This window comes from Vicia villosa, linkage group LG5, assembly GCF_029867415.1.
Source record: "Vicia villosa cultivar HV-30 ecotype Madison, WI linkage group LG5, Vvil1.0, whole genome shotgun sequence".
Classification (NCBI taxonomy): Eukaryota; Viridiplantae; Streptophyta; class Magnoliopsida; order Fabales; family Fabaceae; genus Vicia; species Vicia villosa.
Genome location: NC_081184.1, coordinates 40,233,740 through 40,305,828, shown reverse-complemented (window position 1 = coordinate 40,305,828; position 72,089 = coordinate 40,233,740). Strand labels below are relative to the sequence as shown.

At 39.0% G+C, this 72,089-nt stretch overlaps 3 protein-coding genes and 1 non-coding gene across 5 annotated transcripts; 1 reads left to right on the top strand and 3 right to left on the bottom strand.

Moving 5' to 3' along the window:
- Positions 1-549: 549 nt before the first annotated feature.
- On the bottom strand, positions 550-622 carry TRNAF-GAA (transfer RNA phenylalanine (anticodon GAA)). The gene has a single exon. It is a non-coding gene; the product is annotated as a tRNA-Phe (tRNA).
- Positions 623-31,232: 30,610 nt separating this feature from the next.
- On the bottom strand, positions 31,233-35,952 carry LOC131606552 (uncharacterized). The gene is made up of 12 exons (XM_058878759.1): positions 35,749-35,952; positions 35,583-35,669; positions 34,927-35,060; positions 34,143-34,201; positions 34,012-34,066; positions 33,680-33,727; positions 33,322-33,361; positions 33,118-33,158; positions 32,944-33,048; positions 32,166-32,213; positions 31,729-31,848; positions 31,233-31,526 (listed from the first exon to the last, which is right to left on the bottom strand). The coding sequence occupies exons 1-12, from the start codon at positions 35,795-35,797 to the stop codon at positions 31,461-31,463; spliced, it is 852 nt and encodes a 283-aa protein (XP_058734742.1). The 5' UTR covers positions 35,798-35,952; the 3' UTR covers positions 31,233-31,460.
- Positions 35,953-36,808: 856 nt separating this feature from the next.
- Positions 36,809-44,843, bottom strand: LOC131601597 (uncharacterized). Of its 2 annotated transcripts, none has more exons than XM_058873456.1 (8): positions 44,521-44,842; positions 43,310-43,421; positions 42,534-42,724; positions 42,354-42,448; positions 41,655-42,080; positions 40,642-40,750; positions 38,691-39,336; positions 36,809-37,113 (listed from the first exon to the last, which is right to left on the bottom strand). In XM_058873456.1, the coding sequence occupies exons 1-8, from the start codon at positions 44,653-44,655 to the stop codon at positions 36,992-36,994; spliced, it is 1,836 nt and encodes a 611-aa protein (XP_058729439.1). In that variant the 5' UTR covers positions 44,656-44,842; the 3' UTR covers positions 36,809-36,991. The 2 variants fall into 2 exon arrangements, with proteins under 2 accessions (XP_058729439.1, XP_058729440.1); XM_058873457.1 differs by lacking the exon at positions 36,809-37,113 and adding an exon at positions 37,123-38,298 and having other exon boundaries at positions 44,521-44,843.
- A 762-nt stretch (positions 44,844-45,605) lies between these two features.
- Positions 45,606-46,428, top strand: LOC131604554 (protein MAIN-LIKE 1-like). Its single transcript, XM_058876986.1, has 2 exons — positions 45,606-45,770; positions 45,877-46,428. The coding sequence occupies exons 1-2, from the start codon at positions 45,606-45,608 to the stop codon at positions 46,426-46,428; spliced, it is 717 nt and encodes a 238-aa protein (XP_058732969.1).
- The last annotated feature ends 25,661 nt before the right edge of the window (positions 46,429-72,089 follow it).

Genomic DNA, 72,089 nt, shown 5'->3' with positions numbered 1-72,089 from the left:
TTGAAAAGTCTAAAAGTTACTCATTCTAATTGATTTTGATTATTAGTTAACCTAATCACAGTTAATAAGCATATCTATATGATTACTACTTAATTGAACCAATTTTTTAAATTATGATCAACTTTTAGTATATTATATAACAAGCCTAATCAATTATCTGATTAACCTTTAGTTTCTAACAAAGTTTACACATTTAATTTCTAAGTAATTTGACACCTTTAATCAATAGTCATTGATGTCTAAACGAAAAAAAATTTCAGTTGAACAAGTATGGAAAAAGTTCACAACTTGTCACATATAGTTGTAAGAGAAAATTATCATAGAGAAGTATGGAAAAAGTTTACAATTTATCTCATGTATTTGTACGTGGTTAATCATCACATATATTTGTAAGAGGTTAATTTCAGTTAAAAATAAGTACAGGAACAAATTAAAATCATATATCAGTTAAAGGCACTCACCAAGATACTCATCAACTTCATAATTTTAACCGAACACAAGTATGAAGAGAAAGGTGTCAGCAAAAAGAAATAAAAAAGAAATAGCTTTTGCGGTGAGCGTGGATCGAACACGCGACCTTCAGATCTTCAGTCTGACGCTCTCCCAACTGAGCTATCCGCGCAAGTTGTTAACCTTTTTCTTTGCATTATCAAGATGCCATTAAGCTTGTTGTTTGTGTGTTTACAAATTGCCTTCCATGTGTAGCCGATATGTTTGCATGATCTTATTAACAAACGTAGTGTGTCTATATTGGTGACGTAGTGGTTAAGTTCATTAATTTTCAATGTCATTTGTTGGAATTGGAACATGCCTTAGAAGCAAATGAGGTTCTACGTTGAATATGAATGCAACTAAGTACATGTTTAGGGATTCTACTAGAAACTTTATGGGTTTTATGGTACACATCAAGGGTATTGAGGCAGATGAAAATAAAGTTAACACCATATTAATATTAGAGGCAAGGGAAGCTTGCATTAAGAATGACTTGCAAATTCCTTTTCTAAAGTGACTTTGAGATATTGTAGAACACATTCTACCACTTGCAAGTGTCTCTCCCTTGAATCATGAATAAATTCACATATCATATTAATGACATAAGACAAATATGGCATAATATAATGTTTTGACATATTCAAAATTGTAATTGCAATGATGAAAGTAATCTTATTTAAATAGAAAGAAAAAAGAATTTAATAGATTTTTTTTAATAGGTCTTAGACTCACAATACAAATTACTATTTACATTTATTATTTACAACATTATTCTCGAAGCTGAAGAATGAATATCAATTATTTCAAACTTGCAAGTAATTTGGTCGATTCGTTCTGTTGATTAAACTATTCATTAACGTATCTTCTAGCCGACACCCAGAAAAAATGTAGGTTGTAGTTATCGATCTACTATTCATATTTTCTTTAATGAAATGTCAATCAATCTCAATATATTTTGTCCTATCATGCTAAATATGATTAATACAATATTGATAGCTAACTTTTATTATCACAAAACAACTTTATGAAACCTTCACACGAAATCTTTAAATCTTCATAATACAAATTTCTTGTGCTATGGCTCTAAATTTTGCTTCAGCAGTTGACCGAACAACTATACTTTGTTTCTTAGTCCTCCAAGCAAACATCATAAATCCATAATAGTCATAAGTGGATCTTCTATCACTCACTGATCCTGCATAATCAACATTAATGTAAGCTTATATAATTATACTTCTTCCTCTTTTTTAAAAATCCCTTATTTAGAAGTGAATTTGAGATATTAAAACACATTCTACAACTTGCAAGTGTCTCTGCTTTGAATTATGAAAAAAATTCACAGATCATATTAATGACATATGTCAAATATGACATAACATGTACAAGTAAATTAACTTTTCCACTAATCTCTGATACTAACCCTTGTTAACTTTGACACTTTCCTCCTCAAGCATGTCCTATGAATTTTCTCATTGGAAACACTTGTTGTGCATTAAAATTTCCTTGTTTTTTGAAAAAGAGCAAACACATATATTTTTTTTATACAAATATTCATTGCTTTGAATATACTACCTCAATTTCTAAAAAACTTTTGAGTTGTCCAATATCTTTCATCTCAAACTTTAATGAACTTTTCTTCAAATAGTTACTTTCAATCAAATCATCATATGTAATAATAATATCATCAACATAAAGAATAAATACAATTAGTTTTCTTCCTTGTGAATAATTAATAAATAAAGTATGATATTCTTACTTTTGTTAGTTTGTTTATCACTCAAATACATTGACTTCTGAGCCAAAAAAAGGTGGTATTTCTAGAGAAAGATGCTTCTTCTTCTCTCTAGAAATTTTTTTCCCAATCATCTAGGGTTTGGTGGCTCTTCTCCACCTTCATAATGGTCATCTCCTTCCACCTCTATGGTGGCACCCTCCCTCTCTTTTGAGAGCACTTTCTTCTCCATCCCTCTTCCTTCTCATTCCCTCACCATAACCAAACTTCTCACCGAAATCTCCCTCTCTCAACCACTACCAACCGTCAAGTTTTCTTTTCTTCTTTTACCGCCGCCACCGGAACCACCACCGCCAAGAAGAAATGACAAGTTAGTCGTGAGTTTTCTGCACACCTCAAACACAACAACAATGGATGCTTCTCTCCCTCAAGTAGCTGCTCATACAACTCCGTGTTAGAACAAGATTTGTTCTGATCAATATTCTTGTTTTGATGATAACAATGTATATGAATTTTGTATAAGATAATGTGGTACTCTAATCCTTTACATTTTCCAATTCAGGAACTATATGAGGAGTACGCACAATTCAGCGCCAGAAGCACTGACTCAGAAGGTTCAAGTATGCAACATCAGAACATGCTCTCGCAAGACATCAGAAGATGGTCAAGCAGAATCAGAACATGGTCTATGAAGCATCAGAAGAACATGAGATCAGAAGCAGAAGCACTTAAGTTCTTATGGTATCACGCTAAAGCACTTCAAGGTCAGAAGACAAGAAGATGCTCTGCACCAAGCTGTTTGACTCTGATTATTCAAACGTTGTATCTACAAATATCAGATCAGAAGCAAGTACAAAATGACAGGCTACGCTGACTGACAAAAGGAACGTTAAAAGCTACAAAAGGCAAAGTCAGTAGAAGCAGTAAAAGCAAGGCACGAGGTAGTTGACAAAAGAGTGAAACATTAAATGCAGAGCTGTACGGAACACGCAACTTATTAAATGCTCCCAACGGTCATCTTCTCAAACGCCTATAAATAGAAGTTCAGATGAGAAGCTGAATACACAACTCTTGCGCAAAAATACAGAAACGCTGTCAAATTCAAAAGCTCTCAAACTTCATCTTCAACCTCACTTCACTTGTAATATCTTAGTGAGATTTAAGCTTAGAACTTAAGAGAAATATCACAGTTGTGATTATAGCTTTCTAAGAAGCATTTGAATACTCTTGTAAACATTTATTTTTACATTGATTTGTAAAAGGTTCATCGAGTGATCAAGTTGTGATCAGTAGACTCTAGAAGACTTAGAAGTTTCTAAGTGTTGATTTCCTAGAGTGATCAATGTGTGATCAGTATACTCTAGAAGACTTAGAATGTTTCTAAGTGGACAACCATTGTAATCAAGATTGATTAGTGGATTAAATCCTCAGTTGAGGTAAATCACTCTAAGGGGGTGGACTGGAGTAGTTTCGTTAACAACGAACCAAGATAAAAATATTGTGTTCATTATTTTTATCTTAAGAGTTTTTAAAGTCACACTCATTCAACCCCCCCCCCCTTTCTAAGTGTTTTTTATCCTTCACTCCGTTGTCCGAAATTTGTCGTCCACCACCGAAGCCGCCATGGTTATACAATATGAAAATTCTAACAGAGATGCTTAATTTCGGTTTATTAATTTATGTTTTGTGTTTTTGTGTTTTAGTGGTAAATGATGCAACAAAATGCCTCAAAAGAGTTTTGCGTTTTGTAGCATGTTTATGTGTGTCTATTGGCATTTCATAGTGATTGAGGAAGCTTATGAGTTCAACATCTCTTCTATAACTATCTCTAGTCATCTATTAATTTGTGAACACTCAAAAAATTGGGGCAATTTTGAGACCAAAGAAAGTCGAAATGTGCAAACACAAGTCAAAAAAATCATCCTTAATTGGATTTGGAAAAAGACTATGGATTCTCACTTCTACATTGTCATTGATGATGTTTGCAAGAGAGTGGATTGCTCGATGATATGTTGTTGGTTTTGGTTTGGTTGTGCTTTAGTTTTTGAAAATTCTATATATAATGTCTCTTATGACTATGTAGTGTTTTATGTTAGAAATGCTTTTAGGCTATGTATGGAGTATGTTCCATATCAGTTGTCTCGTAACATTTGTAATTCTTGCTTGATTGAATAATAATGAAGCTGGATTTTCTATAAAAAAAATACATTGACTTCTGTGAATATTTCATTCCACTCTTGAGGAAATTATTTTAATTCTTATAGAGATCCTTTTCAATTTAAAAAAAAGAGGTTAAGCCTTAGAGAGTTTGCTTGGAGGATTTTCATATAGGATTTCTAGAATTTCTAAAAACTTTAGAAATTCTATATAGAAACCCTATATGAAAAAGAGGTGAATTCCCAGTCAACTTTTTCCACCAATGTTTTTCATAGAATATCTAACCAAGAGTGATCGTATAAATCCTACTACATGTTTATATAAGGAAGGATATTGAAAGGTACATGAGCAAACCTTAGAGAATTCGCAAGTGGAAGTCATTGGGGAGTTGATATTATTGCAGGACATCATGTTAACTCTAGAGAGAAAATCTAAGATATATTTTCTTTGAGCGATGAAAAGAGTATGATTAGGAAGTTTCTTCACTTCCATCTGAGAAAATATTCAAGAACACCCAATGGATTGAGGCTAAAGAGAACATGAAGTTCTTGAACAAGATTGTGTACCGGAATATAATGTGAAGATTGTGTACCGGAATATAAGTCACATTACAAGAAAATAAATGCTCTAGCCACATGAGTATCATGACCAAAAAAAGGACGTTGCAACCCTTTTAAAATAAAATAAAAAATTCAGCTTTTCATGTCGAAAAGAGTAAAATTTTGAAAAAATTTATAGTGAAATAAAAAAACGTCGCTAACGAAAAATTTAAAATAATAAAAAAAGAACTCAATTTTTCACGTGGGGAAGTTTGAATTTTTTAAAAAATTACAGTGACACGTGGAAACACGTTGCTACTTAAAATATAAAAAAATTGGTGGAAAAAGTTGGCTGGGAATTCAATGGGGACTGACACATTTATTATGCAAAGTGGAATTCACGTAACAAGCCCCAAAGGACTGGTGCATTGCGATGTGATTTCCACGTCGATACATTTACAATTCAATTTCTCTACCTGCACAGCCCCAATTTCATTTACCATTCATTGTCACACTTACATGGCAGATTTGGCGTCGTGATTCTTACGTTGCTAGCCCCAACAAACTGATTTTTAGCGACATGATTTTTACGCCAATAATTTCCCTACATAAATCCTTGTCTCACCGCTTCCCTTCATTCCAGTAACACATTTTTTTTCCTCAAAAACCCCATCTCAACTCAAAACTCCATTCTTCCTCCTTTTAAAATTCCAAAATCCTCAACCATTTCTTTTCTCATTTCCCCCCTCCCTCACCAGTTTTACAAAACTTCCTACTTCAAAATTCAAAAGTATGAATCATATTTTATTTTACTTAATTTTTCTCCACTATATATTTTTTTTTCTAATTTCATTTTTCTCTTATTTATTTCAAATACTCGAGAATTTAATAAAGACTCAAGAAGTAAATTAAAATAATTTCTTCACTTAAAGATTAAAGATATGTATTGTTTTTATTTTCATAAATAAATATATATTGAATTGTGGGATATTTAATATATTCGTATATATTGTTTATATACTTTTGTAATTAGTAAAATAAAACATATAACTATGTTTAATAATTTTTTATTTTAAAAAATCAGAAAATATTAAATTCAAAAGGAGGTTTATTATTATTATTTTAAAAAATCAAAAATAATTTAAATTTGGAAATACATAATATAAATATAAAAATAGGTTTAATAATTGGATCTTACATGTTTCTGACTTGCCTCATTCTAGGACAGTTGAGTCCAAGAGCTGAAATAATGTGTATTTACAACCTTTAATTGATGATTTGAAGAGGTTGTAGATTGGAGAATGGACTTATGATATATCATATAAACAAAACTTTCTTTGTGAGTTGCCTTGATGTGGACTATTATTTTGGGACCTCATATATTGGAAAAATAATTTGTTGCGATATAATCTTGATGTGATTCATATTGAGAAGAATCTTTTGATAATGTATTTAACACAATGATGGATGTTCAAGGCAAAACAAAAGATAATGAGAAGGCTAAAAAAGGACATGGAAATTTTGTGTAATAGAAAAGACTTGGAGTTGAAGTCTCGACCGACGCCAACGCTAGAAAGTTGCATGGAATGAAAAGTCACGATGACCATATTTTCATGGAATGATTGCTTCTAATGGCGTTTAGTTCACTACCCAAACATGTGCTAAATCCACTTACCGAAATTAGTTAATTTTTTAGAGATATTTGTGCGTCAACTTTAAAAATGGGTTACATCATTAAGTTGGACCAAAAAATTTCAGTCATTCTATGTAAGTGCGTTAAATTCAAACTAATTATAGTGTGTTTTTGATCGTACCTAATCAGGAGAATCGTCGTTGGCTGCTCGGACTGGATCTTCTAGGAATGAGGAGGGGGGTGTACCTGCAAGGTACTCCGATGCCAAAGTGAGTAGACGAGCAAAGGAATGCAAGTACGAGCTAAAGGTTAGAAAGAAGTGAATACCTGACCCTCTAGTGAAAGAGGGTATTTATAGCCCCCAGCGCTGGGTCATGATCTCGCTACTGGGTTGGATTTCCAAGCCCAACTAGGAGACTGCCAGGTTTCCTGAGCGGAAATATCGGAGGTGCGTGAATGCCCTCTGTCCTGGTTAACCGCTCCGAAGTTTAAGGGAGACACGGTCTTTTAGGGGCCACGTTGGCTCCGTATTATTCGGAGGGTCGGGTATGAAAGAGCCCTGCGAGGAGCAGGGTCCTCAGCAACGAGGGTGCTCGCGGGGAGTGCTCGTGCCGGGCGTTGACTGGCTCGCGGGGAGCAGTCCTGTCGGGCGCCATATGGTCCGTGGATACGGTCTTGCCGAGCATGTCTAAGGTGGGCACCCTAGACACAGAGGTGGGCCACAGAGGAACTTGGGCCTCTGAGGTTTATTGGGCCGAAACTATGTTGGACCTAACCTTGGCCCAGTCCAGAACAGGAGCCCCCCAAGTCGGAGCTTTCTGGTCAAGGAGCTGTGACTTTGATGATGCCCGGACTTCATGACTTCGGTGATGCCCGGCCGGATGGATCCTCGTCTACCAGATGCGATCGGAAGAAACGATCTATGGGTTGGAACGAAAAAGTCGCGCGTGTGCGACACGCGCTGACGTGGCACAGGTAATGATGGCCTAGGGTCTAGGAGGCGGCGCTTGTCAGGGGGCGCGACGTTTCGCCTTCCGAGCCTCTTTCCTATAAAAAGGGGTGAGTCCCCACATTTAGGCGCTTTTCTCTCTCTGTTCACTCGCTCGGGTCTAGGCAGACGATCCCCGGAAGCAGTTGTTCGTCCTATTGTTCATTGTGTTAACCGCCGTTCGCCGAAGAGTTTCTCCTAGTCATCGTCATTATGTCTGCAAGTAAGTTCGCGAACCTCTTCGTTGTTTTATGCTTTTTCTGTAGGGTTTAGGGATCCTGCGATTTCTTACTTTCGCGGTCCTCGCCATCTATGTCGGCTGAGTCCTCTGCATAGTCGTTACTTCCTCCTCGGGTTATCCAAGCGATGCCCGGGGGTTAGTTTGTGGGCTAGATTATGTTCACGGTCAGGTCCTCGTGCCCTTTTTAGATCCGATTTCCGCCGTCATGTCCCCTTTGTTAAGTTTTGTCGTGAGTCCTCGGCTGACGGGTGTCTTTCCTCGATGGGGGTTTAGCCGGGGGCTCTACTGCTCCTGCTCTATCCTTTCGCTTGTGTTGCGGTGGAAGGGTGGATTTGATGAACTGTCGAATTCACTTTTCCCTTCTGCGTGCAGGTGAATCTGATTCGAGTGCTAGTTCGGGGTCCAGTTCGGAATCTGACTCGTGGGCTAGTGGGTCGGAAGATACGACAGCGAGTAGCTCCGATGTTGAAATCGTCGAAGTTCAAAATACGCCCTCCGCGGCCGAAGATGACCATGCCGATTCCCCCGGTTCGGACGCCGAGGGAGGGGTTCCCCAATGCCACTATTCAGTTATGACTGCACGGTCGAGCTCGACTGGGTAGCCGACGAACCTTTGGCGGTCGTTTCCCGATATACCAAGTCTTTAGATGGATCTTTCAAAGAAATCGAGGTCCTGGGAGAGGGTGATGCACCGGATTACCAAATAGGTTGCCCGTCTCCAGACGAGCGCATATGTTCTCGGTTTAGCGGGGACAGTTTTGCTATGTATGAACATGTGTTCAAGGAGCTTGGTTTTCGACTGCCCTTCTCCGACTTCCAGATTTCTCTGATGGCGTTTCTTGCTCTGGCACCGTCCCAATTGCATCCGAATGCCTTTGCTTTTATGCAGGCATTCGAGATCGTCTGTGATTATCTGGGTATTGGTGCTACGACCGCCTTGTTCGGCAGATGTTTCCGTGTCCAAAGACAGACGGCGGATGGGCGATATAGTTGGGTCTCATTCAGAAATGCCGACAGGAAACTCTTCGGGATGTATACCGACTCGGTGAAAGGTTTCAAGGAACGGTACTTCCTCGTCCGTCTGCGCAGCCCGGCAGCTTATTCTGCTGTGTCCGATATGGTGGAAGTGCGCGACGAGGCTGGGAACTTAGAGAGGGATGAGGACGGGCAGGTAGTAAGGGAATTTTGTACGGTGTTCCCGTTCTTTTGGTGGAAAGGCCACTTCTCGTCTCCCCCGAAAAATTATGCTTGGGAAGATGGAGATCTTGACGAGCAGGATACAGCGTCGTACTCGGCCCTCTATAAGTACGTGGATAGTTTCACTATGTCTCAGTGGGTGACGAAGAAGGGAGAGCCCGTCTTGGACGAGAATGGTGTGCCGAAGGTGGAGCCACGGGCTATTAACACTAAGGCTCTGTTATCTTGTCAGACTCCCGAGGAGACCCGGGCGTTGTTAGGTCGTGTTATTTACTTTGTTTTGTCTTTTCTGTTTTGTGTTTTCGTTAACCTGTTTGTTTCCCTTTTTCTGCGCTATGCCCGAGAAGGACGACAAGCTCTTGAAGATGGTGACTCAGGATGCGAAGAAGATCCGGCAGAAGAAAGCCCGGGGTGTCGGAGATAATTCGGGCTCGGCTGGCTCTCCTCGGGTGAACTTGGATGAGAGGTCCCCTAAGAAGGCTCGCCATGCCGAGACGACCCGCGAGGAGCCGTCGAATCTGAGACCCGACCGTTCCTTCATGCTGCCTCCCTACTTCAAGGATGGAGGTTACTTTGAAAAGTTTCCCCTGGTGACTTCTCCGGATGAAGCCCGCCGGGTTGACAATATGGATTCCCCGGCCCTCCTTAAGCAGCTGGCGAGTGATGGTGCCGCCGTGATGAGGGTTTTGGGAATGGCCCAAGTGCTGGCTAAGGGTGGTTCCGGTTCTGCCGAGGCTCTGAAGAAGGCGGAGGCGGCTAGGAAGACTGCCGAGGACAAGGTGAAGACCATGGAGGCCGATCGTGAGAAGCTGAAGAAGAAAATTGATGCGGCTCTGAAGCAGAAGGATGGGGAGATTGCAGCGGAGAAGAAGAAGCTTATCGACCTTCAGCTTGAATGGGCTCCCTCGGCTGACGAGTTACCGGACGTGGCTGCTCTAAAGTCCAGGGCCGAGCTCGTGGAGAAGATAGACAGCCTGAAAATGAGCCTGGCCGATATGGCTGAAGCTGGGTTCGACCGTGCAGTTCATCAGCTGAAGTTCCTGAACCCTGGCTTGAAGGAGGATAACATTGGGCTTTCTTCGAAGATTGTGGACGGGGTTTTGGTGCCCGAATCTCCCGACGCCGACGAATAGTCAGTTATTACTCTGGGTCTGCGTACCTGTCTTCTTTGGCCTGCGTGCCATTTTTGTTTGTTGGGCTATGCCCGGATAATTTTTTGGGGCCTGCGTGCCCGACATTTGTTGTAATATCTGGATATCGCCGGCCAATTTGGTCGGCAGTTAATGCTTTACTTTTTCGCATCTATGTTTTGATCCCCTTGTGCATGTTTTAGAATTTTTTATTGTTGCATGTTCTAAGGTCCGGGCTGTGTCTGTTCCGGGGAGATATTCCAACACTTAGGAATATTTTGCTTATTGGTTATGCTCGGCCGAGGTTAATTGTCCGGGCGTGTGGTGTACGGACCGGGTGCGCAGAGCAGATGTGCGCTTATTAGCGGGCACGAGACCGCGGTCAGGGCCAAGTGCTCGCGGCGTGAACGATCCCATCGCGAGCTGGGGTTCTGCCGTGCAGGTACTTCCACGGAGGGTCTAGGTGTAGAGTCCGCCGTGTAATCGGTTTTTCCCTTTGATAGGGAAACACGATCGTTGCTGTCGTGGAGCACTTGCGTTCGTACCGATGACGCGGGTCCGTACCCGGCTACCGACTGTGTTCGGCGTAAGTATCCGGGTGGGCGTTAGGTTGTGTCTAACTGTAATAGCGTCTGAGTTTTTCAGCGTTCCAAGGTCGAGCAAGTTTTTCGCTGAGAAGATTCTCGAGGTAATAGGCGCCATTCTCGGTTTTGTCGTAAACTCGGTATGGGCCTTCCCAGTTCGGGGCTAGTTTGCCCTCGCGCGAGTCTTTCATGTTTCTGTGGATCACTAGGGCGCCGACTTCGAATTCGCGCTTGATAACTTTGGCGTTGTGGCGAAGAGCTATCTGTTGTTTTAATTTCGCTTCTCGGAGGGAAGATCCCGCTCGGATCTCTTCAACCATATCGAGCTCTTCCCTCATAGCCTTGTCGTTGAGCTCCTCTTCGAGAGGTGACTCGGTGCACCGAGAAGGCTCTCGGATTTCCACGGGGATCACGGCTTCGGTGCCATAGGTTAGCCTAAATGGGGTCTCGCCCGTGGTCGAGTGGGGCGTCGTCCGGTTTGCCCAGAGTATGCTGTGTAATTCTTCGACCTAACCTTTTTTAGCCTCGCCGAGTCTCCTTTTCAGCCCTCGGAGGATGACCCGGTTGGCTGCTTCGGCCTGCCCGTTCGTCTGGGGATGCTCGACTGATGTGAAATGCTGTTTTGTGTCGAGCTTCGCCACAAACTCTTGGAATTTTCTATCTGTGAATTGGGTGCCATTGTCGGTTATGATGGCCTGCGGTACCCCGAACCGAGCGAGTATGTTTCGTTTATAAAAACGGAGTACGTTTTGAGACGTGATCTTGGCGAGCGCTTCGGCTTCTATCCATTTCGTGAAGTAATCTACAGCGACCACTAGGTATTTATTCTGGTATGACCCGACCGAGAATGGTCCGAGAAGGTCCATTCCCCAGGTGGAGAAGGGCCAAGGCGAGGAGAGAGATTTAAGCTTGCTCGGGGGAGCTAAGTGCATGTCGGCGTGACGCTGACATTTGTCGTATATCTGGACGTGCTCTTTGGCGTCTTGCTGCATGGTCGGCCAGTAATAGCCGGCCCTGAGAGCCTTTCTTACTAGTGATCGGCCGCCGAGGTGTTGACCATTGATCCCTTCGTGAAGCTCTTGAAGTATCTCGAGTGCTTGCAAGGCGTCGACACATTTAAGGAGGGGAATGGAGAAACCTCGTAGGTATAGTTTATTCTCGACGATAGTGTACGAGCAGGCTTGTCTTTTAATCGCTGCGGCTTCCTTTGCGTTAGAGGGGAGTTCGTCCTTCGTGAGGAAGTTATACACCGGGGTCATCCAGCAATGGTCGTCGCCGATAGCGAATATATTTAGAGTTTGCACGCTTTTATCTATGCTCGGTCTTGGAAAGATTTCTTGGATGACCGATTTGTTTCCACCTTTCTTCCTCGTGCTCGCGAGTTTGGATAGCACGTCGGCCCGCGAGTTATGTTCCCGGGGGATATGTTCGACGTCTGCCTTAGAGAATCTTTTCATTTTTTCTTTGACGAGCGTGAGGTACTCGGCTAGCATGTCGTTTTTGGTTTGGTAATCGCCGCTGATTTGGGACGCGACGAGCTGGGAATCGGTGTAGATCGTGACCTCCCTAGCGCCCACATCTTCGGCGAGACGCAGGCCGGCTAGGAGAGCCTTGTATTCGGCCTGGTTGTTCGACGTGGTAAAAGACAAAACCAACGATACCTCCATGATGAGCCCCTCATCGTTTTCCAGGATAATGCCGGCTCCGCTCCCCGAGCTGCTCGAAGCGCCATCTACGTAGATGGTCCATTTATTTTCGGTGGGAGCCGGGCAGTTGGAAATTGAGGTCATCTCGGCTACGAAGTCGGCTAGTGCCTGAGCTTTCAGTGCCTTCCTACCCTCGTATTGTATGTCGAATTCGGATAGTTCGAGGGACCATCTTAGCATTCTCCGGGCCATGTCTGGCCGGCTGAGAAGTTGTTTGATGGATTGGTCTGTTCGGACGACGACAGTGTGGGCGAGGAAGTAGTACCTCAGCCTCCTGGCGGCCGTTATCAGGGCCAGCGCGACTTTCTCTATCTGTTGGTATCGCACCTCGGGCCCTTGTAGAGCTTTGCTGGTGAAGTATACGGGCTTCTGCCCGTCTTCAGTTTCTCGGATCAAAGCCGCGCTGACCGCCTCGTTTGAGACGGCCAGGTAGAGATATAGAATCTCGTTGTTGCCAGGTCGGGATAGGACGGGTGGTTTTGAGAGTACTTGCTTAAGGTGGGATAGTGCTTGCTCGCATTCCTCGGACCATTCGAAGGTCGCTTCTTTTCGTAGTAACTTAAAGAATGGGAGGGCATGCTGGGCGGATTTCGCGACGAAGCGAGATAGCGCCGTGAGCATTCCGTTTAGTACTTGGATGGATTTTTTATTGTTAGGGGTGGGAAGTTCCGAGAATGCTCGACATTTATCCGGATTGGCTTCTATCCCTCGTTCGGTTAAGTAGAAGCCGAGGAATTTGCCTGCCCGGACTCCGAAGGTGCATTTCTCTGGGTTAAAGCGCATTTTGCAGGATCTGGCCTGCTCGAATACCCGTTCGAGATGTGCGTTGTGATCGGAGTCTTATCGAGATTTGACGATCATGTCGTCCATGTATACCTCGAGGGTGTCGCCGATCTCTCCTCGAAACACCTTGTTCATCATCCGCTGGTATGTGGCCCCGGCGTTTTTGAGTCCGAAGGGCATTACGTTGTAGTAATAGTTGCCCGACTCGGTCATGAATGCCGTGCACTGCTTGTCGCACCTCGCCATGGGAATTTGGTTGTAACCTGAATAAGCATCCATAAACGATAATAATTTATACCCGGCCGAGTTGTCGACCAGCCTATCAATGTTAGGTAACGGATAAGCATCTTTGGGACATGCCCGGTTAACATCGGTATAATCAACACACATTCTCCATTTTCTATTAGATTTTTTGACTAGTACAACGTTTGAGAGCCAAGTTGAATACTTGGCCTCGGAAATAAAATTTGCCTCTAAGAGGTCTTTTACAGCTTTCTCGGCAGCCTCCGCTTTCTCGGGAGACTGCCGACGCCTATGTTGAACTACTGCCTTCGCGGCTGGATTGATGGAGAGGTGGTGGCAGGCGACCTCAGGGTCGAGTCCGGGCATTTCCGCTGCGCTCCAGGCGAATAAGTCGGCGTTGGCTTGGAGACATGCTACGAGCTGCTTCCTCGGTAGATCTGGGATGCCCTTGCCGATCTTCACCGCTTTGTCGGGGTTGTCTCCCAGCGGTACGAGCTCGAAGTCCCCGTCTGGGATAGGCCGGACGGGGTGAGTTATCTTTGGTCTCGTCTCTTCGCCATTCTTTAGCTCTTCGTCTGTGAACCGAGCATCTAGGTCGACTGAGCTGACATTTGGTTGATGCTGATCCTCCTGAGGATGTTCGTCTTCGACCCTCGGCTTCTTGTTGGAGTTGGATGGAGGGGCGATTAGTTGCAACCCTTTTACGGAGGCATCGAAGATCCTTCTGGCGGCTTCAATGTCCACGTTGATAGTGGCTACTCGTCCCCGTTTTGTGTAGAATTTCATCTTCAAGTGCACGGCTGAGGGGACGACAGTGAGTTCGGCCAGAGTAGGGCGTCCGATGATGCAGTTGTAGAGGGTCTTGCAGTCGATTACCAAGAATCTCGTCTTAACCTGCCTGGAGGCTTCCTCTTCTCCGAAGGTGACGATCAGTTCGACGTAACCCCAAGGTTTGGTGGTAGCCCCGTTGAAGCCTTGGAGGTCAGAGCCCACATAAGGAGTGAGGTGTGAGTCGTCCAGCTGGAGTGTTCGGAAGAGGTGAGAATACATGATGTCGACCGAGCTGGCTTCGTCGACTAGGACTCGTCGGACGTCAAAGTTTGCCATTCTAGCTCGGACGAGCAAGGGAATTGTGGCGTTCGGAGCTCCGCCGGGCAGCTCTTCCAAGTAAAAAGTGATTGGATCTGATTTTCCTTTGAACTTCCGCAGGGTAGGGGCGAGATCCGAGTTGGCGCTGATCAACTCATCGAATTTTCTTTTTACTGAGCTGATGGTGAGAGAGCCGGGGTCACCGCCGTTGGATATGACCATTGCGGTCGGGAAGTATTCCCATGTACTGAAGGCAGTCGTCACGCCGACGGAAGGAATGAAGTCTTCTAGTCGAGTTACGGACAGCGCGACTTGAAGCGGCCTGCTGTCTGGTGAGTTGCCCTCGTCAGAGTTTCGAGGGGCTTCTCTTCGGGGAGGTTCTCCCTTCTTTGTGTACTTCGACAGGCGGCCTTCTTTGATCAGGGTCTCGATGTCATCTTTGAGATGTATGCATTCGTCAGTTAGATGCCCGTGACTCTTGTGGTACTTGCAGTACTTGGATTTGTCGGTCCCCGATCTTGTGGGATTCGACTTCGGGGGCCTGATGCTGGAATTCTTGAACTCGGTGTTTTGGCATTCGGCCAGGATTTTTTCGCGCGAGACGTTCAAGGGAGTGTAGTCGTTGAACCGACCTGCCGGTCCTCGGCGCTCTTTGGCGTCGCGGGACCTATCATCTTTCCTCTTATCATGTCCTCGACGCAAACCCGAGTCGTCGAGGTTTGAGCCACGAGCAACATCATTGCCCCTCGAAGCTTTGATCGCAGCTGCTTCGCCTTCCTCGAAAGCGATGAAGGCTTGGGCTTTGCGGAGGAGGGCGTTCATAGTGTGCACCTTCTCAATTTTTATGGCCTTCTTGAAGTCGCTTCCGGGGAGAAGTCCTCGTTCTAGGAGGTATCTTTTCATGTAGTCGGCCGTCTGTACTTGGACGGCTTCTTTGTTGAACCTGTCGAGGTAATCTCGAAGAGGTTCGTTGGCTCCTTGGATCACGGCCTCGAGATTCGCTTCAGACTTTGGTTGCCGACGGGAGGCTGTGAAGTGGCTCAAAAAAAGTTCTTTGAGCTCGGTCCAGGAGTGGATGGAGTTGGGGCGAAGGTTCCTGTACCAAGTCATCGCTCCTTTCCTGAGGGTGGTCAGAAAGATGCGGCATTTGATGGATCCCCGGACGACGTGATAATCCATGACGGCTTCGATGCTCCGAATATGGTCGTCAGGGTCAGTTGTTCCGTCGTATTGGTCCAAAACTGGTGGTTTCTCCATCCCCCGTGGGAGACGGGCTCTCCGGATGCTTTCGGACAAAGGGATGCAGAAGTCCTCCTCGTCACTTGGTCATGGGGAGGTTGAGTGTCTGCCTCGCTGGGGCTTTCCTTGCATTTTTTCTGGACTTGCGCGGTTGTCCCGGGGAGGGGAACGTTCGCGGGGCTTCAGCACAGCTTTTGAAGGGCCTCGGTGATCCCGTTCAGGGGAGAGGCTTCCTGTTTCAGTGACTTCAGGTCTCCGATTTTTCCTGCTCTTTCGTGGTGGAGAGCGGGAATATGATCTCTGACGATGGTATCTTCTAGGCGGAGAGCGCGAGGAAGATGGGGAACGCCAATGGTGTCTCCTCGGTGGTGAGCGCGAGGAGGAATAGGAACGCGACCGATAGCGCCTCCGCGGAGGGGAGTGATATCTTCGCTTCCTTTCCAGCTCGTGGATGCGATCGTCTTGGAGTTAGAGGAGGCTGTTCGTCTTCTACAGTTCCTTGAGCAAGAGGGCGGTGGTGGGATCAGCACCCTCGGGGATGTTGATCTGCTCTTCCTCTTCTTCGTGACGGACTCTTCGCCTGTCGGAAGTGTGGGTGAACGAGGAGGCAACATGCCCGTCTCTGACGTCAGTCTCATTCCTGTTCTGGGGCTATTCTGGTCCATTATGGGGTCGAGCCTGCTCGTCCTCCCCGTTCTGAACGTGTCCCTCGGGAGGAACTTGTTCAACGTTCTGAACCTGTTGGAGGCCCTGCAGCTGCTGGATGTTCTGGATCTGCTGCTCCCTGGGTTGTGAGGTCTCATGCCTCGGCCTTCTCTGCCCGGCAGGGGTGTGCTGCTGTCCTTCCCGCCGACAACGATTCGTCCCCTCGCGGGTGGACTCCTCGATCAGCTGTTGTAGGAGGAAGGGATCATGATTTGGGACGTTGTTGTTGTCAGCCATGACGATCGTGAATGGATTAGCTTTGATCTTAGTTTTTTAAAGAAGGGGAAGCAAGATTCCCACAGACGACGCCACTGATCGTACCTGATCAGGAGAATCGTCGCTGGCTGCTCGGACTGGATCTTCTAGGAATGAGGAGGGGGTGTACCTGCAAGGTACTCCGATGCCAAAGTGAGTAGATGAGCAAAGGAGTGCACGTACGAGCTAAAGGTTAGAAAGAAGTGAATACCTGACCCTCTAGTGAAAGAGGGTATTTATAGCCCCTAGCGCTGGGCCATGATCTCGCTACTGGGTTGGATTTCCAAGCCCAACTAGGAGACTGCCAGGTTTCCTGAGCGGAAATATCGGAGGTGCGTGAATGCCCTCTGTCCTGGTTAACCGCTCTGAAGTTTAAGGGAGACGCGGTCTTTTAGGGGCCACGTTGGCTCCGTATTATTCGGAGGGTCGGGTATGAAGGAGCCCTGCGAGGAGCAGGGTCCTCGGCAACGAGGGTGCTCGCGGGGAGTGCTCGTGCCGGGCGTTGACTGGCTCGCGGGGAGCAGTCCTGCCGGGCGCCATATGGTCCATGGATACGGTCTTGCCGAGCATGTCTAAGGTGGGCACCCTAGACACAGAGGTGGGCCACGGAGGAACTTGGGCCTCTGAGGTTTATTGGGCCGAAACTATGTTGGACCTAACCTTGGCCCAGTCCAGAACAGTTTCTTTATAGAGCATTTAACACCTCTTATTTTCAAAGCACTGGTGTACAAGAAACTACCGATCACATACATGCTTATTTTCCAACATGGTTCAAGGAGCAATTGTCATGCATTGTTGCACCGACTCAAAAAATACTCCATTTGAGAAACCTATCTAAAGGTCCTATTCAAAGCGCAATTAAATGACACATATACTTTGTGAACAAATATAAATTTCACACTCAAACATGGATAAAAGAAAAAAAAACATAAATAGTGGTGTATTCGTAAAAGGAGTTATAGATGGTGGTGAAGACGACTTCTATGACGTTGTTACGCATATTTACGAATTTTTATACAATTACTTAGACTCGAAAAATAAAATTTTCTTGTTTTATTGTGATTGATATAATTCATCTGTCAAAGGCACAAAAATAGATAAGGAATATAAACTATTGAGATTCGAATGGACTGAAGGTACAAACAGTATGACCCTTTCATATTGTCACATATTGTTACGAAAGTTTATTACATTCTTTATTCTTCAACTCAGCCATGTAAACGAGGATGTGTTAGAACAAAATTTGTTCTGATCAATATTCTTAGTTTTGATGATAACAATGTATATGAATTTTGTATGAGATAATGTGGTACTCTAATACTATTTAATTTCCATTTCAGGAATTATATAAAAAGTATGCACAAAATCAGCGCAAGAAGCACTGACTCAGAAGGTTCAGTATGCAACATCAGAACATGGTCTGGCAAGACATTAGAAGATGGTCAAGCAGAATCACAACATGGGTCTATGAAAGCATAAGAAGAACTTGAGATCAGAAGCAGAAGCACTGAAGTTCTCATGGTATCACACTCAGAAGCACTTCAAGGTCAGAAGACAAGAAGATGCTCTGCACCAAGCTGTTTGACTCTGATGACATTCAAACGTTGTTTACACAAACATTAGATCAGAAGCAAGTACTAGACTGGCAGGCTACTCTGACTGACAAAAGGAATGTTAGAAGCTATTAAAGGCAACATCAGTAGACACAGCGAAAACAAGGCTCGAGGTAGTTGACAAAAGAGTGAAACATTAAATGCAATGCTGTACGGAATACGCAAAGCATTAAATGCTCCCAAGAGTCATCTTCTCAAGTGCCTATAAATATGAAGTTCTGATGAGAAGCTAAATATAACACTTGCGCATTATACAGAAACGCTGTCAGATTCAAAAGCTCTCAAACTTCATCATCAAGCTCACTACATTGCTGTTGTAATATCTTAGTGTGATTTAAGCTTAAACTTAAGAGAAAATCACAGTTGTGATAATAGCTTTATAAGAAGCATTGTAACTCTTAAAAGAATTTGTTTACATTAAGTTGTAAGAACTAGAGTGATCAGGTTGTTGATCAGTATACTCTAGCAAGTCTTAGAAGTTGTCTAAGCAATTTGTTCCTAGAGTGATCAGGTTGTGATCAGGATACTCTAGAAGACTTAGCAGCTGTCTAAGTGGAAAACCATTGTAATCAAGTGTGATTAGTGGATTAAATCCTCAGGTGAGGTAAATCACTCCAAGGGGGTGGACTGGAGTAGTTTAGTTAACAACGAACCAGGATAAAAATCATTGTGCAAATTGTTTTTATCTTACAAGTTTTAAAGCTACACTTATTCAAACCCCCCCTTTCTAAGTGTTTTTCTATCCTTCAATTGGCATCAGAGCGCCGGTTCTAAGGTGCAAGCACTTAACCGTGTTTAGAAAAGATTCAGGAAGAGAAAAACGCTTCAGTAAAAGATGGCTGGTGAAATTCCAACAAACACACCTACATCTACATCTGGCTCTGCTGAGCAATACAATGGAAATGGTAACAATGGTTATACTAGACCACCAGTATTTAATGGTGAAAACTTTGAATACTGGAAAGATAAACTGGAAAGTTACTTCCTTGGTCTAGATTGTGACTTATGGGATCTTCTGGTGGATGGTTACAAACATCCAGTGAATGCTACTGGCGTAAGGCTTACAAGACAAGAAATGAATGATGATCAAAAGAAGCTTTTCAAAAATCATCATAAATGTAGGACTGTTTTGCTGAATGCTATCTCTCATGCTGAGTATGAGAAGATATCTAACAGGGAAACTGCCTATGATATATATGAGTCATTGAAAATGACCCATGAAGGAAATGCTCAAGTCAAGGAGACCAAAGCTCTTGCTCTAATCCAGAAATATGAAGCCTTCAAGATGGAGGACGATGAAGATATTGAGAAGATTTTCTCAAGATTTCAAACGCTAACTGCTGGATTAAGAGTTCTGGACAAAGGCTACACCAAGGCTGATCATGTAAAGAAGATCATCAGAAGCTTACCCAGAAGATGGGGTCCAATGGTGACTGCATTCAAGATTGCAAAGAATCTGAATGAGGTTTCTTTGGAAGAGCTAATCAGTGCCTTGAGAAGCCATGAGATAGAGATGGATGCAAATGAGCCTCAAAAGAAAGGTAAGTCTATTGCATTAAAATCTAATATTAAAAAATGCACTAACGCTTTTCAGGCTGAAGAAGTAGATTCTGAAGAATCAGAATCAGAAGAAGAAGATGAACTGTCCATGATCTCCAGAAGGGTAAACCAACTCTGGAAGAGCAAACAAAGGAAGTTCAAAAGCTTCAGAAGTTCAAAGAAGTTTGAATGAGGAGAATCTTCTGGTGGCAGAAGATATGACAAGAAGAAGGTCGTCTTCTATGAGTGCAATGAGCCTGGACACTTCAAGAATGAATGTCTAAAACTTCAGAAGGATAATCCCAAGAAGAAGTTTCATAAGAAAAAAGGTCTTATGGCAACATGGGATGATTCTGAATCAGAATCAGAATCAGACTCTGAAGGAGAGCAAGCCAACTTTGCACTGATGGCTACAGTGGATGACGGATCAGAATCTACATCAGAATCAGATTCTGAAGAGGTATTTTCTGAACTATCTAGAGAAGAGTTAGTTTCCAGTTTAACTGAACTTCTGGAACTCAAGGCTCATCTTAGTATCAAATACAAAAAGCTGAAAAAGCAATTTGAATTTGAAACTAAGAAGCTGGAAGTGGAAAATTCTGAACTGAAGGAAAAAGTTTTAAAATTATCCAAAGATAGTGGATCTCCTTCTGAATCAGAAAAATCCATTCCTAGTCTCAATCATATTCTGAAAGAATATGACTCGAGCTTCAGAAAGTTCCTATCTAGAAGTATTGGCAGAAGTCATCTTGCTTCTATGATATATGGTGTTTCTGGAATCAAAAGGTTTGGCTTTGGCTATGAGGGTGATACCTCACATAAATTTGAACCTGTTGATGATTTGAAAATCACATACAAGACATTGTATGATCAGTTCAAATATGGCCACTCACATGAAATCAAGCTCACATCACATGCACAGAGTTTTAACACAACACACACCAAGAAGCATGTGACACAACCTAAAAGATATCATGCTGACAAACCCAAAGAATATCATGTTGTTCCTCCTGTTACTTATCATGCTAAACCCAAGTTCAATCAGAACTTGAGGAAAACTAACAAGAAAGGACCCAAGAAATTGTGGGTACCTAAGGAGAAGATAATTTCTGTTGCAGATATCCTTAGCAGCAAAGAAGGCAAAGCACAAAATGTCATGGTACCTGGACTCTGGGTGCTCGCGACACATGACGGGAAGAAGCTCTATGTTCCAAGACCTGGTGCTTAAGTCTGGTGGAGAAGTCAAGTTTGGAGGAGATCAGAAGGGCAAGATTATTGGCTCTGGAACCATAAGTATTGGTAACTCTCCTTCCATAACTAATGTACTTCTTGTAGAAGGATTAGCACATAACTTATTGTCCATAAGTCAATTAAGTGACAATGGTTATGACATAATCTTCAATCAAAAATCTTGCAAGGCTGTAAGTCAGAAGGATGGCTCAATCCTATTTACAGGCAAGAGAAAGAACAACATTTATAAGATTGATCTTTCAGATCTTGAGAAGCAGAAGGTGACTTGCCTTATGTCTGTTTCGGAAGAGCAATGGGTCTGGTACAGAAAATTAGGACATGCTAGTTTGAGAAAGATTTCTCAGATTAACAAACTAAATCTGGCCAGAGGTCTCCCAAATCTGAAATATAAATCAGATGCTCTTTGTGAAGCATGTCAGAAGGGCAAGTTCTCCAAACCTGCATTCAAATCTAAGAATGTTGTCTCTTCCTCAAGGCCGTTAGAACTTCTGCACATTGATCTGCTAGGACCAGTCAAAACAGCATCTGTCAGAGGGAAGAAATATGGATTAGTCATCGTAGATGATTATAGCCGCTGGACATGGGTAAAGTTCTTAAAACACAAGGATGAGTCTCATTCAGTGTTCTTTGAATTCTGCACTCAGATCCAATCTGAGAAGGAGTGCAAAATCATAAAGGTCAGAAGTGATCATGGTGGCGAATTTGAGAACAGATTCTTTGAGGAGTTCTTCAAAGAAAATGGTATTACCCATGATTTCTCTTGTCCTAGAACTCCACAACAAAATGGAGTTGTAGAGCGAAAGAATAGGACTCTGCAAGAAATGGCCAGAACCATGATCAATGAGACCAATATGGCTAAGCACTTCTGGGCAGAAGCAATAAACACTGCATGTTATATTCAGAATAGAATCTCTATAACACCTATTCTAAATAAGACTCCTTATGAATTATGGAAGAACAGAAAGCCCAACATTTCATATTTTCATCCTTTTGGATGTGTGTGTTTTATTCTGAATACTAAAGATCATCTTGGTAAGTTTGATTCTAAGGCACAAAAATGTTTCCTTCTTGGATATTCTGAACGCTCTAAAGGCTACAGAGTATACAATACTGAAACATTGGTTGTAGAAGAATCAATCAATATCAGGTTTGATGATAAGCTTGGTCTTGAAAAGCCAAAGCAGTTTGAGAATTTTGTAGATATAGATATTGACATATCAGAAGCTGTAGAACCAAGAAGCAAAGCTCCAGAAGCTGAAAGTCTCAGAAGCAAAGAATCAGAAGATCAAGTTGCTGCATCTTTAGAGAATCTCATAATTTCTGAAGATCCAACAGTCAGAAGATCTTCTAGACTCACCTCTGCTCACTCAGAAGATGTGATCCTTGGAAAGAAAGATGATCCCATCAGAACAAGAGCATTCCTTAAGAACAATGCAGAATGTCAGTTAGGTCTTGTTTCTTTGATCGAGCCAACTTTTGTTGATCAAGATCTAGAAGATCCAGACTGGATAATTACCATGCAAGAAGAACTAAATCAGTTTACAAGGAATGATGTATGAGATTTGGTTCCTAGACCTTCAGAAGCAGTGATCAGAATCAGAAGATGAAAAGCTCTATTCAGTGCAACACAGCTGTCATCAAGAGTATTCTGATGGTGAACACGTGTATGTACGGTTGGTAAAAGCGTGAGTTAATCTGATGGGACGTTGCCCTAGGTAACTGTGTTAAATCATTTCATTTACCACGATCTCTCATCTAACGTCACTCATCATTTAATGCAATTGATTTCATTTGATTCTGTAACTGTTCATTCTCATAACTTTTTTACATTCATTTTCAAATCCGTCTCTATAAATACATTTCAAATCATAACGTTTATCTTTTTCGCTCCCATTCTCTCTTTCTTCTTGCATGCATTTTTGCAACCTTTTCAGTCTCTTCTCAAACCCTAAGCGCAAACCCAGATCTTGTTCTTCAAACTTCTGTTCTGTTTGAATGGCCGCTTCATCATCTCACAATGTTGGCTCATCTGTCCCTCTCCATCTGCAAGAAGAAGATCAGCAAATCACTCCGGTTATTGCCTGTTCTATTTCCAAAAAGGAGTTGGAAGTTATCTGTGAACTCATGGTACATTTTGATAGCATCGAAGATCATGAATATCATCTTAAAGAAGATATCATTTTTCAAGGATGGACTTCATTGTTTGTTGAGTTCTGTGGACCGGTCTACCCAGATCTTGTTAAGGAATTTTGGGTGCATGCAGTTGTTGTCCCTAAATCCATTCTGTCTTTCGTCCATGGGAAGTTTGTGGTCGTTACTGAGAACATTCTGAGAATGATGTTCGATCTAAGAAACCCTGAGGGTGCTTATGAAATTGATCAAAGGGCTGATTGGGATGAAGTGTTGTCTACCCTTTACACAGACGTTAAGGAGACAAAGCGTGTCAAGGACATGAAAGACCTCTACAAAATCTGGACCAAGATTCTTCTGGGGTGTTTCTATCACAGGAAAGGAACACATGCTGCAGATTTCGTCAACAATGAGCAGAAATACATTCTGTATTGCATTGCCACTAAGAAGAAGGTTGATGTTATCTATATAATCTTCAATCACATGTGGAATGCTGTGAGGGATTCCAGAAATGCCTTCAGAGTGAAGAATTGTACTATCATTCCTTTTGGAAGAATCATTACAAACCTTCTGGTTCACTCCAAGATTGTTGAGAACCTGGAAGCTGCAGGTACCATCAAAGACCTTGTCGTTACCTCTGGAAGTTGCCTGAATGCTCTCACTTTGAGAAAGATGAATGTTATTGATACTATCATCAAAACCCCTCAACCTCTTCCTAGAGCAAGAAGCAGAAGAGATCCTATTGTTGCTGACTTTGAAACCTTCTTTAGAAGTGAGGTGCCAGAAGTCAGAACTAGATATCTGAAGTCACTCAAGGAAGATGAAGGAGTGAAAGATCAAGAAAAAGGTGCTCCTGCTAAAAAGGGCCGCAAGAAAACTTCTACTTCTAGGGCTGCTGCCTCGGAAGGTGTTTCAGAAGCTGTTCCTGAAGCTGCTGAAAAGAAGGAAAGAAGGACCAAAAGAAAATTTGATCATCCTTCTGATAATCAGGTGAAGGTAGTTCAGAATGTAGCTGCTACTACTGTTGAAAAAGTTGATCCAAAAGAAGTTATTGCTGAAGTTGTTCAGGCTGTTTCAATTGAATTTGAAAAGAATAAGAAGGAGGCTGCTGAAAAGAAGAAGAAGAAGAAGTCAAATAAAAATGTTGAAATTGTTAAAACTGTTGAGAAGAAGAAGATCAGAAAAAGGAAGTTAATAATTAATGCCTCTGATGAAGATGAGGATGTTCAAGAAGCTGTAAATCAGCAAGTTAAAATCTCTCAAGGACCAACAACTCAAGCAGTTGAAGGTCAGAAGGTTGCTGTTAATGAGAAGGAAGCTCTGGAATCTGCCAGAAGGAGAGAAATCTCTCGTGGAAAGGAAAAGATTGTGGTAGAGCAGAAGAGTAAGAAGCAGAAGAAGCTTGAGGCTGTGTTCGAAGCTGTTCAGAAGGTATCCAAAGGTATACATCTCTCTGAACCTGATTCTGTTCCTGTTTTACGTTTAGAAGTTGCACCAATAGCTGTTGCCCAAACCCCTGAACCAGTAAATCAACCAGATAAAGCCCCATCAGAATCACCCATAAAAGTTCATGTTCTCACACCTCCCTCTTCTCCTGTAACCAAAACCGTTACTCCTCCTCCTTCACCCATTCCAGATGTTCCCACTCTTTCTTCTCCACCCGCAACCAACCTTGTTTCTGACCAGGCCTTTGAAAACACTGTTCTTGATATACCACCCCTACAAACTCTCTTTCCACCTCACACAAATATATCCACCTCTCAACCACCTCCTCATGCAAACTTTGAACCCATTCCTTCCACCTCTCAAAACAACCCAAGTGGCTCTGATCTTCCAGATACTGCATCACATGAGCAATTGCTCCGTGATTGCAATTACACTCCCAAGCCTCGTCCTGAAGCTGAAATGGTAGTGTTAGATTCTGAGAACGAAGCAGAATCATCTTTTAGGTTGGATAGAGAACCTCAACCTTATTCTGTCCCTAACCCTGAATCTCCAATAACCAAAATAAAATCCCGCCAAGAATACCCTATTGGTGTAATTTTTGAATTGGTAAAGAGGAATCTCAGAAGAGTCTTTGATACTTTCAGAATCGTTGAAAATGCTGGCCTGAATGATGTTGCTATGCGAAAGTTCTGGAGAATCTTCCGAAGAAAAGCTGATGCTTGTTTTGAAGAACTTCAGGAAGTTTGTGTAGAAGCTGCTCCACGGCCTTGTGGAATTCTGAGAAGCTATGAAGATTTTTGGTTCGCTCGTCTCGGAGGTAGATATATCTTTGAAGAGAAGAGGTTTGTGGATGAGCTGGAAGAAGTAAGAATTGCTGCTGCAATGGAAGCTAACCCTTGCAGGGAGATTGTGGTCTGGAGACCTCAATATGCTGTTCTGATTGGAGACTTCAGGACTCTCTTTGAATTTCTGAGGGAAAATCCTTCTGAGGAAGACCCAAGCTTGGTCATTCCAGAAGTTGTTGACCCGCCAGAAGTTGAAGGTCCTTCTGCTCCTAGGAATCTGGCTGCCATTCTTCAGGCTCTTGAGAATGGAGATTCTGAGGTTCCTGCTGCAGAGTATGGATATGCTTTTATGGGAGAAGCAGATGCTGAAGATCATGTTGCTGAAACCATTCCTGTTGAGGAAAATCCTGCAAATGATCTGACTATGGAAGCTGCGGATCAGAATTCCAGCCCTCTGGAAAGAAGTTGTGAAGCTTCTTCTGATGAACCTTCTCGTCTCGCAAGGACTCTGGAAGTGATTCAGAAGAACCAGGATGAGCAGAGATCGATCAACGCTGAGTTTCGTGCTTTCATGGAGAGGCAGAATGAGAGCAACAATGGGATTCATGATATGCTGGCCAAGATCATGTCAAAACTAGGGTCATCTTAGTCATTGAGTCTTAGATTGTTTTCTTTTGTTTTGCTGCATCTGTTTTTTCTATGCATCTTCCCTTGCCCTCTTGTACTTCTGACAATTTTTTTTCCTGTGCTATCAATGAAATTATTCTTTTCTTCTAGTGTTTGTCTTGTTTTTTCATCTGAATCTTTTATGTTTTTGATGTTATGACAAAAAGGGGGAGAACAATGTGATAAATGATCTGATTTATTTTATTAGTTGCTGGGAGAAAGGCTCCACATTTCTAACAAAACTTGCAAAGTTCTTTGTCTTTGAGTGCTGTTTTGCAGGAATTGAAGATCCTCTTTAAAAGCTCAACATGAGAAGCAAAGACATGGGGAAAAGCAATTCTATAAAGAATCAAGCTCATGGAAATTGAAGCAAGCTGAGTGCTATAAAGCTTCAAGATCAGAAGCAAGAAGGAAGAATGTTCTGATATTCTGATGATAGAATATGCCTTCATTATTATTCCTTATATGTTCTGATGCATGTTTTTAGTTATAAAATATGCTCTGCAACATTATGTTTGTGTGCTCTGATACATAATTATATGTTCTGATACATATTTTATGTCCTGATTCATTCATGCTGACTTTTGTCGTTTAGTTTGTTTTGTAACATTTCAGGATGTAAAGAAGCTCTGATGATGTTCTTGTACATTCAACAATATTCTGATACAATCTAGCATGCAATGACTCAAGAAGAAATTCAAGCTCTGAAGCTGTCCAATGGAATCAAGAATCAGAAGCTATGAATATTCTGAAGATCTAGGAAATTCAAGTTCTGAAGCTGTCCTATGGAAGCAAGAATCAGAAGCTGTGTGAATGTTCTGAAGATCTAAGCATATGTGAACGTCTCAACTGAAATGCTCAGGGAAGTCTTTTATTTATAAAATTCTTCTAGTATTTATTTCAGGGGGAGATTATTTATCTCAGGGGGGGATTGTTAATCTCAGGGGGAGACATATTCACACAATGTCTATATGCTTATGCTATAGCTGTGTAATTGTCCTCAGCCGTCTGATATTCTGATCGCAAATTCATATCATTTATGTATGTTTTTGTCATCATCAAAAAGGGGGAGATTGTTAGAACAAGATTTGTTTTGATCAATATTCTTAGTTTTGATGATAACAATGTATATGAATTTTGTATGAGATAATGTGGTACTCTAATACTATGCAATTTCCATTTCAGGAATTATATAAAGAGTATGCACAAAATCAGCGCAAGAAGCACTGACTCAGAAGGTTCAGCATGCAACATCAGAACATGGTCTGGCAAGACATCAGAAGATGGTCAAGCAGAATCTGAACATGGGTCTATGAAAGCATCATAAGAACTTGAGATCAGAAGCAGAAGCACTGAAGTTCTCATGGTATCACGCTCAGAAGCACTTCAAGGTCAGAAGACAAGAAGATGCTCTGCGCCAAGCTGTTTGACTCTGATGACATTCAAACGTTGTTTACACAAACATCAGATCAGAAGCAAGTACTAGACTGGCAGGCTACTCTGACTGACAAAAGGAACGTTAGAAGCTATTAAAGGCAACGTCAGTAGACACAGCGAAAACAAGGCTCGAGGTAGTTGACAAAAGAGTGAAACATTAAATGCAATGCTGTACGGAATACGCAAAGCATTAAATGCTCCCAAGGGTGATCTTCTCAAATGCCTATAAATATGAAGTTCTGATGAGAAGCTAAATATAACACTTGCGCATTATACAGAAACGCTGTCAGATTCAAAAGCTCTCAAACTTCATCATCAAGCTCACTACATTGCTGTTGTAATATCTTAGTGAGATTTAAGCTTAAACTTAAGAGAAAATCACAGTTGTGATAATAGCTTTATAAGAAGCATTGTAACTCTTAAAAGAATTTGTTTACATTAAGTTGTAAGAACTAGAGTGATCAGGTTGTTGATCAGTATACTCTAGCAAGTCTTAGAATTTGTCTAAGCAGTTTGTTCCTAGAGTGATCAGGTTGTGATCAGGATACTCTAGAAGACTTAGCAGTTGTCTAAGTGGAAAACCATTGTAATCAAGTGTGATTAGTGGATTAAATCCTCAGGTGAGGTAAATCACTCCAAGGGGGTGGACTGGAGTAGTTTAGTTAACAACGAACCAGGATAAAAATCATTGTGCAAATTGTTTTTATCTTACAAGTTTTAAAGCTACACTTATTCAAACCCCCCCTTTCTAAGTGTTTTTCTATCCTTCAGGATGGTGTGTTGTAATCAAAACAAAATCATTGGTTCATATTGAAACTGACGATCTAGTGGAAGATGTTATTTACCAAGATGATGAAATTTCTCAAATCAATGATGTGATTGAAGTTGAACAAATTACAAATTTGTGTGGTACAATAGTTAAGGGTCATCAAGTTGATGTATCTTATTGTTGGTAGAAAATAATGCGAATAAAGAGCATGCACAGTTTGGACCCGAGGACAATATCATATCAAATGATGACAATAATATGGATAAAGAGCACGAAGAGTTTGAAAATCATTTTGTAATTTTAATTAATGTATTGTGTATACAATATGTTAATGCATCTATGTTGTTAGTAGAAAATAATGTGTTGATTTATTAAAATATATTATGTTGATTTATTACTTATATATATTGTGTTGATTTATTAATTGTATATTCTCTCAAAATAGATAAAATGTCACCCCGGCATAATAAGGGTAAGGGTACGTCCTAGCACCGCCAAAGGATAAGGACATGTGAGGTACCTCTGTCGTCCATGTATTTTCCTCCCTCACAGAGTCAGGCAGATCCCATGTATATGGATGCTTCTCAACATTTGATGTCACTACTCTCCTCCCATGATTATCCTATGGTCCCATATAGGAACCTACAGGGACCTAGTTTTCCACATCTTATACAGGTACCCTCTTCCTTCTTGCAGCAACCTAGGGAATCTAGTTTTCCACTTCCTATAAAGGCACCCTCTTCCTTCACGCAACAGCCTAGGGGATCTAATTTTCCACATCCCACACATGTATCCTCATCCTTCATGCACTCTGAAGATCACACACCCCACATCTCACACACTTACCCACGTCATCCATACATCTTGGGGGATCACGCACCCCACATCCCACACATATACCTGCGCCTATGGAGCCGAATTACCTATTTTGGAGGATCATGAGGAGCATAATGACCCTATTCTGGAGGATATAAGGAGCAGTCAAATCTCACTATTTATATTTCATTATTTTGTTGAATTCTTGTATATAACTAAATTGTTTAAACTATATTGAATTTAATTTTTGTTTTTGTATGTGTAGAAGGCGTATAAGATATTTCTCACATAATTTCTAATTGAAAATCCTCAATATACTCCGATAAATTCAAATCCGATTGATCCAAGTGTGGATCTTTACCTTTGGAGTTTATCAACTGGCAAGAAGGGAACTAATGAGTGTGTTTTTTTATGTGAGACTTTTTGCCGGCAACTACAGAAAAATGGATGGAACTTTATTTCAAAGAGTTACATATGGGAAAGGAGGTGTGTGAAGTCTATAAGCGTTGCCCATAGAACAAGCAACACACAGAGGTAGAAACATTGGGGAAATATTATAGTGGTTCATTACGAGTTTTAAAGTGTAACCTAATTTAGAGACACAAATATTGTAAATTATGAGATGAAAATAAGGATGAAAGAGATTTCACGGGTTGGAGATAAATGCTTGGAAACTTATAGAAACCATCACATTCAAGTTAGATGTAACTAATTCTAGATTGCTCATAACAGGTCCATAAATGACTATAATCATGTGCATAGGTACACAGGCTATTTCTAACACAGCTGACATAGTAACTAACTACTAGTAGGCATGGAGGTGAGTTAGGTCAAGCAACTTTTTATTTATTCAAGCAATGTTCTTTTAAGCAGATATAAATCCGAGTTTAATAACAATGTAATCTCACAAGGCTCACACAAGACAATAGTTCTTTTTAACAAACTGTTACTTTTTGATCAACTAGCATTAATTTGAAGGTGAGGGGTTATCCTATAAATAAAATGGAGTAAAGTGAAATGAAGTGGAATAGTGTAAATTTTTTATTTTATTATTTGAATATTTTATGATGAAACAAAACAAATTTCACATTCTATTATTTGAAAACTGAACTGTAAAATATTTTTGCATAATAAAGTAACAGAAAAAAAATATATTGTGGGATCTTAATTAGACTGATGTATAATTTTTTTTTTTAAAGTTGTATACATATTAAATCTTTTAATTAATTTGATTTGGGTGAATCCCATCAATCTAAAATTTTGTATATTAAAAGGAAAACACAATTGGATTGCAAATAGGTTGTCATTAAAATTTGGAAGTTTTAAACACTACTCAGTGCATTTGTCTTCTGCACTAGGGTTGATGTGTTAACTAATGCAGGTTTTGTTTTGATGGAATTTCTGTGAATCCTAAATCAGGGCCGGCCCAACACATCTCGAGGCCTGAGGCGAAATTTAAAAGTAAATATTTTTAATATAGTAAAAAAATTAAAAAATTAATATAATTTAAATGTTTTAAGGGGTAAAATATTAAATTATTATAATTATTTTTATTTAATAATTTATTTTAATTAATAATACAATTAACTCATTTAAACATTCTTCTCATTGTTTAATAAAACATAATTGAAAAACAATTTCATGATTATAAAAGAAAATATTTAGATATAAAGTTTAAAAAAAATTATCATCTATACGTGTAAATTTTAAAGAGTTAAAAGGTAGTGCACTCACAGTGTAAAATAATTTTACACAGTCATCCAATATAAAATCATAAATGTGCCATGTCATTAAGTTTTTTTTAAATAAAAAAATAGTTTAATTGAATACATAGATGGTGATTGGTTGACAGTATAAAAATATTTTACACTGTCAGTGCATCACCCCTTTTATCATTTTTAAAATAATAAATTGAAAAATATACATCATAGATGTTTGTTATTATTATATCTTTCAAATAGGTGTTGTTATTATATAATTGATATATAATATGATTTAAAAAATTATTTTTTTAAAAAATCAATCAAATAGAATTACATAAATATGTAATAAAAATGTGAGGCCCTAGGCGGTAGCCTTGGTGGCCTATCCCTAGGGCCGGCCCTGTCCTAAATATTGGTCTAGAAATCACTTCAAATCTATTTACTGATTGGAAAATACAATCAGAATCCAAGGATCCATTCACTAAAAAAAGTATCAATTCTGAACAGGCATACAGTATTATCTTAACCAAGACCAGCATTTATGAAGAACTGAATTCACATCTAACGGAAGTTGTCATGTTCTCGTACCCTGCTACTGTGTATTCAATGCAACTGTGTATTTCTCACCACAAGCACATTGGATCTCATGACAGATATCCTGTAAAGTCAGGGGAAATGATTTAAGTGAAAACTAAAACATGTTTTTGACTTTTACTTAGGACAGAAAATCTTTATTAAATATTGTTAATAGAGTATTTCTATTTGATGTCTGCACTCAAAATTCGAATACATGTCGTAACAATTTTGTTGATTCTTATTCAAGTCAAACAAAAGATCTCGGCGGAGTAAGCCTATTTTACCTTGAGTTTCCCAACTTGTTTCTCCATAGATTGCAAGTATTCGGTTTCTCCAGCTTTGTCTGACAAAAGAGCATTATACTCCTCTTCAATAGCAGTTATATCAGCTGCTTTTAGCTCGGGCTAGCTCATTCATTAGAACAAATAATTAAATAAGTTCTTCTGCAAAATCACTTCTTAAAAGCCACAAAGTTATTGATTGTTTCCAATCAAGAAAAATTAAAGAAGCTTACTTGTCCATGATAGTGCTAATTAATCAGTTTATAGAAAAAAACTCAAGAAATATGTGTGTGTGTGTGTATGTAACATGCAAATGTCTTCTTTATCTCTAGATGTATGTGCGTGCACCCCTTCATGTATAATGAGAATCTTTCCCCCTTGTCCATCTTAAAGGAATGTTATGATAATCACATTCCTAAAACCCCTGTACAATAACCAACCTTAAACTCGTTTTCTCTGCACTTGACATCCTCAATAGCGAGTTTTATCTAAAATGAAAAACAAATAATAGTAAGAAGCAAAGAAAGTTTGGAGATCATACTACCGTATTAGCATAATATAAATCAAATTTAAATTATCACATTTGGATTATGGCTATAGAAGTCACACATTTGCTAACAGTTTCACAAGACTTTCCACCTCATAATTTTTTGAACCAATACTTGGATTCCTCTGAGAATGCAAAATAATGATTTTTGAAACAATCAACAGAAACTTTAACAAAGGAAAAATGGTTGCATCTAATTAGCTTTGTGAAAGCTTAAAAATTGGCAAGTGCAAAAATAAAATTGCTAGCCGTTAAAAGTAGTAAGGACATTTCATCTGTGAAGAACTTATCGACAATTAGAATAAAACACTAATTAAATTGAATGAATCACAATTCTAAACCAAGAGGCAGCAAAAAAAAAACAAAAGGAACAGAACGTTAGGATATGATGCTCAAAATATTTTATTTTCATTTTGAATGCAGGGTTCATCCTTGATCATGGTAGATAGGATGCGTGATGCACACATTCCAGCATGTGTTGTAGAAAATACAGATGAAATGGAAAAAAAGTGTAGAAGTTGTTGAAGAAAATTGGAAAAGTAAAGAGAAGTAGGAAGGATATATGGAACAAACAAAATTTCAAATGTTACTATATGGCAAAACTAAACAGCCAAAAACTTGAGTAATGAATAATAAACAATTAACAATCTAAAAAGGATGCAGTTAAGTGCCTTATCGATGTCCATGTGAATCTTGGATTTCATAACAAGAATCTCATCAAGCCTTTCTTTAGCTGAATCCAAGTCAGTGATTAAGTTCCTCTTTGCATCACTCCCCTGTCAGACAAAGATAAATTACCAGATTCCAACTCCGTGCAACACAAATTGATGAAAAAGGTAAAATACCAGCGTATCTATGGCACGGTTATCATCAGCACCAGTCCTCCCTGCATGTTAGGTTTAAGAAAAGAAATTTCGATATCAATTTAGTTTCATAAAACTGCTCTTAAATATATAATGCTTGTGATTGTAACTCAATAACTTTTCCCCTTTGTATAATGAATATCAAAAAACAAAAAAGTGGACATTCAATTCAGTGTTTAGCCATGCCTTCAGATTCACTTCTTTGTTCATGAACTATATCCCCAACCTGCATAAATTCAACATAAAAGTGACTAGCAGAGAATTGTCAGTGAAGCACTTTCTTTATTCTATCTTTCGGTCAATAGTTTATCAGACACTATTATGTTTGAATCCTCTCATGTGTGTACTTTCAATGAAGAGCTTGTGTGGGAGATCTCAATATTAAAATCCATTTAATTTTAAGTTGTAAGACTCCATAAATTTTAATTGTGAGATCTGCCTCATAAGCCTCTCTGTGAAATCCCCATATGATCAGAGCACTCAAATCTAAAATTCTAAATAAGGATCGTAAGATATTTATATGAATAAGGAAAATGATACAAACTTTATGCTCTTTCAGTTCTCTGCTAATCTTCTTAGATCTTATCCATTCCTGCCAGAGATTTCTATTCAGTGCATAGTTGCAACAAACCAAATGAAAGAACAATGTAAAATATCAAGGAGCTTAATCATTAATGTTGAATGTTGAGACAAAACAGTGAAATTTAATTTCCATGCTAAGCATGTATTTCAAATGACATTATTTTCCTGACATAGTCATCCTCTTCCCTTTCTTGTCAACATTTGTTTTCAGTTGTTAAAAGATACTGTTTCAGGCATTGAGCCTGCCACTCCAAAGGTATGAATTACCATTAAAATAAATAAATAAAAGAAAACCTGTTGCTTCTCGAATTTGGCAACCATGTTCTCTGCAACTGTGCTATAGTAGGCTCTGAAAATGAAAATCAATTTAGATGGATAACCATAAAATGTACAAAACTCTCACACTACTCAACATCCTCATTTACCTCCTCTCGGAAAATTTGGCAGATAACCCAACTTTCTCTTGCCAAATAAGCTCCATGGTCTATCGGAAGAGATGGTCACGAACAACATCAGGAATGCATAACAAGGCATACATTTTTTTCTCTCCTAGCTTTTTCTTTTCTTTTCTATTTCATCATTCATTACCAAGTCACATGTCTAAACAAGAAATGAGCTCCAAATTCTTCATAATCAATCCCAAAGCCCCATAAGTATTTATGAAGTATTCATATCCCCAAATTGACTCTAGACTTATACACTTAATTTGGAAGTCAAATCAAAGACGCAGCAATTAGTTTTTAAGTTTTATTGTTACTGTTATAAATTTCTAGCTTCTACAATTTAGTTTTGTACCCCAAGCTAATGTATGAAGTGTAATAGCACACGAGCTATTTTGAGTCCCAATAGAGCTTATAGAAACAGTCAGGTCCTCCTTTTTCTTCACATCCACCTCAAATTCTAATTTTACGTAGAGAATGTAAATAGTTTTTCAGCGTGCATGTCATAGTGGAAAAAACTTGCTAAATTTAAGTCTATTTGATATAAACTCTTATAATAACTGTTTATATTTTCCAAAATGCCAAAACAGTAACCGATGAAACCAAATATATAATGCATTCCACTAGAAAGGACCGTTGATTACAATTTACAAAAGAAAAAACAAAAAGCAAGTTCAGTCATAAAAAATTAGATTCATCATCCTTTCAGTTTCACATTGTAAATGGAAATAACTTTAACAAGATCTATCAATGGAAAAATCCTATATACCTGCGTAAGTCTGGATGAATCAGACTCCAAGGTAGCAAGCTTTTTCTGGTTTTCCAGTATCGTCGAGCATATCTCAACCTTAGACTTATTCATCTTCTCCGTATCTCCAACCACTTGCGCAATTTCAGATTTCGCTGCTTATAATAATCACGAGAATGTTTAAAAAGTAATAGATCACAAATCTGCAGAAAATTACATTCTGAGATTCTAATTCTATATAGTTACAAAACTTTGTTTGTTTCGCTTCTTAGACTATAAGCCGTGTTTGGATCAACAACAATGACATTAAAAGTTAAAACTCAACGCGAATTTGAACTTAAACTGAACAGCTCTGCATATGATAGATAATAAGAAATTTCGATGTATGAGATTCCAAATCTACCAATACTCTAGCAATTTCGATTGTTCAGATCTTAGATAACAGACTTTGTTTAGATCGATGAAAATGATATCAAAATACCGCGCGAATTCGAAGGAAAACTAAACCGCTGCATATGATAGTGATGAATTTCGAAGTATGAGATCTCAATTCTACGAATACTATATAGTTCATACAATATATTCAGCAAACTTTGATTATTTCACTTCCTAGACTATAAACAGTGTTTGGATCGATGAAATAAGCACGAAAATTCGACGCGAATCTGAAATTTAACCTGAATTGATGTCACTTTCCAAAGTGTGAATGTTCGTCATTTGCATTTGCTCTTCTGCAGAAATTTTTGCGGCCTGATCCTCCGCATCTGGAATCAGTTTCAGTTTTCAAGTTAAGATTGAAGTGAAAGGTGCGAAGTGATTTGTGATTTGTGATTTGGAAGGTACCGTTCATGTGAGAGCGTAGAGTCTTCATGTACTGCAAATATTCGTCCATCTTCTTCGCGATCGCGGTTTCGATGATTTCTTTTCGGTTTGAATTGTTTGAATGAAAGGGAAATTTGGAGGGAAAGGGTATTTATAGAATTTGTGATGATGCGGTTACACGTTGGGGTTCCGTCACTAATTTTTTGGACGAAGGTATCACTTTCAAAACAAGTAAACAAGTAGCTACATATGTGATGCAATGTTTACCATAGTATATAATATTTTAATGTATTAAAACTACAGAAATCTCTTTTTTTTTTTATATTCAATTTTATTTTCAAACTAATTAGATATTTGTGCCTTCGCATGAATCAATTTAATTTTTATGATAAACAATTATACTGAAATGCAATTGTATGAATACAATAGATTATCATATACATGTCATTTAGTATTTCTCTCACATATTTTGGTATCTAAAATTAATTATGTCTCCCTTTTAAAATACATGTCACTTGTAGTAATCAATTTTTAATGAAAAAATGAAAAAGAGATATGAATTTAAAATAAGGAGTGAATAAAGGTAAAAAACAGATATTAAAATTATAATTCAATTTAACTCTTAAATTTTTCATAACTCTAATAAATTTTAAAAAAATTTAAAACTCAATATACATTGATTTAAATCTTAGAATATTGACTGAGGCATCTTCTGACCTTTTAGACTTTTAAAGAAATACAAATAGAACACAATTCAAAACTTGTGTTTCTTAGCCCATTTTTATTGAGTTAACAGAGTTATGTAATTAAAATTGTATAATGGTATTTTGTGAAAAAGATTTTATTAATAATAAAAGATTACATTTGACCAAAAAATAAGATTTAAAAAAAAAAAAAAAGACTACTAGTTAATTTAACTAAGATTGGTTGTGGTTGGTAAAAGAAAATGCATACTTAAAAAAACATAATCCTACCATCCATCACAATATCAAACAGAGAAAAACTGAAACAGGGCCTCGAGATTGCACTTTACTCGTAAGAAAATTAAAATTAAGATTTCTCAGGCAGTATCACAATAATCTTAGAAATGACAAATATTTAAATTCAAAAGAACCTTTGTCCATTCCTATTATGAGTTTATTCTTTCTGTATTCACTCACTTCAACCTAAAATTAGAACCAAATAAGTGCAAAAATGCATTACGTTTTCCAAAATCCAGCATTGCTACAAAGTATTACAAATAACCCCTTTTTTTTATAATAACTCATCTCTTGGTTTTATCAAGAACTTCAATAAACCTCTTTGGAACTCCATATTGTTCAACCAAATGTCTTCCCAGGTCATCAATAACTCCACCTTGAACCAGAACCTCAAGCCCTTTCTTACCTGCAAACAAATATTTTCAAATTTTAGCGACATCGTAGAGAATCCAGCTTTATAATTCATAACCCTGAATGTCACAAGGCTGTGGTGTCGGACCAAAATCCTGAAGCCATTCAAACAAAATATTGTTGTCGGTTCACCTCATCCTTATTCGCATTGTTATATTGATGCAAAGAGGATAAGATGGAATGAAAGACATTGAAGACAGTATAAAAAACATTAAGGTCTGTTCGGTTTCAGGAAATAGATTCTGTTTAGGTTTCATGTTTTCGCTTTTAATAACAAAAATTGCTACATTGTTTTTATATTGTTTCTGTTTTTAAATATTTGTACTAAAACAACAAAAAATAATAGTTATTTTCACTGCTCAAGAGGTACAAATATTTGAAAGAGAAAAAAAAATGAAAACAATGTATCGGTTTTACAATTAGAAGCAAAAAAAGGAAATAAAACAACTTTGTTTTCCTCAAGATGAACAAAGCCTTAACTTTTTGTCAGGAAAAACAAACACGACAGTATTACAAATAATTGAGAATAACGGGAGAATTGAAATGGAAATGTGAATATTATTTATGAAGAAATGGACAAAATTTGAGGGATGACAATCCCTTCTACTCCACAGAGCTCGCCTCCTTCAGAGAATAGACTATTTCCTGCCTCTAACAGAATGATCCTTTGATACCCTCTCTCACCAACACCACGGCACCCTAAACCTCATATAACAGAACATCAGTTCACACACTTTCCCCTCTTCTCTTTCTATCACCTCATCAGTCCCCTTTTCTTATTTTTCCGAACATATACTCTCCACTCTTAGTGCGTAGTACCATGCTCATTGCCCAACGCCTCGTCTAAGGGCCTGTCACTTTTACATGCATGTAAGCAGGATCCTTGGTTTTGTTCAGTTAGATTCATAAGAAAATTGATGCATTTTTATCAAAATGCATATGCAGGTAGCCTCCCTCTATGTATATAAAAGAAGACACCACACCACAGTTGCCCACTTACTGCTTATGCTCCCATAAATGTTCTCAATTATATCAGTTTAGTTATTCCATGCAGCCTAGTACCTTCTAAATACTGATATGGAGAAATAAAATGTCATCAAACTAGAACCAGTCTGACGTCATTAATGCAGAAAAATTCCAATAACTCTGAGTACTAAATCTGAGAAATCAAATGCAATGCCTGCAAACATCTAAGTAGCAATCAGTTGTATCATTAAGAGTGGTTAGAGGGGAATAATTATATTATTAGGAGCAGTTACATTTCATTAATTATGTAGGTTTATGTTTAGAATAAATAGGGGAAGATAGAGGAGAGTCCATTATCGTGGAACTTGATAGAAAAAAGTCCATTTTGGCATTAGGGGAGGTGCAAACCCTCGAAGTTCTGCAATATTATCCTGTAATTCAAGGGATTTTCCCTATTTTCTATTCTATATCAGTTGGTTTGATGATAACATCATAACAATATAAGTAAAAAAACATCATAATAAGCTTTTGGAAAAATATAAAATAAAAATCATAACAAGCACAAACCAATATAAAACTTTCAATTTTAATATGGCTAAGAAATACCTGGTAGTTCTCCAACAGTGGTACTGCAAGCAAACTTCTTCTGAAGTTCTGATGCTAATGCTTCAGCATCTATAAGAAATGATTCCATACCAGATAGTTTGGTTACCTTCTTGTTGCCTTGCCGCCTTTCTGTCAATATCTGAATTGTTTTGAGTGCACCTTTACGAACTACAGATTCATTACCTCTTGTCACAACATGGTGAGGTTGCATTCGGCTCACAAATGTTTGGCCTATATCTTTCTTGTGAATTTCTGTAGGATATGTAGTTCCTTTTTTAATAGCCCCCTTGAACAGTGCATCGCATAACATTGCATCTAGAACCACAAGGGATTTATTTGTTGGTTTCACCAAATTTTCCTTTTCAACATATGCGAAGACAATATCAGTGGCTTCAGAAGCAGTATAAAGATTCCCCGTATCAGCTCCTACAGATGAAAAGATGGGATTGACATGTACACTTGGCTTGTAGATTTCAGCCACTTCCAGAGTTTTGGACGAACGAACTTCATTAACAGATTGGACACTGGACTGCTCAGTTTTCTCCACTGGTCTTTTTTCAGGCTTAAAGGATGAATAATCAGCATGTTTTCGGTTAACTGATAATAGTACCACTTCTTTTTTATGCTTATCTTCTTTCACTGATATCTGTCCAAAATGAAAATCTATAGTGAACCCAAAAATGACATTGCAAATAAGTTCAATGCAAGAAACTATACTAGATGTTACCAGATGATAAAAAATAAATATTAAAAAGTCAATAAATTTTGCTCACAACTTACACACAAAACAGACACGTATTTTAAACTTATTTTATCCTTCGTTTTTTGTATGATGCAAATATGACCCAAATATAAATGGAAAACCATATTGAATTGGGAGATACGACTCCTTACAACCAGAGGAGTTGCCTTTGTTAATGCATTAAACTGAACTGCTAAAAAGATGATATGACAATAGAATGGAGCTATGCTCTTCGTAAGATGCTGAAGAATTAATAAAAGATAAAGCCAATTCTGAGAGAGAACCAACTTCTCTACTCATCTCAAAACAACCCAAATCAATTGTTAATTCTTACATGCCTCACCAAGTATGTTAGACTCCCTCTTAAACTCCCTATCATACTTTTCAGAGTGAAGTAATGGAGTACTTCAATCCAAACACCTATATCTATTCCAATTCTTCATGAGATGATACTCCCTCCGTCCCACAATGAGTGATCCATTTATAAGAAAAAAAATTGTCCCAAAATTAATTACCCTTTTCAATTACCAATGCAGTATTAATCACTTTTTCCAATTCTACCCTCTAATTAATACCACTTCCATCATTGCCAATACTTGATAAGGGATATTTTAGTAAAAATATTATTCTCTCTTCCTTTTATACACTTTTCTTAATCTGTGTGAAATGGTCCATTGGAGTATTACAGAATAAAAATGTTGCCAAAATTATTTATTTCACCATAGTGGCTTGGATTTCATAACTAACATGCTAAAGTTATTTTTTGAAGCAAAATCTAAGCTCCTAACTTCATTCCAATTCTTTATGTGACAATACTATAGAAACAAAATCTTGCCAAAGTTACTCTTTTAACCATTTAGCTTGGCTTACAAATCTAACAAACTAAAGAAGTTACAAATTGACTGAATGCTACTGTTTAGTTCATCCTAACAATAAAATATCACTTATTAAGCATACAAGCAAAATGGGACAAATTATTTGAAATTCAAGGACTAGAAGACACATAAAATAATAATTTACAAATCAGAATGACTAGGTCAAGGGATAAAAACGTAGCAAAAAATGGAGCTGACCGAAGTACCGAACAAGAAAGATCCATTTCACAAAGACATATTCTAGATTTGTCTCAGCATATTCCGGTCAATATCGACAAGCTTCCATTTTTTATTATTTTACTTTTCCTACTAAAAAAAGAATTAGATGACATACCAAGCCAGTGGAGGATTTTGCCTGTAACCACTTAGATAACTTCTTGTACGATGACTTCTTGATGTCTAAGGTCATTCCTGAAGGCCTACATGGCAATACATGATTTGACCTACAACGCCCAAAAACAAATATTTGTTAGATTATTAGTGGATGTAAATTTAAACTTTTAGTTCAGCACTCACTAACTGAAAGTGTATGCGCAATATAATCTGAAAAGAATTTCAGTAGAAAACAATACTACATACATTTATGGACATTAGTGGTCACTGATTGTACTATGCAAGCAAGCATTCCTTACTTATATCATCAAATGACGATAGTTTCCTTTTACATAATATCTTTATGATAGACAAATGCACAGGAACAACTAAAACTGTGGTTATCAAATCAAGATTCAAATTTTGAATCGGAAGATTTGTTATCCAATTATCCCAATCGTGAACTGAATGTTATTATGGATTGCAACTTGTAAGATACATTATCAAAAAATGTGACACTTTTATGTAATAACAAGTGACATAACAAACTTAAATGAACCTCAAATATTTCCAGATTCAAGTCATAAATCAAATGACAAGAAAATGAGATTCATGTTAAAAATACTGGGACAAATAAAGAATCTAGATTCAAAATGAGATTAGAATGAGATTCACGTCAAACAAGTATCCTAAAACACTCGTTAGTTATCTACTTTTCTTCATACACAAACACTTTCAGCACACAAAAACTAAACTATTTTCAAACAACAATTTAATGTTTAATTCTTCAGCACTAATATTTAAACAAATCTTTTTCTTCATTAAAATAATATCCAGACTGTTGCTCAGTATAAGCATCAACACAGTGGTCATATATTATAGTTAAGTATGTTAAACCAGTTTTTTTGTTTTTAAATTATAAACCAGAGAATAATTGTCAACCAAAGTACTAGCTCGTGGGATTGCACGGTTTTTTGTCTAATCTATTTACAATAGGTCAACTTGGTCAACCAAAAGAAAGAGATTTAGTCCTACCATAGAGTGCTTCCAGGAATGGGGAGGTCTTTATCCTTCAATGTTGTATGCAGTGCTTGCAAAAGGCACTTATCTAACAACAAGTCTACATCTGAGGTTGATAGAGTATGTTGGTCATTTGGTTCATTAGACGAGCGAATATCAAGTAATTTCAGATCAACCATGCCAGCAGTTATTTCATCCGCCGTATTTTCATCACAGTTTGGTCTTGTTAATGTATGGCTGGAGTCGGCTGGTAACTCACTTACATCCAGAGATCCCTCCGCTTCATCACTTTTCGTGTTGTTTTGTTGGTCATTTGATGTCTCACCAGAAGCCTCGACCAAATCAGTGTCTTGAGAAGGTGGTGATAATAGAGAAGGATGCCCAAACACAACATCTTCCAAAAAACCTTCATTAGGCACGTAACGGCCCTCAACTGATTCCCTACAAATCCAACCAAGCAGCACAGATAAATAAAATAACAAATAAAAAAATTGAGTATCTGAAAGATTTGTTAACACTAACTAATAGAACAGGGACAATGGCAGATGGCAGACATGGACCATGGTAGAAAGCCAACAATCCATCATTTAAAACTGCCATATCCATCATAAAACACCATGTGCCACCATTGCCAACAAATCTGCCACTGCCATCCATCATGGTTGATATTTGACAGCATTGTTCATAGAACAATCAGGCTCTAAAATTACTTACCAAAGCAAATCACGATAATAATGAGTTATTCTCAATGCTTTTCCACGTAATCCAGCTTTCAAAGCTTCGACGCTGCTCATCGTTGTGCTCCCAACCTTGACAAGAAAAAATGCAAATTTAAGATACTTTCAAGTTTCAAGTATCAATTTACAGGAAACAATCAAAGTAAATAACTAATACCGCAATGGGTGCAGGATTTTCGGGTACTTTAACCGCCCATGTTTCCCCAGCCGCAAATGATGGAAGACCTTCAGGAGGCACGAGTATACCAGGGAACATCAAGTCAGCTCCACCTATAACATACCGAGAAACCTCGCCGCCCTTGAGTATGAAAGCTGGCAGAAGCTCAGGGACCATCCATAGAGCATAAACTACAATACCACCATTTGAATTGATGACTTTAGTATTATTTGTTAATCAATCTATTCTATGAAAAAAATCTTCCCCTAGAGCAGAATCTACAACGACACCACTTGAATTCAATATTAAGTTTAGTTGCATTGCATTAGGTTATGAATCTTATTATATTTAGAGAGTTTGTTACTTTAAACTAGCCGTAGTATTTTTATTAGAAAAAAGAGAGAATATAAACATCATTTAAACTACCAAGAGAGAAATGAGAAAACACTCATACTGAATGTCATTACTCTGGGCAAAAAGAATGACTCGGTTAAAATGAGGTTTATACCTACCATCTATATACAAAAAACTATGGCTGCTAGAAAATAAAAAAACTCTCTAACTATCATAAGTGCAGGCACAACTAACTCTAGTTGTAGTTAACACTTAACAACCTCTTACATCCGTAATAAACATATGGAAGAATTTCACACATGTTTCCTGCCATTTTTTCACTACAATCTTGCAGTTAATATTTACTAGTGTATTATTTACAAATAAGAAATCCCACTTATTTTCATTTCCAAAAAACAATCAAAATATAAATGCCAAAGTACCTGTTGGGAAAATGTCCGAACCGCGACCATCAACGTCGAAAAACACAGGAAAACCTCCCTCCACAGCATACACATGAACTCGCGTTTGAAACTTGGCGACTGTTATCTCTACCTGTTATTAATGCATTATGTTAATTATTAATGTTAATACATTTAAGTTAGTTGATTAGCATTGATTAAATAATACAAAACATGAAAACTCAAGATCTATGCAACATTGATAAACATTCAAGCACTTTGAAAGCACTCCTTTAAAAGGAATTTATCACGGGGAAGAACCAAGCCACTTAAATAGTCCACCAAGCATTTGATACTACTTGATGTGCCACTTTGAAAACACTCTCTTAACAGCTATCTATCAAGGGGAAGAGTCAAGCCACTTCAATACTCTACAACATCTGATACTACTTGATGTGGCACTTTGAGAACACTCCTTCAAAAGAAATCTATCGAGGGGGAGAGTGAACCCACTTAAAAGTTAAATAATCTACCAAGCAATCAAGCGCGGATACTACTTGATGTGCCACTTTGAAAACACTCCCTTAAAAGCTATCTACCAAGTGGAAGAGTCAAGCCACCTAAATACTCTACTGAGAGTCTCATACTACTTGATGTGGCAATTCGAGCACACTCCCTTAAAAGCTATCTATCAAGGGGAAAAACCAAGCCACTTAAATACTCTACCAAGCAATCGAGCATCTGATACTACTCAATGTAGCACTTTGAAAACACTCTCTTAAAAGCTATTTATCAAGAGAAAGAACCAGACCACTTAAATACTCCACCGACCATCTCATTCTATTCCATATAGGACTTGAGCACACCATAGTACCCAAGTAAGGTACCTATCACACCGAAACTTCAAATTGAGTGTGTGTCCGGTGTTCAACGCATGTCAAAGTCATACACCAACACAACAACGGTATATGATTGATTGCATTCAATCACTTTTATTTTTTAAAATTACTACCGGTGTCTATCAGTGTCGTGTCTGTGAAGCCTATGAACCCCAAAAGAAACACATTATAGTTACATTCAAACACTTATATTCTCTAAATTCTCTAAAATTACTATCAGTCTGTACATCTCAGACTCTATGTTGGTGCTTCATAGCTCAAACTATGATTAGAACCAATTAGGTTAAACAAGTAGCAGAATATGAAAATTCAAAAATCAGTATGAATTAGAAACGAATAGAAAATTGATTATACCTTGGGAGGAAGTAGAATGTCTAGGTCAGAATCAGAAGCTCTTGGGAATTTGTCTTTAATTGTTCGTTTTAGCTTCTTCCTGTCGGCACCGGATAATCTCTGCTGAGACTTTGCTTCCACCGCCTTCTTGAACATCTTCGATTCTCAATCCTTGTTCGTGTTTTCCTTCCAGTCAGAGTGTTATAGCAGAGATGATAGATGAGAATGAAACGATGGTGGGAAAGTTATTATACCTATTTCTTTTGTTTCAGTAATGCGTTTGTGCGTTTATTCCCGAACTTTCCTTCCTTTCTTCGCTAAGATCATGGTATATGGTATGTTTGGTATAGCTGTGAATTTTTATTTTTATTTTTCAAAATTACATTGGCATTTATATCTCATTTCACCTCTTAATTGTTTGAACCACCTAACGAAATTCTAATTATGCTCATATTTTCGTAGATGCATATTCAAAAGTATATTTTTTTTAAAAAAATTGTTTTTTTCGTAGGAACAAAAAAGTAGAGCGGTCAAAATGGACTATCTCATATGGGCCGGCCCGTCAGACCCAAAAATTCATAGAGCTTAGACCTTAAAATTAGAGCCCGTATTTTTTAGAAAAATTATACCATGTACTCCAACAATTATTCCTATACCCCAACAAAATATTTAATTAGACGAATTTACCCCTGTATAAATAGTTAAAAAATTAAAAGTTTTCACTTTTCACTCATTTTGCACAAAATTGTACTGAGGCGCATATTTTTGTTTTGCACAACCGGATAACGCACAAGTAGGTTTTTCGATTCTTTTTTTTTGGATAATCACGAACTGGACATCACAAGGCTGGGTGTTCCGGTTTTGGAAAATTTTGAAAACACCAACCGGACATCCCAAAGCTTGGAGTTCCGGTTTTCACATACAGCAGACGGATAACCCAATGCTTGGTGTTCCGGTTTTCACAAACAGCAGCCGGATAACCCAATGCTTGGTGTTCCGGTTTTGGCAGTTTTAAATATTTTTTTAATATATATTTTATTTATATTTTAATTATCTTTTATTTATTTTTTTAAGTGGTTCGTAGAAGAGGAAGTTTGATCGACGGAATGCGCAGAGGAGGAAGACAACGTCGAGAGGCTGAAGGCGAGGGACATCAGGAAGCTGCACGGGAGGCTGGTCCGCAGCACCCGGGATTTCTCGGAGGACCGGGCGATACTTCTCTTTTGACTAGGTATCAGGACCATGTTGTCCGCCATTTATGGTTCGGCGAGGTACGTTAATATCTCGTTTTAGGTTGAAGAATTTAAAATTTTATGTTGAATAATTTTAAATTATATATACTTATGTGTTAACACATATATTACAAATTATTTTTAGGAGAGACGACCAAAGACAACCTTAAAGGTTGTTGCACATGGCAGTAAATTAATAGGATGGATTCTGCATCATCTCCCAAGGGCGATGAATGATTGGTTAGTTGCCTCTGGCCTGTCATCTCTGCCGTGTACTAGTTTGGCGAGAGTAGATACGCATCTTATATATGCTTTTGTTGAGAGATGGCATCCTGAAACATCGTCATTTCATATGTTGTTCGGCGAGATGACCATTACGCTAGATGATGTTTCGTGTCTTCTTCATTTATCTATTCAGGGTGAGTTGGTTGACCCCGATTATGTTGTCACTGATTATGATGCTATTCATCTTGCTGTTGAGTTGTTTGGTGTTTCACTGAGTGATGCATCTGAGGAGGCTTCTTCCGTAAGGGGTCCTTATTATAAGTTAGATTGGTTGAAGCAAGTATTTGAGCAACAAAGAGTTGCTGATAACTTTACCGGTGCTGCCAGAGCCTACATGATGTTGATGTTAGGTTGTACTATTCTTGCCGACAAGACTTTTACTCTTGTCGAGGCAAAATATTTACCATGTTGAGAGACTTGGATAAATGCGGTAGATATTGTTGGGGGGCAGCTGCACTGGTCAATCTATAGAGATATTTAGGAGATGCTTCATTCTATTCATACAAGCAGCTTGGCGATTATTATAACACCCCACACATAACTGACTAGTATATTATGCATGAAACGTTAAAATTGGTATTGAGTACATACAAAAGTTATAGATATAGAAAGATCCATAATAAATACAACATGAAATTATACTAGGAATAACAAAACGTGTATCTTCAATGGATCTGCACAGCAGAAGATAAGATCTAACAAGGTCTTCGAGCCATCACCACTTTTAAATCTTCAATCCGAACCTGCTACTAATCACACACTACAAACTGCACCTGAAAAAGATAAGATGATTGGGGTGAGATTACTAAATTTCAGTGAGTCCTCCTATCCTATGGGTCCACTCGATTCTACAGGGTACAGGTATTAACAAACAGAATCCACCATTAATTCGGGGGCATCCTCACATCCGGTACACATACGGAGCAAACACAGGAATCGTCCACCATAGGAGTCATCATATCACAAGTACACAAATAGTACAACAAACACGTATGCAGACCCATACCCATGTACGGGGAATCCAGAAGTACGTTAATACCACTACTAGGTTACAAACACACCCTCGGTGGGTTCACCCATACCTATTTGTCAAGAGACTTGCACAAGCACCCTACAAGAGTGATTAGATAGGTTCGCACAAGCCTACATAGCTGCGAGATGACCTTGCCTAAAAGGCGACATCGTCCCATTAATCACCTGTACGCACGTGGTGTTAACGCCAAGTGCAACACGCCGTCTCGACGCATGAGCCCATCCGGGTAGGAACCTAATAACGTAGCCTACATGGCATCACTAGAGATGGTTTACCTGTTATGCGTAGGCTTACTTAGCCGCATAACGCCACCATACCGAGTACGCGAGTGTGTTAACGCCATGTGAGTAAAATGTCTCCAGACCCTCACAAACACACTGCAACGGTAGTTCAGGTGTGTGCCTCTGTGATCCACGGACGACTCAAGGACCCACGGTCCGAACCGTAACCTAGTACCTGGTCTACTTCGATTCAAGCATACACAGTATAACAAGCGTCGAATCATACAATACAAATAATCCCGAATGTTTATCCAAAACAGCGGGTCATAGTAATCCATCACATACTATTGCATTTCATTCATGTGCATAAACAATTATTCATGAGCAATTGAATTTCTATATTCCAATATTATGCATAACACACAACATATATAATCGAATGGAATTACGATATTACGTGTCATAAAACACCGCACATGTGACATACAGATATGTACTATTAGTCGGGGAGGAGTCCGGTTCCGGTTACGGGACCAAACTGCACTCAAGAGAAGAAAACACAATTTCTGCATTAGAATAGTTCGCTACGCGAATTTGTGTTCGCTACAACGAACTCAAACAGAAGCAAACTTCTCTTCAGCATAGGCAAGTTCGCTACAGTGAACTTCCAGCGAAGCCCCGATTCGCTACAGCGAACAGTAGAGAGCTCCAGCGAATAAATCAAGTCAACTCACAGACTTATTCGCTACTCAGCTCGCTACAGCGAACCAAAGTTCGCTACAACGAACTCTGTAATGCACAGAAAAATCAGAAGCGTGATTGGGGTCTCCAAGCCCCAAATTCCCACATGCAAAGGATAAGAATCAGAGTATAACACTAATCAAACATGCATGTAGCTAACATAGGTATGTATAAAGCAAGTAATTATCACATGCTATCAACAATGAACACCAAAACATTTTTAACATCAAGATCATGGATTATCTCTCAAAATCTCTAACCCCAATTGTGCCCAACATGCAAAACCCCAAGCTTCTATCTAAGGACTCATCTTGGTTAAATAGAGGTTAGAAAGGTGTTCTTTGCTGCCATTGAACTTGCCTCTTGATCAAAACTTCACTTCTAACATGAACAAACTCGTAACCCTCTTATTCACACTTTCAACATGGATCACTCAACTTCAAACCTGTTTATCTCCATCAATACAGTACCTATGAAAGCGAACCATGTATGCAAATCGTAGAGAATTTCATTAGCTTTCCGAAAAGTCCTAAATCGTTCCAATCGGAGTTACGAGCAGAGAGATATTGCCTTTTTAGTGGATGCTGCACCATTGTTGCGAAAATGACTTTGTTGAACATAAGTTCTTCTTCCTTTCCTTTGTTTCCAAGTTTCTCTTTCATAAAATTCTGATTTGGCATATAATATTCCACCAAGATATTATTATGTCCATGCAACAAGAGATTATTGTCCGTTATGCCCTCCAACTAGGCTTTAATTACACCCTTGCCATATGGTTGGTTTCTAACCAATACTCTTTGGTTCTAACTATTCTCTTCACTTCTAATTGTTCCACTAACTCACTTATGATCAAACTTAGTATATAAATGTACATGCTACTCATCAATTGGAATAAGACCAATGTGCCCTTTAATTACCATTTAACCAATTAAATGATAATTACCGGTGTCGGAGAATCGGGGTGTTAAATTCTCTCCCTCCTTAAATAGAATTCGTCCTCGAATTCTTTTCGATCACCATGACAACGATGTCTTCGTGTCCCTCCCTTGGATAGATCTTCCGATTCCGTCTGAAAGTTGCTCCACCCGAGAAAGCACAACCCATCGAAACACTTGTGCTCCACTACTCATGACCAAAACCCTAATCCTTACTCAACACATCTCTTCAGATACTTTGTTTTGACATACCTGGGAAAAGATTCTTCCAAGGTCCTAGACCTTCACTGTTCTATACTGGACTTCTATAACTCCAGAACCCTAGCGGCGTCTCGTGTCGGACATTCGCCGTTCAATCTCTGGTGTGCTCACCCTTGCTCAACACACATTACTGATTCACTCAGCTTCTTGAATTACTTCCCATTCGAGAATTACTGCCACAATGTCACTTCTGCGACGACACTTCAAATTATTCTCCACTCGAGTCCATACAATGTCGTTAGGAGATCTCCAAATTCTGGGTCTTAAATCCTAACTTCCCGATGCTCAGTATGGTTGTTCCTGGTTTACTCTTATTCATACAATCAAGGCTCCTTACTCCGATCCTCATTTCGGTTTTGGACGTAACAATCGTCACTGCAAGCCACAATGGTGTAACATTCCACAACTATATCATTGATATTCAATAACTTCGCACAAGATTCCACTGATGAAAAATGAAATCCCACAGTTAACCTGCAACCACGATCCAATCTTCATGCATGCTCAAGTGTACCATACATAGCTATACAAAGTCTATGTCAAATGAAATTCTACATTTGTATTCAGCATTCTCGCAGTCATGATGCTCTGTCTAACCCTTAATACCTACAAGCTCAACTGATGGTCTACGAACATCGAACCACACGTCAACCACAAAGTCTCTTCCCATGTTGACCCGTTAATAACATCTCTCGAGGCTATGATGGATCCTCGAGAGAGGCTGAGATGAACAAAACGCTGCTCCGACGAGTTCTCTCAGGAAGATACTTCTATCCCAACATAAAACCTACCAGTAGCTCGTCCATTCTTATCCCAGACTCATCTGGTCCTTCTTTTATCCGTTGCGCTACTCTGACTCCAACAAGTTACATACTTTTGAAATCCTCTGGGTCACGTGATATTCACAAACTACCTAGTTCCGTTACTATACAACAGTTCCTTATCTGTAGCTGTCCAATTACAACACGTACCAGAACTTCACATACATCCATCGTCAACTACTCTTTGAGGTTGCGTACTCCCCAAAACCAAGTCTCCATTTACTTTGTCAATTCTAGGTTAGATCCATCTAATACAACTTAGACACATGTTTTGGTTCCATAACATCAAAAGCTAAATACTCATTGACTTAGAAATTCATCTTTCGGTGTTGATTTCCACAACGTATAACTGCTATGTTTTCCATTCTAGCAAGTCTTGTTGCTTAACCGGTATAACAGACCCTTCATAACTGCACGACAACTCATGATATCTCTGCCAGTTCTACATGGCTTTCTCTCAACCATACGACTTCATCCTCTTAGTGTGATAACACCTCTACTAATCCATGTGACTTAACGGATGTAACAATATTTCCACTGTCACACTTTATTCATGTGATCATCTAATGTCTTGTTCATCTACGCATCCGACACTAGACTGACTACCTCGGCAATTCTCGAAACCAAAATGTCTCTACTTTACCAAGATTGACATTCCTTCACCCAGAGTATCTATAGACACTCTACCAGATATGTCACACATCGAGCAAGTCCAAGATACCTTTTGCCTATTCTGTCACTGGTCTCCAAGGTTAGAGGATAGCCACACAATGTGCTGACTGGGATATCATAATCACACATAAGTCCCACTCTAGACATACGTGCACAATTGAACACTCAACACTTCACGAAACAAGGACGTGTGCAAGGTATAATATGACACTAACTCGCGCGATCACGATCACTCAAAGTCTCCATAAGCGTAATATCAGATCTTGATCCATCTCACCATCGTCTGTCTAGTTATTCCTCCACTATCGAGCGCGACATATGGATCCTTATCCCTCATACCTTATGAGAGTCTGGATCTGCATCTCACGAGTACCAAATCAGAACTCTACCTCGAGCTTCGGATCACCTCTGTCCCACACATGTCGAAAAAGGATAACTCCCACATCTTGTGTATGTTAGCGATATTGTGGAGTTATACCCGTATGGTAGTACCAACATGGTGGTCCAACCCCGAGATCATGTATCCAGGTAACCTACCTCAGTGGCGTATAACGATCTCTACGTGTATCCTATATTCACAACCGACAGGTGTCTGAACAGGTCTCCAATGGGTCGTGTCCCATAATTCCTTCCAATCACACTCCTCAGGATGCTAAATCCTTAAGAGTTATGCTCATCAAGGTTTAATTACTCGAAAGGCAATAAGCCAGGCACGAAGATTTGAGGTTCTAACTCGGATTGTTATGCCATGCACGTACTCATTCGTCCAGCGCATGCATAAGAGATTCTAAAGATAATTCAGTTCAAATAGGAATACTATGGTTCTTAACAACCAACACAATTGTGACCATCCCACTGATACTTCAGATAGATGCTAGCTCTTACTCACCTGAATGCCCAACGCCAAGCGTAGTTCTATGGCTTCACTCGGGTTTAGATGAACTACGACTAGTAAGGAACTTAGGCTAATGCATTTCACGCTTCTATATCATTTCATGTTTCATCTAGCGTAGTTCTAGAACTTAAGTACAAAATGATAAGAACGGAAATACACGTCCTCTTCTACCGACCAGGTATTCAAGCTTTGCCCAATCCTAAGTTACCACATCCGCACACTCTACCAACCCTTACTAGGTAACCATTCTCGCTTAGGGCACGTCAAGTTGAATCAGGATCTAATACTCCACCCATCCAATTACTGTCCGTACCAGTGTACTCAGAAAGGTCTGACTTCTCTGTTCACACTTCCAAAAGTTCTTTCATTCCACCGATTCACCTGTCATATCCGTCACTAGCACCCTTATCAGGTAATGATTCCCACTAACTTTCAACTCAACGTCTTCATAGGACTTCCCTTACAAAACTCCTACATAGATATTGCATGGGATTCCTTTGCTGTTACCAAAACTTAGATAAAGTTTCACTTCGTCCAATCGAAACCCTAGGAGTTCTAGTTGTCTCAATCCACACCTTGACAGTTCAACTATCACTACTTCGCGTCAAACGCTCCTCTTAAGCCTGAAAACTCCAACATCCATTGTACTTATGTTATCCAATAAATCCAACTTCCATCTACAATCAATCCATCACCCAACCAATGTTAGAACAAGATTTGTTCTGATCAATATTCTTAGTTTTGATGATAACAAGCATATGAATTTTGTATGAGATAATGTGGTACTCTAATACTATGCAATTTCCATTTCAGTAATTATATAAAGAGTATGCACAAAATCAGCGCAAGAAGCACTGACTCAGAAGGTTCGGCATGCATCATCAGAACATGGTCTGGCAAGACATCAGAAGATAGTCAAGCAGAATCAGAACATGGTCTATGGAAGCATCAGAAGAACTTGAGATCAGAAGCAGAAGCACTGAAGTTCTCATGGTATCACGCTCAGAAGCACTTCAAGGTCAGAAGACAAGAAGATGCTCTGCACCAAGCTGTTTGACTCTGATGATATTCAAACGTTGTTTACACAAACATCAAATCAGAAGCAAGTACTAGCTGGCAGGCTACGCTGACTGACAAAAGGAACGTTAGAAGCTATTAAAGGCAACGTCAGTAGACACAGCGAAAACAAGGCTCGAGGTAGTTGACAAAAGAGTGAAACATTAAATGCAATGCTGTACGGATTACGCAAAGCATTAAATGCTCCCAACGGTCATCTTCTCAAACGCCTATATATTGAAGTTCTGATGAGAAGCTGTATACAAGACTTTATGCAAAAACGCTGAAACACTATTCAATTCAAAAGCTCTCAAACTTCATTAAACTCACTACATTGTTGTTGTAATATCTTAGTGAGACTTAAGCTTAAACTTAAGAGAAAATCACAGTTGTGATAATAGCTTTATTAGAAGCATTGTAACTCTTAGAATTTGTTTACATTAAGTTGTAAGAACTAGAGTGATCAGGTTGTTGATCAGTATACTCTAGAAAGTCTTAGAGGGTATCTAAGCAGATTGTTCCTAGAGTGATCAGTTTGTGATCAGTATACTCTAGAAGACTTAGCAGTTGGCTAAGTGGAAAACCATTGTAATCTCGTGTGATTAGTGGATTAAATCCTCAGGTGAGGTAAATCACTCCAAGGGGGTGGACTGGAGTAGTTTAGTTAACAACGAACCAGGATAAAAATTATTGTGCAAATTGTTTTTATCTTACAAGTTTTAAAGCTACACTTATTCAAACCCCCATTTCTAAGTGTTTTTCTATCCTTCAATTGGTATCAGAGCCTGGTTCTAAGGTGCAAGCACTTAACCGTGTTTAGAAAAGATTCAGGAAGAGAAAAACACTAAGTAAAGATGGTTGAGACTCCACCATCTTCATCTACATCTACATCTGGCTCAGCTGAGCAATACAATGGAAATGGTAACAATGGTTATACTAGACCGTCAGTATTTGATGGTGAAAACTTTGAATACTGGAAAGATAAACTTGAAAGTTACTTCCTTGGTCTAGATGGTGACTTATGGGATCTTCTGATGGATGGTTACAAACATCCAGTGAACGCTACTGGCGTAAGGCTTACTGTTAGAATCCCATTTGTGCATAGTTTGTATATATGTTTTGTGGTATTTCTGAAACTCTTGTGCCAAATTTGATTACTTTTTGATATAATAGTATGTAAATAAATAACTTTATGTTTATTTTCTAAATTAAGTTAGTTTATTAACTCTTGTTATGTTTTCTTTAGGTTTTAACAACTTTTGGGCAAGATGGAATGAGAAGAATGATCAAAGCAAGCTTGCAATGAGGGTGGAATGGAAATAGAAGAAGATTTGTGCAAGAAGGTCCGCTCAGCGGAGCTGAAGCGGACCCAGGCAGGGATGCGCAGAAAATTTACCTCCGCTCAGCGGACCTTGAAGACAAAACATATATTTTTACTGCTCCGCTCAGCGGACCCCCTCCGCTCAGCGGACCTACTTTTTCAACTTTTGTTCTTAGCCACATAAAATTGATGATTAAGCATGGTTAGCTTGGTTCTTATCATAACACACATTTGGAAAGAAAAGTTAGGGCAAGAGAAGAAGAGAAAAGCCATTTTTAAAAGAAAATCAAGATTTCCAAACATCTTTCTTTGATCTTCTTGAGTTTGATGTCACTAAATCTTGGTTTGTTGCTTGTTGTTGGAGCTTCCATGGATATGGAGGGCTAAGTTCTATCTTGTGTCAAGATTAGAGGTAGTTAGTGTGTAAATATGTACTTTCTTTGATCTATTATGTATGAACTTGGTTAATGATTAATACATGGTGAATATCTTGTTATTTATGTTTCATTTGTTGTTTTGGATCACTATTGAGAGATATGTTTCAAAGCTAGACCTAAAAAATATTCATCTATCAATAAACAAACTCTAGAGATAGATTTGTGAGTTGATATTCACAAGTATCAAGCTTTTAAGATTATCATGTTGATTGTCGGCATGAGAGATCATCTGACGGTGAATATGATAATAATCACGATATTGCTTTAGAGATAAACAGTATCGAGAGGATACGTGATTGTATTAATCATGAATAGGTTCATATATATAATCTTTAGAGTACATATGAAGCAAACTAATGAACACTAATCTTGACACAGTTTTACCAAATCGTTTTTAAACCCGAATTTATTGTCTTTAATTTCTTTTAATGCTATTTATCTTTCATGATACTAAAAACATCCAGAGCCTTAACTCAAAATACACTAAGCTGTAGAACGGCGATAATATCGCATCAATCCCTGAGGAGACGATACTAAAAATACTTATCCTATACTTTATAACAAAATGGCGCCGTTGCCGGGGATTGGCGTTAAGATATTATAAGCATAGCAATAGTTTTTGTGTGTTTTGAGTATAAATATTATTATTATTACCTAGTCTTTGCTCACTTTTTGGTTAGTGTTTCAGCTCTGGTTTATGCGTGGGAGTGTCCCAGCAGATCAGCTTCTTTTTGATCCAGAAATTGAAAGAATTGCAAGGAGATTGAACAGTAAAACCAGAAGAAGAAGGAAACTAGCCAAAGAACGAAGATTAGCCCAAGAAGCAACTACTTCATCAACACCACAAGTTATAGAAGAAGAGATGGCAGGGAATGGAGATCAGGATCCACCACCACCACCACCTCCTAGAGCACCATGTGCTAACAGTCCAAGAAGAGCAGCCCAGTTTGCACGAAATGACAACAATGCAAGAAATTCTGAAATGAAGACTGGCATTCTTCAACTACTCTATGCTAGTCCCTTTGCAGGACTTGATCATGAGGACCCATATACACACTTGACAAAGTTCTATGAAATTGTCGGAGCAGTCGGAGCACCTGAAAGAGAGGAAGAGCAAGTGTTTAAAAGACTATTTCCTCACTCATTGATTGGTAAAGCAAAAGATTGGTACCTCGATCAACCTACTCAAACCATGACAAATTGGAATGAGTTAGAAGAAAAGTTTCTTGATAGGTTCTTTCCTCAGTCAAGGTTGCTTGAAGCAAAAACAGCAATTTCAGTGTTCTCTCAAGGTGTGAATGAAACTCTTAATGAAGCATGGGAAAGGTATAAGTCAATGTTGAGAAAATGTCCGAGTCATGGCTTTGATGAACTCACCCAGATTCACATTTTTCGTAATGGCTTACAACCACAACCGAAGCTTCTTTTAGATGCTACAGCTGGAGGTTCCTTAATGGCTAAAACAGCGGAGGAGGCAATAGAGATAATTGAGAAAATGGCCAGAAATGATCATCAGGTGCAACATAACCGAGGAGTTGTTCAAAAGAAACCGGGACTTATTGAATTAGGAACCAATGATGCTATTCTTGCTCAGAACAAGCTTCTTTCTCAACAAGTGGAGGAGCTTACAAAACAAATGGCAAGGTTACCTCAACAACTCAAGGAATTAAATGATCCTAACAAGAACAAACAAGTTGCTTCGTGTGAGCTTTGTAGTGGAGACCACCCTACCGGATATTGTCCACCGGTGAATGAAGTGAATTACATGGCGAATCAAAACCAAGGAGGCTATCAACAAAGACAAGCTCCTTACCAAAACCAAGGTGGATACCAACAAAGGCCTAATGCACCGCAATATGGCCAAGGGTGGAGACAAGATAATTATCAACAAAGACAAAGTCCTTATCAACAACAACCACCTTCTCAAGACAAGCCTTCAAAGCTGGAGGAGACTCTAAATCAATTTATGCAAGCATCAATGGCGAATCAAAAGAGTAATGAAGCGGCAATAAAGAATTTAGAGACTCAAGTCGGCCAACTTGCAAAACAATTAGCCGAGAAGCAACCCGGACCATCATTCACGGCAAACACTCAAACCAATCCTAAGGAGCATTGCAAAGAGGTTGTAACTAGGAGTGGGAGGGTGCTTGAAAGTGAAGTGGAGAAGGAGGTCGAGGAGGAGGAAGTTAGGATAGAAAAGGAGAAAGAGGTGGAAAGTGAAGTAGAACCAAAGAAAAATGAGGGAGTCTTAGTTGAAAATGAGAGTGAAGAAAAAAGTGAGGAAGAAGAAGAAAAAAATAGAGAGAAAAAGAGAAAGATTAAAGAAGGAAAGAAGAAAGTTATGAGTCCTCCCGTTCGTAATTTACCGTACCCTCGTGCGCCTTCGAAGAAAGATAATGAGAAGCAATATGCTCGTTTTCTTGACATATTTAGGCAATTGCAAATTAATATTCCTTTTGGTGAAGCTTTAGAGCAAATGCCAAAATATGCCAAGTTTATGAAGGACATCCTCACGAAGAAAAGAAGTTACACTGAGCCCGAAACGGTTGTCCTAGATGCTAAATGTAGTGCCATCATTCAAAGTACTTTACCAAGGAAGGAAAGAGATCCAGGAAGAGTTACTTTGCCGGTTACTATTGGTGACATTCATATTGGAAGAGGTTTGGTTGACACGGGATCAAGTATCAATTTGATTCCTTTATCCATGGTCAAGAGGTTAGGCATTATGGATATGAAAAATACAAGAATGACACTTCAATTAGCCGATAAGTCTACAACTATGCCTTTTGGGATAGCGGAAGATTTACTTGTGAAAGTTGACAAGTTCTTCTTTCCGGTTGATTTTGTTGTCATTGATATGGAGGAAGATGTGGATACCCCGTTGATTCTAGGAAGACCTTTTATGAAGACGGCAAGGATGATGATAGACATTGATGATGGTTTGATGAAATTGAGGTTCCAAGATGAGGAAGTGTGTTTTGATCTCTCGGAAGCAATGAAACATCCAAATGATACAAGTGATTGTTTTAGAGTTGATGCTATGGAGGAAGTTATCATGCAAGTTGAAAGTAGAGTTCATGTGTTCAATCCTCTTGAGAAAACATTAACCAAAGCTCTTGATGTTCTCAATGAAGAAGAAGAAAAAGAGATTGAAGAGTGTTTGCGAGATCTTGATGTTTTTGAAGAGATAAGTCCTTTTGAAGCAAAGATGGAGGAGTTGAAAGATGAGCCAAAGGTGGAAGAAACCAAATTAGAATTGAAGATGTTACCGCCCCATTTGAAATATGTTTTTCTTGAAGAAGGTGGTAAGAAGCCGGTGATAATTAGTGGTTCATTGTCTAAAGAGGAGGAAGAGAAATTAATTCATGTGTTGAAAGCTAACAAGGAGGCAATAGGATGGGTTCTTTCCGATTTAAAAGGAATTAGTCCGGCCTATTGTATGCATAAAATTATGATGGAGGAGGATTTTAAACCGGTAGCTCAACCTCAACGCCGGTTGAATCCTACAATGAAAGAAGTTGTAAGAAAGGAAGTGGTGAAACTATTGGAAGCCGGAATGATTTATCCTATTTCCGATAGTGCATGGGTGAGTCCAGTCCAAGTGGTACCAAAGAAAGGAGGAATGACCGTGATCACAAATGAAAAGAATGAGTTGATTCCGACAAGAACCATGACGGGTTGGAGGATGTGTATTGATTACCGAAAGCTTAACCAAGCTACTAGGAAAGATCACTTCCCTTTACCTTTCATGGACCAAATGTTGGAAAGGTTATCGGGTCAAGAGTTCTATTGTTTCTTGGATGGCTACTCCGGGTACAACCAAATTTCGGTCAATCCGGAAGATCAAGAGAAAACGGCGTTCACTTGTCCCTTTGGAATTTTTGCTTATAGGCGAATGCCGTTTGGATTGTGTAATGCACCGGCCACTTTCCAAAGATGTATGCAAGCCATCTTCTCGGACTTCATAGAAAAGACAATGGAAGTTTTCATGGATGACTTCTCCGTTTTTGGAGCCTCATTTGATCTTTGCTTGAAGAATTTGGATGCCGTGTTGAAAAGATGTGTTGAAACCAACTTGGTCCTCAATTGGGAAAAATGCAATTTCATGGTTACCGAAGGCATAGTTCTTGGTCACAAAGTTTCTTCCAAAGGAATTGAAGTCGACCGAGCAAAAGTGGAGGTTATTGAGAAGTTACCACCGCCAACGAATGTCAAAGGAATTCGAAGCTTCTTAGGCCATGCGGGATTCTATAGGAGATTCATCAAAGACTTCTCAAAGATTGCAAAGCCTTTGAGCAACTTGCTCAACAAAGATAAGTCTTTTGTTTTTGATAATGCATGCCTTTTAGCTTTTAATGAATTGAAACAAAGATTGACCACCGCACCCATAATCATAGCACCCGATTGGAAACTTGACTTTGAACTAATGTGTGATGCTAGTGATTATGCGGTAGGAGCGGTGTTGGGTCAAAGAAAAGGAAAATTTTTTCATGCTATACATTATGCTAGTAAGGTTCTTAATGAAGCACAAATTAATTATGCAACAACTGAAAAAGAACTACTAGCTATTGTATATGCATTAGAAAAATTTAGGTCCTATCTAATTGGTTCGAAAGTTGTTGTTTACACTGACCATGCAGCGATAAAGTATTTGATTACCAAGCCGGATTCAAAGCAAAGGCTCATTAGGTGGATATTGTTGCTACAAGAATTCCACTTAGAGATTAGAGACAAGAAAGGAGCGGAAAACTTGGTGGCGGGTCATTTATCAAGGTTGGTGAATGAAGAGGTAACAAACAAAGAAGAAGAGGTTTTGGAATCATTCCCGGATGAAAAGTTGTTCATGGTGGAAGAAAGGCCGTGGTTTGCTGACATGGCTAATCATAAGGCATCGGGTTGGATGCCGGAAGATTGGAGTAAAAGTGCAACAAAGAAGTTTCTCCATGATGCCAAATTCTATGTGTGGGATGATCCATACTTGTTCAAAATTGGGGTGGATGGTGTGTTAAGGAGATGTGTGACAAGAGAAGAAGCAATGAGAATCTTGTGGCATTGTCATAATTCACCTTATGGTGGGCATTATGGTGGACAAAGAACGGCGGCAAAAGTTCTTCAATCCGGGTTCTATTGGCCGACGTTGTTCAAAGATGCTTACTTGCATGCACAAAGTTGTGACAATTGTCAAAGAAGTGGTGGAGTGAGTAAAAGGAATGAAATGCCATTGACAAATATGTTAGAAGTGGAAGTGTTTGATTGTTGGGGAATAGACTTTGTAGGACCATTTCCTTCATCTTTTGGTTGTGAGTATATATTGGTCGCGGTTGATTATGTTTCAAAGTGGGTGGAAGCAATAGCATGTCCGAAAGCGGATGGAAAGACCGTAATCAAGTTCTTGAAGAAAAACATTTTTACAAGGTTTGGAACACCAAGGATTCTCATTAGTGATGGTGGCTCACATTTTTGCAACACACAGCTTGAAAAAGTCTTACAACAATATGGTGTGAAGCACAAAGTAACCACGGCCTATCATCCACAAGCTAATGGTCAAGCCGAAGTTTCCAACCGAGAAATCAAAAGAATCTTGGAAAAAACAGTTTCTTCGTCAAGAAAGGATTGGTCACAAAAGTTGGATGATGCTTTATGGGCTTACCGTACGGCATACAAGGCACCGATTGGTTTTACTCCATTTCAAATGGTTTACGGGAAGAGTTGTCATTTACCTGTGGAGTTGGAGCATAAGGCATTTTGGGCCTTGAAGTTGCTTAACTTTGATCCTAAGGCAAGTGGTGAAATGAGAAGATTGCAATTGCTTGAGATGGAAGAATTGCGATTACAAGCCTATGAATCCAACAAAATCTACAAGGAGAAAGTGAAAGGATATCATGATAGAAAGATTGTGGAGAAGGATTTCAAAGAAGGGCAAATGGTTCTATTGTTTAATTCAAGGTTGAAGTTGTTTCCGGGCAAATTGAAATCCAAATGGTCGGGTCCGTTCCGAATCAAAGAAGTAAAAGACTATGGAGCGGTTGTGCTTGAAAATCCGTCAACAAATGAAAGTTGGACCGTCAATGGCCAAAGACTCAAGCCGTATCTTGGTGGTGAAGTCGATCGAAATTCGGAATCCGTTCCGATTTTTGATCCGTAAAGCCGCCTCGGACCGTCGAGCTAACCGACGTTAAACAAAGCGCTAGTTGGGAGGCACCCCAACATTGTAAGTAATCCCTGTTTTATGTGCTTTTGGATGTTTGAAAAGTCGGTGGAGAAAAAATCGGGTGGAGCAGACTGCTGAAAAACCAGAAAAACCAGGTTTTCTGTCATCCGCTGAGCGGACCCCCCTCCGCTGAGCGGACCTGCTAAAAACCAGAAAAATAAAAAAGGGCCCAATGGACCAAACCGGTCCAAAGGCCCATTTAAGAAAGAGCTCTGTGGCTGAGCGGGTTCAGAACCCTAACTCACCACACTTTTGAAACTCACTTGCCTCCACTTGATTCCATCTCCATCTCCACCATTTTCAAAGCTTCAAGTTCTTTTTCTCTTCAAATTTCTTGGTATTTCGTGTTCTTCTTGAATTTCAGATAAGGTATGTGCTCTTTTCTGTTGCAATCTTTTGTTTAAACTATATTAGGGTTGTAGACTTATGTTTCTTTTAGGATTTAGTGTGCTTTGGTAGTATAAGGAAGATTAGAGTGTAAATTATGTTTGGTTTTGGTAAGAAATTCTGTTTAGGGTTTAAGATTTAGGTTAGATTGAATTGTAAATGTTAGGGTTTTTTGAATTGGATGTTAATATTCTTGTTTTCCATTGCTTATATGCTTGTGTTCTTGTGCTGGAATGGGGTTTGAAACCCCATGGCTAAGGCTGGTGCAGACCTGTGTTCTGAAGTTTTTTTAATTTTCTGCGCAGGTCCGCTGAGCGGACCCCCTCCGCTGAGCGGACCCTGCTGAATGCAGAATTTCAGTTCTATTTTCTGTTGGGTATGCAATGGGTTAGGGCCTGGTTTAATACTACCAATGGACTTGTAATATGCTATAAATGTTGCTTTTGACGATGTTTGTTCGATGTTGTGTTGTTTTTTTGTAGATGTCGTCAAGAAGTGATCGGGGAAAGCGAGCTAGGCAATTGACAGGCTCGAGTTCAGGAGCTGCTCCGCAACCACCCTTTGATTCCCATAGGTTTCTAGGACCAGAGCAGCAGGCGAGGTTTGAGAAATTGGTTGGTCGGAAGATTTGGCCAGAAAAGGTGTTTGACCTCCCACATAGAGGTAACTTCTATCAGTTTCTGGATAATATTGCGGAACGCCATTGGGAAGCTCTGATTTCTCCAGATACTCAAATCAATGCGGACCTTGTGCGCGAGTTCTATGCAAATGCGATTCCGGTTGAGGGAAGGGTGTACACTTACACGTCCTATGTGAGAGGTAGGGGCATTTCTTTTTCAAGGGATGCAATTAACAATTTTTTGGGAAGACCGTCTCCTCGTGCTGCAGGTGAGAAGTGTGAGTATGCAAGGAAAAAGGCTGCAAAGACTTGGAATATGCAGGAGATTGCTGATCTGTTATCCTTTGAGCGCCGAGGGTTCACTCTTAACCCTTCCGGTTATATTCAGAAGATGGACAGGAAGAACATGACTCAAATGGCACAGCTGTACACAGTTTTCCTCCTGAACAATGTCATGCCGAGGAGCCACACATCTGACCTAACCATTGACATGTCTTGTCTTTTGTTTTGGATTATGACAGGTGGAGAGGTGGATGTGGCTCAAATCATTTCTGAGGAGATTAGGATTGTGGCTTCAAGTGGTACCAAAAGAGGGACAAAGCCGTCTGCTCAGCTTGGTTTTCCAAGTTTGATTATGGGACTATGTAGGAATGCAGGTGTGGAGTTCCCTAATGTTGCAAGCATGAAATCCACTAGTGTTGTGGACACAGGTTATGTGCATAGGCACTGCTCTCCCAAGCTAGGTGTCCAGCAGCATCCTCAGCCACAGAACATGGCTCCTCCTGCTGGTGGTAGGTATAATGAAGAATTAGCTTGCAGGTACAATTGGGCGTATTTTGATGCCAACAGAAGATCGCAAGCAATGATTCATGATTCTCTGTGCAAGCTCTATCGCCACCAAGTCAACCCGGCGGATGTTCCCTCTTTTCCTACTAATGAGGATTATGAGGCTCATTGTGCATGGCCTGCGGAGAGGCCATTTTTCAGAGAGGGGGATGGTGAAGAGGAAGAAGAGGAAGGAGATGGCATGGAGCAGGATGATGAGGAGGATTGAGGATTTTCAGTGATTTTTTTTATTATTGTTGTTTATGTAGTTTATGTTTAGTTTTATAATACTTTGTTATTTACTTTTATGTTGTTGAACTAGTAGCATAATTTCTAGTACCTTTGTTAGTATTAGTAACTACTTTTGTGCCATCCAGATGAGGATGAGGTTTGTTGTACTTTGGTGGCCGTGGGTGCCACCCGAACATATTTTGTAGGCAACTTATGCCTTTGTTGTTTAAGTATTTGGTTTAAGTAATGTGTGCTTGTGTGGGCAAGTTATGCCCTTGTTGTTATAATATTGTGTTTTAGTAGTAGAATAGTGTACATATATTATATGTTAAGGTGTATATAATTTTTTGTGTTTGTCTTGGAATAGAAGTGATGCTCTAAAGAAGAAAAAGTGATAAGGTGTGTCAACATCAAAAATTTGGATGGTGATGATGATATTCTTGATGATGTTCATACCAAGGTAAGTATTTTGTTGCTTTGTAGATTATAAGGTGACTATGAATTAAGGACTTTACACAAAGTTTTGATCACATTGCATTTTAGAAATTTTGTTTGTGTTTGAATCAAAAATAGGACAAAACTAGATAAGTGAGTGGACTTCCATTGTGTACAAAAATAAGAGTGTTCTAGTGATTGATGTTAACTCAAATGATTCATGTTTAATCTTGCTTTGTATGAGACATTAGAGATTAGAAGGGATCGAGGCAAATTTTTTGAGTAGTATGAGAAAAACCAACTTAAACAAGGCTACCCGTGAGTGTGTGATCTTTTGTAACCAATTTTGAGCCTAAAATTTTTGTTTTGTCAAGTGACTCAAAGAAAAACACAATGAATTTTGATAAAGAGAAGTGATTCACTTGATAATTTCTTTGGTAAACACTTAACCCAATAGTACTTGAACCTTAAATGGAAAGCATTGATGTCTTTATAGATGTAAATGTTTAAAGTTGGGGAGAGATGTTTCTTAAAGATAAAGAAAAGAAAGAATATGGTGGTGCAATGCATTCTTTGAAAAAAAAAAAAAGAGGAAAGACAATGATAAAAGAAAAGAAAAAAAATGTGTGTTAATGGTCTAAAGAAAAGGAAAGGATGCATTGTATGGTGAAAAACAAAAGGGTAACATATTAGTAGTGTTGTACATAAATAATGCTTTCCATGATCATTCACCCTTTTTGTTTCAATGGCCGTGTACATATAATATCACTTGTTTGGAACCCAGGCCAAGTTACAACCAAATGAAGTCCTCAGTGATCTTTGTCTCTATTGTCTCGTGTGCATAGTATAGATGAATATATGAATTGTTTTGGATGTGCATCATTACTAGTGAGTGTGATTTGTCCTTTATGCTATCATGGCAATTGTCCTTCAATTATTTTTGTGAAGTGAAACATAGGTGATTCATTCATGAACATTATCTCTTTAATGCAATTGTGTTGAAAGTTTGTGTTCAGAAAGTGGTTCATAGTCATGTTAGAATCTTGTACAAGCAAGGAAGACTTATCTTGTAGGTATGTAACTCAAGTTTGAACCATTCAATTGATGTTGCTAACCTCATGTGATTCGATGATGTATGTTTTTGAGCTAGCTTTGTTCGAGGACAAACAAAGATCAAAGTTGGGGAGAGTTGTTAGAATCCCATTTGTGCATAGTTTGTATATATGTTTTGTGGTATTTCTGAAACTCTTGTGCCAAATTTGATTACTTTTTGATATAATAGTATGTAAATAAATAACTTTATGTTTATTTTCTAAATTAAGTTAGTTTATTAACTCTTGTTATGTTTTCTTTAGGTTTTAACAACTTTTGGGCAAGATGGAATGAGAATAATGATCAAAGCAAGCTTGCAATGAGGGTGGAATGGAAATAGAAGAAGATTTGTGCAAGAAGGTCTGCTCAGCGGAGCTGAAGCGGACCCAGGCAGGGATGCGCAGAAAATTTACCTCCGCTCAGCGGACCCTCTCCGCTCAGCGGACCTTGAAGACAAAACAGATATTTTTACTGCTCCGCTCAGCGGACCCCCTCCGCTCAGCGGACCTACTTTTTCAACTTTTGTTCTTAGCCACATAAAATTGATGATTAAGCATGGTTAGCTTGGTTCTTATCATAACACACATTTGGAAAGAAAAGTTAGGGCAAGAGAAGAAGAGAAAAACCATTTTTAAGAGAAAATCAAGATTTCCAAACATCTTTCTTTGATCTTCTTGAGTTTGATGTCACTAAATCTTGGTTTGTTGCTTGTTGTTGGAGCTTCCATGGATATGGAGGGCTAAGTTCTATCTTGTGTCAAGATTAGAGGTAGTTAGTGTGTAAATATGTACTTTCTTTGATCTATTATGTATGAACTTGGTTAATTATTAATACATGGTGAATATCTTGTTATTTATGTTTCATTTGTTGTTTTGGATCACTATTGAGAGATATGTTTCAAAGCTAGACCTAAAAGATATTCATCTATCAATAAACAAACTCTAGAGATAGATTTGTGAGTTGATATTCACAAGTATCAAGCTTTTAAGATTATCATGTTGATTGTCGGCATGAGAGATCATCTGACGGTGAATATGATAATAATCACGATATTGCTTTAGAGATAAACAGTATCGAGAGGATACGTGATTGTATTAATCATGAATAGGTTCATATATATAATCTTTAGAGTACATATGAAGCAAACTAATGAACACTAATCTTGACACAGTTTTACCAAATCGTTTTTAAACCCGAATTTATTGTCTTTAATTTCTTTTAATGCTATTTATCTTTCATGATACTAAAAACATCCAGAGCCTTAACTCAAAATACACTAAGCTGTAGAACGGCGATAATATCGCATCAATCCCTGAGGAGACGATACTAAAAATACTTATCCTATACTTTCTAACACTTACAAGACAAGAAATGAATGATGATCAAAAGAAGCTTTCCAAAAATCATCATAAATGTAGGACTGTTTTGCTGAATGCTATCTCTCATGCTGAGTATGAGAAGATATCTAACAGGGAAACTGCCTATGATATATATGAGTCATTGAAAATGACCCATGAAGGAAATGTTCAAGTCAAGGAGACCAAAGCTCTTGCTCTAATCCAGAAATATGAAGCCTTCAAGATGGAGGATGATGAAAATATTGAGAAGATGTTTTCAAGATTTCAAACGCTAACTGCTGGATTAAGAGTTCTGGACAAAGGCTACACCAAGGCTGATCATGTAAAGAAGATCATCAGAAGCTTGCCCAGAAGATGGGGTCCAATGGTGACTGCATTCAAGATTGCAAAGAATCTGAATGAGGTTTCTTTGGAAGAGCTAATCAGTGCCTTGAGAAGCCATGAGATAGAGCTGGACGCAAATGAGCCTCAGAAGAAAGGTAAGTCTATTGCATTAAAATCTAATATTAAAAAATGCACTAACGCTTTTCAGGCTGAAGAAGTAGATTCTGAAGAATCAGAATAAGAAGAAGAAGATGAACTGTCCATGATCTCCAGAAGGGTAAACCAACTCTGGAAGAGCAAGCAAAGGAAGTTCAAAAGCTTCAGAAGTTCAAAGAAGTTTGAACGAGGAGAATCTTCTGGTGGCAGAAGATCTGACAAGAAGAAGGTCGTCCGCTATGAATGCAATGAGCCTGGACACTTCAAGAATGAATGTCCAAAACTTCAGAAGGAGAATCCCAAGAAGAAGTTTCATAAGAAGAAAGGTCTTATGGAAACATGGGATGATTCTGAATCAGAATCAGACTCCGAAGGAGAGCAAGCAAACCTTGCACTGATGGCCACAGTAGATGATGGATCAGAATCTACATCAGAATCAGATTCTGAAGAGGTATTTTCTGAACTATCTAGAGAAGAGTTAGTTTCCAGTTTAACAGAACTTCTGGAACTCAAGGCTCATCTTAGTATCAAATACAAAAAGCTGAAAAAGCTATTTGATTCTGAAACTAAGAAGTTGGAAGTGGAAAATTCTGAACTGAAGGAAAAAGTTTTAAAATTATCCAAAGATATTGGATCTCCTTCTGAATCAGAAAAATCCATTCCTAGCCTCAATCATATTCTGAAACAATATGACTCGAGCTTCAGAAAGTTCCTATCTAGAAGTATTGGCATAAGTCATCTTGCTTCTATAATATATGGTGTTTCTGGAAACAAAAGGTTTGGTTTTGGCTATGAGGGTGATACCTCACATAAATTTGAACATGTTGATGATTTGAAAATCACATACAAGCCATTGTATGATCAGTTCAAATATGGCCACTCACATGATATTAGGCTCACTTCACATGCACAGAGTTTTCACACTACACACACCAAGAAGCATGTGACACAACCTAAAAAAATATCATGCTGCCAAACCTAAAGAATATCATGTTGTTCCTCCTGTTACTTATAATGCTAAACCCAAGTTCAATCAGAACTTGAGGAAAACTAACAAGAAAGGACCCAAGAAATTGTGGGTACCTAAGGAGAAGATAATTTATGTTGCAGATATCCTTAGCAGCAAAGAAGACAGAGCACAAAATGTCATGGTGCCTGGACTCTGGGTGCTCGCAACACATGACGGGAAGAAGGTCTATGTTCCAAGACCTGGTGCTTAAATCTGGTGGAGAAGTCAAGTTTGGAGGAGATCAGAAGGGCAAAATTATTGACTCTGGAACCATAAGTACAGTAGAAACTCTTTAAATTAATAATGTCAGGACCGAAGAAATTTATTAATTTAGAGAGTTATTAATTTATCAATAAATTAATAATCTACAATTTAAATAGTTTTTTTAGTAATTATACTGTACATACCAAACAATAAGTCAAATTAGTTTATGCCTCTTAGAATTACGTTGCAGCGAATCTTGGGATTCAACAGAAATTAGTAACTACTGTGTTCATATGCATTGGAAATCAATAATGACTTTTAAAGTACAGTAAATGTAAACAAGAGGAACAAATATGTTCAATGTATTCTTAAAGGAAAACAGACAACTATTGAATCATATTTCAATAGAGTGTAATATATTTTTTTCAGTTTCTATGAATTATTAATTTATGATTTTCTTGGGACCGAAAATTATAAAGGGATCTCCCGAAAAATTATTATCTTATTATTTTATCGAGGTTTTCAATTTTTTACATTGGCCCAAGTCGGGACCGGACAAATTTATTATTTTAGGGAGTTTATTAATTTACCGAGTATTAATATAAAGAGTTTCTACTGTATTGGTAACTCTCCTTCCATAACTAATGTACTTCTTGTAGAAGGATTAGCGCATAATTTATTGTCTATAAGTCAATTAAGTGACAATGGTTATGACATAATCTTCAATCAAAAGTCTTGCAAGGCTGTAAGTCAGAAGGATGGCTCAGTCCTATTTACAAGCAAGAGAAAGAACAACATTTATAAGATTGATCTTTCTGATCTTGAGAAGCAGAAGGTGACTTGTCTTATGTGTGTTTCTGAAGAGCAATGGGTCTGGCACAAAAGATTAGGACATGCTAATTTGAGAAAGATTTCTCAGATTAACAAACTAAATCTGGTCAGAGGACTCCCAAATCTGAAATACAAATCAGATGCTCTTTGTGAAGCATGTCAGAAAGGCAAGTTCTCCAAACCTGCATTCAAATCTAAGAATGTTGTCTCTTCCTCAAGGCCGTTAGAACTTCTGCACATTGATCTGTTTGGACCAGTCAAAACAGCATCTGTCAGAGGGAAGAAATATGGATTAGTCATCGTAGATGATTATAGCCGCTGGACATGGGTAAAGTTCTTAAAACACAAGGATGAGTCTCATTCAGTGTTCTTTGAATTCTGCACTCAGATCCAATATGAGAAGGAGTGCAAAATCATAAAGGTCAGAAGTGATCATGGTGGCGAATTTGAGAACAGATTCTTTGAGGAGTTCTTCAAAGAAAATGGTATTGCCCATGATTTCTCTTGCCCTAGAACTCCACAGCAAAATGGAGTTGTAGAGCGAAAGAATAGGACTCTATAAGAAATGGCCAGAACTATGATCAATGAAACCAATATGGCTAAGCACTTCTGGGCAGAAGCAATAAACACTGCATGTTATATTGAGAATAGAATCTCTATAAGACCTATTCTAAATAAGACTCCTTATGAATTGTGGAAGAACATAAAGCCCAACATTTCATATTTTCATCCTTTTGGATGTGTGTGTTTTATTCTGAATACTAAAGATCATCTTGGTAAGTTTGATTCTAAGGCACAAAAATGTTTCCTTCTTGGATATTCTGAACGCTCTAAAGGCTACAGAGTATACAATACTGAAACATTGGTTGTAGAAGAATCAATCAATATCAGATTTGATGATAAGCTTGGTCTTGAAAAGCCAAAGAAGTTTGAGAATTTTGCAGATATAGATATTGACATATCATAAGCTGTAGAACCAAGAAGCAAAGCTCCAGAAGCTGAAAGTCTCAGATGCAAAGAATCAGAAGATCAAGTTGCTGCATCTTTAGAGAATCTCAGAATTTCTGAAGAGCCAACAGTCAGAAGATCTTCTAGACTCACCTCAGCTCACTCAGAAGATGTGATCCTTGGAAAGAAAGATGATCCTATCAGAACTAGATCATTTCTAAAGAATAACAATCAGAAGCAGTGATCAGAATCAGAAGATGAAAAGTTCTATTCAGTGCAACATAGCTGTCATCAAGAGTATTTTGATGGTGAACACGTATATGTACGGTTGGTAAAAGCGTGAGTTGATCTGATGGGACGCCGCCCTAGGTAACTGTGTTAAATCATTTCATTTACCACGATCTCTCATCTAACGTCACTCATCAGTTAATGCAATTGATTTCATTTGATTCTGTAACTGTTCATTCTCATAACTTTATTGCATTCATTTTCAAATCCGTCTCTATAAATACAATTCAAATCATAACGTTTATCTTTTTCGCTCCCATTCTCTCTTTCTTCTTGCATGCATTTTTGTAACCTTTTCGGTCTTTTCTCAAACCCTAAGCGCAAACCCAGAAATTGTTCTTCAAATCTCAGTACTATTTCAATGGCCGCTTCATCATCTCACAATGTTGGCTCATCTGTCCCTCTCCATCTGCAAGAAGAAGATCAGCAAATCACTCTGGTTATTGCCTGTTCTATTTCCAAAAAGGAGTTGGAAGTTATCTATGAACTCATGGTAGATTTTGATAGCATCGAAGAACATGGATATCATCTTAAAGAAGATATCATTTTTCAAGGGTGGACTTCATTGTTTGCTGAGTTCTATGGACCGGTCTACCCAGATCTTGTTAAGGAATTTTGGGTGCATGCAGTTCTTGCTCCTAAATCCATTATGTCCTTCGTCCATGGGAAGTTTGTGGTCATTACTGAGAACATCTTGAGAATGATGTTCGATCTAAGAAACCCTGAGGGTGCTTACGAAATTGATCAAAGGGCTGATTGGGAAGAAGTGTTGTCTACCCTTTACACAGACGTAAAGGAGACAAAGTGTGTCAAGGACATGAGGGATCTCTATAAAATCTGGACCAAGATTCTTCTGGGGTGTTTCTATCACAGGAAAGGAACACATGCTGCAGATTTCGTCAACAATGAGCAGAAATACATTCTGTATTGCATTGCCACTAAGAAGAAGGTTGATGTTATCTACATTATATTCAACCACATGTGGAATGCTGTGAGGGATTCCAGAAATGCCTTCAGAGTAAAGAAGTATACTATTATTCCTTTTGGAAGAATCATTACAAACCTTCTGGTTCATTCCAAGATAGTTGAGAAATTGGAAGCTGAAGGTACCATCAAAGATCTGGCTGTCAATATTGGAAGTTGCTTGAATGCTCTCACCTTGAGAAAGATGAGTGTTATTGATACTATCATTAAAGCCCCTCAACCTCTTCCTGGAGCAAGAAGCAGAAGAGATCATATTCTTGCTGACTTTGAAACCTTCTTCAGAAGTGAGGTGCCAGTTGTCAGAACTAGATATCTAAAGTCACTCAAGGAAGATGAAGGAGTAAAAGATCAAGAAAAAGGTGCTCCTGCTAAAGAAGGTCGCAAGAAAACTTCTACTTCCAGGCCTGCTGTGTGGGAAGTTGTTTCTGAAGCTGCTCCTGAAGCTGCTGTGAAAAAGGAAAGAAGGACTAAAAGAAAATTTGATCATCCTTATGATAATCAAGAGATGGTAGTCCAGAGTGTAGCTGCTGTTACTACTATTGAAAAAGCTGTGCCTAAAGAAGTTGTTGCTGAAGAAGTTCAGGTTGTTTCAGTTGCAACTAAGAAGAGTGTAAAGGAGACTGCTGAAAAGAAGAAGAAGAAGAAGTTGAATAAAAATGTTGAAACTGTTAAAGCCGTTGAGAAGAAGAAGACAAGGAAAAGAAAATTAATAATGAATGCCTCTGATGATGATGAGGATGTTCAAGAAGTTGTGAATCAGCAAGTTAAAATATCTCAAGGACCAACAACTCAAGCAGTTGGAGGTCAGAAGGTTGTTGCTAGTGAGAAGGAGACACTAGAATCTTCCAGAAGAAGAGAAATCTCTCTTGGGAAGGCTAAGATTGTGGAAGAGCAGAAGAGTAAGAAGCAGAAGAAGCTTGAGGCTGTGTTTGAAGCTGTTCAGAAAGTATCCAAAGGTATTCATCTCTCTGAACCTGATTCTGTTCCTACTTTGCGTTCAGAAGTTGCACCAATAGCCGTTGCTCAAACCCCTGAACCAGTAAATCAACCAGAAAAAGCCCCATCAGAATCACCCATAAAAGTCCATGTTCTCACACCTCCTTCCTCTCCTATAACCAAAACCCTTACTCCTCCTCCCTCACCCATCAAAAATGCTCACATTCTTTCATCTCCACCCTCAACCAACCTTGCTTCTGACCAGGTCCTTGAAAACCCTGTTCTTGATATACCACCCCTACAAACTCTCTTTCCACCTCACACAAATATATCCACTTCTCAACCACCTCCTCATGCATACTTTGAACTCATTCCTTCCACCTCTCAAAACAACCCCTCTGGTTCTGGTCTTCCAGATTCTGCATCACATGAGTAATTGCTTCGTGACTGCAACTACACTCCCAAGCCTCGTCCTAAAGCTGAAATGGTAGTGTTAGACTCTGAGAATGAAGCAGAATCTTCCTATCGGTTGGATAGAGAGCCTCAACCCTATTCTGTCCCTAACCCTGATTCCCCAATAACCATAATAAAATCCCGCCGAGAGTACCCTATTGGTGTAAATTTTGAAATGGTAAAGAGGAATCTCAGAAGAGTCTTTGATACTCTCAGAATTGTTGAAAGTTCTGGCCTGAATGATGTTGCTATGCGAAAGTTCTGGAGAATCTTCCGAAGAAAAGCAGATGCTTGTTTTGAAGAACTTCAGGAAATTTGTGTAGAAACTGCTCCACGCCCTTGTGGAATTCTGAGGAGTTATGAAGACTTCTGGTTCAATCGTCTCGGAG

Bases quoted from the DNA above. Each gene is read 5' to 3' on its own strand.
- LOC131606552 (XM_058878759.1), bottom strand. From the start codon at position 35,797: ATGGACGAATATTTGCAGTACATGAAGACTCTACGCTCTCACATGAAC. The intron at 35,061-35,582 runs GTTAAATTTCAG...TATTATAAGCAG, and splicing joins GGAAAGTGACATCAATTCAG to CGAAATCTGAAATTGCGCAA. The intron at 33,728-34,011 runs GTTTTCTTTTAT...AATCTCTGGCAG, and splicing joins CCAAATTCGAGAAGCAACAG to GAATGGATAAGATCTAAGAA.
- LOC131601597 (XM_058873456.1), bottom strand. From the start codon at position 44,655: ATGTTCAAGAAGGCGGTGGAAGCAAAGTCTCAGCAGAGATTATCCGGT. The intron at 39,337-40,641 runs GTATGTCATCTA...CATTTTGGACAG, and splicing joins CAAAATCCTCCACTGGCTTG to ATATCAGTGAAAGAAGATAA. The intron at 37,114-38,690 runs GTATTTCTTAGC...ATTTGTTTGCAG, and splicing joins CACTGTTGGAGAACTACCAG to GTAAGAAAGGGCTTGAGGTT.
- LOC131604554 (XM_058876986.1), top strand. From the start codon at position 45,606: ATGCGCAGAGGAGGAAGACAACGTCGAGAGGCTGAAGGCGAGGGACAT. The intron at 45,771-45,876 runs GTACGTTAATAT...AATTATTTTTAG, and splicing joins GCCATTTATGGTTCGGCGAG to GAGAGACGACCAAAGACAAC.